The sequence below is a fragment of the Melanotaenia boesemani genome, chromosome 24, assembly GCF_017639745.1.
Source record: "Melanotaenia boesemani isolate fMelBoe1 chromosome 24, fMelBoe1.pri, whole genome shotgun sequence".
Taxonomy (NCBI): Eukaryota; Metazoa; Chordata; class Actinopteri; order Atheriniformes; family Melanotaeniidae; genus Melanotaenia; species Melanotaenia boesemani.
In genome coordinates, this window is record NC_055705.1 from 5316058 (window position 1) to 5388146 (window position 72089).

A 72089-nucleotide genomic window follows, 5' to 3' on the forward strand; every position below is an offset into this window, starting at 1 on the left:
ACTTAAGACAACAGATTTCAGTCGTCTCCTACTGGGTGCAGTTCATGTTTTAGGCCACCGGAGGGCACTCCTGGTCCATCCTGGCCTTTAGGGAGCTTCCACTTCAGCCCTGTTTCCTGAGTTCAGCCTCTCCGGTTGTGTTGCATACGGGGCTCTGGATGAAGTTTTACATGCTGGAGGATTTTGTGGAGGTTGGGGTGGTATTTAGTTTAACTGAGATTTTTGGAAGCTAATATAAGTCTCACGATTTCAACAGATGTTCCAGATGTTTGTGGTTTAAATGTTTAAACATATTGGTTCTTATTTGGGTGTCAAGTGTAGAAGCTGTTGTGGATGCTTTAGCTTAGGAAGTGTTCAAACTTTCATAGTTATGTTTAAGATGATATAAAGAGGTTTTAGAAGAGTTTAACGGCCCCGTCAAGGCTTATCCAGAGGTGGAGCTAGTTCTTGTGGATGATATAGGGACTCCTAAGAATTTTAAAAATGTCTGTTTTTTCAGTGTGTTTCAGCATCGTATTAAGATTTAAGAAGAATCATATTCCAGGACGTTTGAGTTTCACGTAGTTTTCAGGGGTTTGGTAAAGGTGCCAGAAATGTTTGCCTCTATGTGTAAGGTTTATGTAAAGCCTTTCTTCCCCCCATGGGTTGGGTCGGGTTGGGTCAGTTCGGCTGAAGCTGGGTCGGTTTTGGACAGGTAAAGTTGGTTTGGGACGGGTTGGGTTGGGTCGGTTTGGGACAGGTTGGATCCGGAAGGGTTAGGTCGTGGATATGTCTTGTAAACTTTAATCTTCTTGTGTTTCCACAGCAACCGTAACCTTACCTGAGAGGCAGAGTGTCAGCTGGATAGTGATAGATGCCTCAGCTACGAAACAACGTGACGTCAACGTGCTTTTTAATGGAGATTTAATCGACAAAAATCTGTTGCTCTGAACTGCTGCTTTGTTTTGATGCCGGGTCACACAGGAGGGGACTTTCTTAACCAATCGATGGATTGCAACATGTCAAGCTCCACCCTTTCGGGTTGGGTCTATTAGATTGGTACCCCAACAGAAGGGTCTCAACAAGGGTTGGGTATTAGAGTACCCTTCCCAGTTTCCGCATGTGGAAACACCTAAAATTGTGTCCCAACCCTCCCTGCACCTGCCGGTGGAAGCAGGGCTTTAGATCCTGATAGTTCTTGGGCTTAAAGTAGGTTAAAAATCTTCTGAACAAGGTTCATAAGGAAGATTTTAAAAAAATGTCAGGGTCCTTTAAGGAGGTTTCTGTGGTTATTGTCAATGAGATTAGATTTCATCATAGTTTATGGAGGTTATAATAATTTCTTGGAGAGATTTTTGGGATTTTAGTGGCTTAAGTCCTTACAAGGAATCTTTTAGACGATCAAGATGTTTGTGGTGAAGCTTGATGAGTTTAGAAGTGTTATATTCTTTAAAAGATTATGTTGCAGATGTTTCAGTAATTCTTCTTTTCATATATCCTTAGGGACATGAATGATTTCTTTATTTAAAAAAGACTGGAGTGGAATGGGGGCTTTTAAAGATGCAGGAGTTTGATTTATTTCTGAGTTATGAACGAAGTTAGAGTATATTTCAAGTAAATTTGATAGTTGTTTAGATGCTGCAGAAGGTTAAGGGATCTTTGAGGAAGCATCTGAATCTGTTTTTGAAGGAAAAAAATTGACATGTTTTTGAATTCAGAGAATATTTCAGGGTTTTTCAATGAATTTCAGACAATAGATTTGAATTGGATTGAATTTGGATTTGAGGCAAATGTCAGTAAATATGAAATGAATCTTGTGAGCTGGAGAACTCATGCAGGAGAAAATAGAGCTATCTAATCTAAACTGAAGAATCCGACAGAACAAACAGACAGTTTGTTCCTCACAGCGCTAGGAGCTGTCTGCTAGTTTGTGGAGGTCAGATGCGGTAGCCAGACAAACATCCACATTGTCATGAAGATGCTGCACTATGTCTATCCTGGAGGAGCAACAAAATACCAAATGTTTACTACTCATCATATCTTTGCCTACAAACGGAAAACACTTCAGATGTTTAATTTATGAGGCTATCTGGCTGAGGAATGAAGCCAGAGCACGTGGCCTACCGGGTGAAAAACCCGAGCAGCTTTGTGGTGCTGAGTTTGGTTTTGAGGCCTCAGACCTGCAGAGAATGAAGTAAACAAGAATTTCGTGGAGCCAGTGATCTGGATGTTGGAGATGGATTTATAGAGCTTTTATGGTTTAGACTGGATGTGTCTGGGCGTCTCTTGAGTCTAAAGAAACTCTGTGAACACATAGTTTACCACGGCCTTGTGTAACCTTCAGTCCTGGATGGTGCACCACTGTATTTAATGTGTGTCATTAAGAAGTCTCAGAAGTTTATGAATGTCTGATTTTTGAGCCAAAAACATCACTGATTTATTTTCTTTTTTACTCTCATGTAGTAACTTTATAATAACTTTTTCTCCTAATCAAAGCTTTAATTTATTCAGCTATGCATACAGATGGGGCCCTAATGTTGAAACCTCTGGCCGCCGGGGCCATACCCAGAGGGCTCATTCAGTAACCGGCCCCTGCAGGCGTTGGTCAGGTCCAGACCCGGTGATGCTTCACAGTGACATCAATCACATATTTCACACACCTGGTGTTGTTTTTGGCTTTTCATTTAATAACATGTGTGGTAAAGAATCCAGATAAATGTCCTGTGTGTGTTTTTAACTTTCCTGTCACCATGGTAACAGTTTGCTGAAAAAGAAATGTGTGTGGAATGATAACACTGAGCGAAGCTGGCAGAACGGATTGCTTTCAGTCGCCTCAGTCAACTGCTGACGTTCACTCTGTCAACAAACATGTTCTCCATCTGTTTCCCTATGTCATTTTTTAATTCTTCTTTTATCTGGAAGGGCTTAGAGACGTTGCTCTGGTCTGTATGTACGAAGTTTGATCTCACAGACAACTTTAAAGTAGCACTGTGTAACATTCTGACCTAAAACTTTGTTTCTGACTCATTATAATGGTACAGTGACATTTATTATGCATATTCTTGGAGCTGTTTGCTGCCCTGCAGCATCACTTTGCAGCTATACATCACATGCTAGTAACTGGATATCAACATAATGGAAGTTTTGAATGCGCACCATAGCTGATTCATTAAAGAAAGCCAAGAGGATGTTATCAGAGGAAGAGAGGAAAAGAAAGAGAAGTGTAGCGGTGTAGCGGAGGTGAGGAAATGGACCCAAATGCAGGACTCAGAGGCAGATGAGATCAGGAATAGATGTTTTAATATTGATGTATCTACATGGAAGACACATGACAGACATGATGGGGAAACAAGATGGATGATCTGACAAAGGACAAGTGAAAGCAAGGGGTAAAAATACACTGAGGTAAACTAACAAGAAACAGGTGAAGTGAATGAGAAAATCTAAGCAGGTGAGCTAATGAACAGGAATCAAAACAGACCACAATACACAAGGGGGATGAACCTACAAAATAAAACAGGAAACTAGAGCTAAACAATAAACCCACAGCACAGTAAAACTAAACCAAAGGATTAGCCGTCGTTAGGGGAGATCTCAGAGAAGAGACGGGACAGGAGGATATTCGGACGTCTTTTTAGATTTTGCTGATCAATGAAGTTCATTTGAAGGTTTCTAATGTTCTGATAAGTAGAGAAAGTTCCCAAGATGTGGGAAAAGTTTCTAAAGGCCCTGAAAGATGCTTGGCAAATTATTTGATTTGAACAAATAAACAGATGTTCTGGCCTGTTTTGCGACGTTTAATTGAAAGATTCAAGGTCACTAAGAACAGGAAACCTTTTTTGAGAAGCTTTTAGAGAAAGTTCCTCGCTGGTGTGCTGGTTAAATGGGTTTCAAGGATCCTGACCTGGAAGCTCTGCTGGTGGTCTGCAGGACATTGAGACGCCCTGATAATGATCAGTTGGGTTGAGACGACACCGAAGGATCCTAATAATCCTTCATGCTCCCTTTAAGGTATCTACAGATCTAAAAGGAGTTTTGATGGTCTGTGGAAAGATCTGCAAGCAGCATGAAGGCTCTCCAGGTTCTCTTATAGGCTAATTTAATTTTTCCATGATGTGTTTTTTCCACCTCAGATGACCCAGAGTACCTTATGGAGGACTGACAACTTCAGATTTCCCTTGTCTTAGATCAGGCAGAAGAGCTATAAATAGTTTCCTGAGTATTTCTCTAAAGTAAAACCGAGGATAAAGATGATCTGCTTTTGAAGAGAAGAGTGGTGGTATCTTTTCTGCCACTGTGATGACCCAAGTCCATCTTAGAGACTCTATAGTCCATCAACTGTCTCTTGACTGGTTTACGGGAGTGTTTCAAGGTTTTCTCCAGGTCTTCAGTAGCATTAAAAGGGTTTAGTGGATAATAAGGCATGTTGAGAGGTTCTGGTAACTATGATGCCTTTGTTTATATTTACATTCCCGAATCACTTAACTAACTCTTTTAGCTTTCAAGAGGAGAAAAACAGATTTTGAAGAGGTTCTGTGGAGTTTAAAGATGCTTTAACCCTTTGAGGCCTGAGCCTGTTTTTTTAGATCTCTGCTCCAAAATTTCATCCCCATAATAAAAATGAGTATATCGATAAACCACAAGATCTCTGAATACTTTAGGAGTCACTGAGAAAGGAAATTTGTTAGGATGTGTAAATATTAGTACATGTTTTACTGGTGAATAGTAAGAGAAGATGGTACATAGCACAAGTTTCAGGCACCTTCAGGATGGATCTGAATATCTCTTTGAATGATGCAGCTGTAACTCTAAACTTCTATCAGGTTGTAGAACAATATGTGAACATTATCCCTGATAACGTGAAGAAAAACTAAATTAGAAGGTTGTAGGACAAACAGTTCAGGGAACATCTCCAAAATGACCTTTTTGGCCCAGTTTAGCATCATGCTTCTCATGAACTAGTTCCAAGTTCAGTTTTCACAGGTTAAAATGAATCGCTCACCAGTTCGAACTTTTAACTTGTTCCAAATTCAATTCCTTTCATTTTTTAGGTTAGAGGTGAGAAAGAAAAGGGATTGTAGTGTTGTGTCTTGCAGTGAAACCAATGATACTAGACTTTAAGATCAGTGTGTTGTGGTCATTGGATTGTCTGTTCAGAGGTGAGTATTAAAAACATAAAATATGAGGCATTCTTGTGTTTAACTGTTAAAATGAAATTTAAAACAAATAAAAATGGCTCTATAGCATTAATTATCAAAGTTATGCAGATGATACACAACTTTATGTGTCTCTGTCACCAGATGACTGCAGTCCAATAGACTTAATGTGTCAGTGTCTGGAGCAAATAAACACCTGGATGAGGGAGAATTTCCTACAATTAAATGAAGACAAAACTGAGATTATTCTGTTTGGTAGCAAAGAGAAGAGGGACAGCATTGGTAAACACCTGGAGACTCGGGCTCTTAAAATCACCGACCAAGTTGGTAACCTGGGAGTGTTGATAGACTCTGACCTGACTTTCAGCAGCCACATCAAAGCTTCACTAAGACAGCTTTTTACCAGCTCAGAAACATCAACAGAATTAAAAGTTTAGTCTCCCAGAAAGACCAAGAGAAACTCATCCATGCATTCATCTCCAGTAGGCTGGATTACTGTAATGGTCTATTAACAGGACTTCCTAAAAAGAGCATTAAACATCTGCAGCTCATCCAGAACGCTGCTGCTAGAGTTTTAACCAGGACTAAGAGATCTGAACACATCACACCAGTTTTAAAATCTTTACACTGGTTTCCAGTCAGTCACAGAATAGATTTTAAAACCCTTCTGATTGTTTACAAATCCCAGAATGGTTTAGGCTCAGAATACATCTGTGATATGTTCAGAGAATATAAACCTAGCAGAGCTCTTAGATCCAAAGACTCTGGTCAACTAGTCCAGACCAGAGTCCAGACCAGAGTCCAGACTAAACATGGAGAAGCAGCATTTAGCTGTTATGCTGCAAACAAATGGAACAAACTGCCAGTGGAGATTAAACTTTCACCAAATGTAGACATTTTTAACTCCAGGTTAAAAACATTTCTTTTCTCATGCGTCTGTGCATGAAATCTGCATGTTAACTTTTTTAACTTATCTTGCTTTTAATCATTTTAATGTAATTTATTATTTTATTGTGATTTTGTGTTGATGCCTTTTACTATTTCTAAATATCTGTAATGTCTTTGTTTTATGTAAAGCACTTTGAATTGTCCTGTACATGAAATGTGCTATATAAATAAACTGCCTTACCTTGCCTTATATTTTGTTTCAAAGTTTGCAGAACAAAAACTAAAATCACTAAAATACAAACACAAAAAACTGTATTTTAGACCAAGGGGGTTTATGTGGGTGAAACACACATGTATATACAGTATATATATATATATATATATATATACAATATACAGCTATACATATATATATATATTTGAAACATCAGTTAAATTAATAGTTTAACTTCTCTCAAAAACAAAGAGGACTGACCTGATAATAAAGTTAATTATTATTTTTTCCATTTAACCCTGTGTTCGTTTTTTTATTTATTTAACTTTATTTTTCTATATACTTCTGATGAATCTGGACTTTAATTCAGTCCTCCATCCTGAGCTGCACAGGACAACAGTGGAAAGAAAAACACTCCCTTGTAACAGGAAGGGAAAACCTCTATCAGAAGCAGAACCAGGTCAGGGAAGGCCGCCATCTGCCTGATCCGGATGGGGTGGAGAGGGCAGGAAAGAAAGACCAACAAACACCATAACTCCCAACCAAGAAGATCTGCTGAGATAAAGAAGAGAAACCAAAGTTAATGATGCCAATACTGTCATAAGTTTACACATGATGAGGAGCAGAGAGATGAAAAGGAAGAGCCCAATGCATCATGGGACATCCTTCAGTACGCTATTTTGTGTGTTTCAATTATAAAATGGGCCCATACAACCAAACCATACTGCACCATTTATGGATCCCCGTCAGTAGTAGGTCCATAGGAAAATTTCTACGGTATGGTGAGGGGCGGAGCTACTGGCATTGGCGATAAAATCCATTGATTGGCGGACAGAAAAACGTCACTGCCCACGACAAAAGCAAGCGCAACACAAACAATGCTGCTGTTCAGTTCATGGTTCAGTTGTGTTTGTGTGATAAGTTGTAATATGCCGTCTTACTGAGGAGGTGACATATTGTTTGTTGTGTTGGGAAAGATGTAAAAATGATTAATTCATTGCTTACGGTAAAAACTGAGTTAAAACGGTTGAAATAATTTGTTTATACAATTCCATATAATCTAAGATTGTTGAAGCCGTGTTTTGCAGTGATCCGTTACTCTGGGATCGACTGTCTCGCTGCTCATGCTCACAAGGGGATTTAAAGGGGTTTCCTCATTCGAGTAAACCCGTTCACGAGGAAACATCACTGAGTCTTCCTTGTGATCATTTATATCGTTTTACTAGCCATCCCCACGTCCAGGGGTGCAACATTTGGACGTTGGAAAGATAAAGAATAAAGGATGTCTGCAAACATCAGTAAGGTCTGGTCAGCTCTGGAACTACAAACTTTCCTGGCTATAGCTGGTAGCGTGATTCAGAAGGAGCTGGATGGAGCAGTGAGAAACAAAAGTGTACAAAGAGATATCTCAGTGGATGGCAGCCGAGAGATTCGAAAGGACATCCGAGCCAGTCCCAGTCCCATTACCCCTCTGACGGTCCCAGTACACAGTCCCAGTCCCATTACCCCTCTGACTGTCCCAGTATACAGTCCCAGTCCCATTACCCCTCTGACGGTCCCAGTACACAGTCCCAGTCCCATTACCCCTCTGACTGTCCCAGTATACAGTCCCAGTCCCATTACCCCTCTGACGGTCCCAGTACACACTCCCAGTCCCATTACCCCTCTGACTGTCCCAGTATACAGTCCCAGTCCCAGCCCCAGTCCCAGTCCGAATCCCAGCCCCAGTCCCAGCCCCAGTCCCAGTCCCAGTACCCCTGTGACTGTCCCAGTACACAGTCCCAGTCCCAGTACCCCTCTGACTGTCCCAGTACACAGTCCCAAATCCCAGCCCCAGTCCCAGTCCCAGTACCCCTCTGACTGTCCCAGTACACGGTCCCAGTCCCAGCCCCCCTCTGGCTGTCCCAGTACACGGTCCCAGCCCCAGTACCCCTCTGGCTGTCCCAGTACACAGTCCCAGTCCCAGTACCCCTCTGACTGTCCCAGTACACAGTCCCAGTCCCAATCCCAGCCCCAGTCCCAGTCCCAGTACCCCTGTGACTGTCCCAGTACACAGTCCCAGTCCCAGTACCCCTCTGACTGTCCCAGTACACGGTCCCAGTCCCAGTACCCCTCTGACTGTCCCAGTACACAGTCCTAGTCCCAGTCCCCCTCTGACTGTCCCAGTACACGGTCCCAGTCCCAGTACCCCTGTGACTGCATCACCACCGTCCCGACCAGAGATTACACCCACTGAACAGGTAATTCCTGATGTTCTGAGTGGAAGTTGTGCATTTTTCCTAATTTAGAAATGACATTAAACTGTGAACAAAGTTCCTCAGTAGTTTCTTTGCATCATCATAACTGTACATAGTCTTTATATATAGTCATTTCATTTTCTTTACTGTGTTTTGAGCTTCTCTTGTATATTTTGTGTTCACTGAGTTTATTGTTGTGTGTACATTTTTCTTATTTGTTGCATGTGTTCTTTATTTGTTAATCTGATTGCTGCTGTAACAGGAAATTTCCCTTGCAGGACTTATAAAGTATCTTTCTAGCTATGATTGCAGTTTGACCTTGTATTAACTAATGTACATCCACCTAATTAATTTTTTTAATGTCGCTTAAAACCCACTATTCTGGTCTTTGGTATATTCCAGTTGCTAGGAGACGGTTGCAGCTCAGTCATGGAGGAGATGCAGGCTGCAGATGAAGGCAGCTGGAGAGATCGGAGAGCTTTTCGGAGCATCAGTTTCAGGTGTCTGGATGCTCAGGAAGTATCAGGAGACAGAACTTCCCCGGCAGCAGATGGAGCAGTTGGTTATGTTCAACCAGGCCTTCCTCGATGTCCTTGGGCAGCTTGTGCAGGTGCTGGGAGGCAGTCATGACCCCGAGCCACCCCCCAGGCAGTAATGGCTTTCAGCTGGCACAAAACTTTATTTCCTTTAATTCCTATTTGTTTTTCTTCTTCTTCTTTTATATAAAAGATGTTTATCTGGTACATTTTTTGTGCATTTCTCATTTCCAGGAAGTAAAATGTATAATTGGTTGTGCGTCCAACATATTTAGAATAATTTCTAGTTATATAAACTTATATTTATAAATGATATGACATATAAACTCAAAACATTTATAATTATAGATGGAGATATTGACTTTGTTATTACTAAAACAGGACGTAAAATAACAAGGTTCTGTATAATCATTCCAGTTTCATTTTATCAGTTATTTAAGACCTGTAGAAACAACACTAATGCATCTGCTAAACATATATTTTACATTCAAAAGGTTTAATAAAAACACTAATTTCCTTGTTGATTTCCCAACAAGGTAACAGAATTTATTACAGCAAACGATCACTTAACAAAAACTGTGGGTGTGTTGGCTTATATGTAACATTAAAAAAGGAATCAAGTGTTGAGGTGCCGCATCAGAGCATCATCAACAGCTCCCTGGAGGATGAAGGAACACCACCCTTTCCTGTTGAAGTAGTCGTGTGGTGTCCTCTGTCTGTGTGAGCCATCAGCAGCACTAACACACTGTGGAAGACCCACCTGCTCTCCAAGTATTCCACCATGTCTTCAAGCTTTTCCCGGTCCAGAAAACAAATCATTTCAGGAACTAAGAATGTGCAGCAGCCTTCCAGAAGTCCTGCTCACCGACACGCTGAGGAAAGATGTCCCATACTTCTGTCTTCACTGTTGGTCGCCAGCTTCCACGGTGCAATGGCAACTCTTCCTCAGGGGCAAACAGGCTCTGAAGTTGGTGTTTTGCTTCTCCATCGCAGGACGTAGCCGTGCATAAAGGTATGAAATGTTTCTTCTGGAATGGGGAAAGTGTGGACCCACTGCATGTGTGTGAGCCCGGGATTGTCCCATCCCACCACTCACTGGCCCGGCTGAGAGCCCAGATGACTGGTCGGCGGCGCTGCTTTAACAAAAGGAGAAACATCTAAAAAGAAAAGAAAAGGAAACACAAGTTAATACACCAATAAGTCAAATACAACATAATATTCTTTACTAAAAACAATAAATAAAACATAGCATCATGTATAAAAGTGAGCCACTAAATAAGGAAATGTGCAATTTAACACAGCTATACGTGAAACCTGTACCTTGTTCAGTCATGTCGATCCTTCTGTTGGAATCCCCCGATGTTGTGGCAGAGCTTTTTTCAGCTACTTTCAGGGACTTCAGGTCTACGTCTGCAGACTGGACCATGTTGTAAAGGAAGGTAAAATGTCCTCACATGTGCACGCAGGCTCTCAGGAGTCTGGTTGGGATGGGGAAGGTTTATCTGGTTAACTCAGAGCTGTACAAGGGCTTGTTCTCAATTATCAATAATCATCTGTTCTAGCCTTCCGCACGGCTCTCTGATAGACTATTAAACTCTGAGACTCTTCTAGACCAGATGAAGCCATTTCCTGTCCAATCGCCTTGATGTCTGTTTTAAAGCTCTAGCTGGGGATTAAACCACCGAGCTTCTTCTGACTGGTTATCTTCTTCTTTAGAGGAGCAACATTGTCCGGTGTTGTACACATTAAAGCTGTCGTTCTGTCAACAAGCGGATCAACCTGTGTCGGACTGGAGCTCACATGGCATCACATGGAAACTTTTATTACTCCTTCTGGGAGTCCAGAGGTCCCCTGATATCCCTGACTACTGAGGTCAGAGAGGTTTAAAGTAGCCTAAAGATGTTTAAAGGGCTCCATAGTGAGGCTGCCAGAGGTTGTTGGAGACGTTCCAAAGCGGGGGCATGTAGAAAATGCTGCAGCACTGTGCTGCAGGTCTGGATACGAACACAGTGGAGTTAATGGTCGTGAGAAAAGTGTCCTGTAGTGACCTGCATGAATAAACAGTCTTCTCTGTGAGATACTGACTGTCATTCCTCTACAAACCCTCCCTTTAAACCCTGTATAAATAGAGGTTTAAACAACATTAATACTCACTCACACACATGCATGTACACACACATACCTGCTGTACAGACAAATACTCATACCAGTGACCTACCAGTGTCCCCTCATACATTCTTGTTAAATCCGGATCTCTGGAAGATCACATTTCTCTAAAGTACATGTACCAATGTGCAAATATGTTTACATGCAGAGTCCAACACACACACACTCGAAGCAACAGCGATTTGATATGTGATAAAGCAGATGAACAAATAAGGGTGTAAGGGTGGAACTGTGAGTACAGACCACTGTTCACCTCAACAGGAAGAGGTGTGTGTTCATAATTTAACCAGAGCTGAGCTGTTTTTGTATTATCTAGTTAGTTTTTTAAAAACTGATTTCAACATGACACCGTTGTAGCTTGCTGTGACTAACACCTAACTAACACCTATAAAATGACCCGATGAACCCACAGAACCGTTTCAAAGTCTATTAATACAGTGTTTTAAGATCTTAACCCAGTAAGCTGTACTGGTTTGTGGCTTAAAAAGGTCAAATTAGCAGATGTGGTGTACCTGTTTATCTTCGGAGCCTTCTTAACCTCAGCTAACTAAAACAAGAGTAGAGACGCAGACTTTCAGGGCCTTCAGCCAACCACACACACACATTTCGTTTTACTTCCTTTTTATTTTTATTTATTTATTTCTCAGGAAGGAAGTCTGTAGACATACTGGACTAGAAAACACCAGACTTAATGTCGCCCACCTCGTGCTCCAGCAGCTCGTGGAAGCTGGTGGAGGAATTCTGCTTCACTTTTCTTTCCATCATTACTTCAGGTCATCCAGGTCTGCAGCATCTGAAGGTCCCAGCACAGAATCTCAGTCAGGATGAGGTCTGGACTCTAGCTGGACCACACTGAGACCTCCTCCCCCTCCAGCCGGTCTGATTCCTGCCATCAGGATGAGGTCTGGACTCTAACTGGACCAGGTCAACATCTAGTTCTGGTGTAGATCTGCTGCTGTGTTTGGGATCTTTATCCTGCTGCATGAGACAGCTTGACTCTAGAACAAGCCCAGCCCATCATCCCTCCACCACCGTGCTGACAGCTGCTGTTAGGCGTTTAAGGATCAAACTGGTCCAGTGTGGTCTGATCTGTCCAGAGGACCTGGTTCCAGAGGTCTGGTGGGTTTTCCAGATGCAGCTTTGCCAGCCTAAGCCGTGCTGCATGTTATTTTTTCTTCTGCGACCTTCCCTACAAGCCGTACTGGTTCAGTCTGTTTCTAACTGGACTGTCAGGAACTTGAAATATATCATGCTAACATGCTAACCGTGTGCTGGACAGTCTGACATGGAGATCGTGGGTTTTTGCTGTTCCTCTGAGCGTTGTATGGTCTGATCAGCAGCTGTCTTTAATGTTTTCTGCTATAAAATCTTCCTCTCTGTAGAATGATGGAGTCCAGACCCAACACAACAGGTAACAACTCAATGTTCGCTGGATGATTCTCCTCTTTTTTAACACCAGTTGCCGTCTTATTAAAGTAACCAACAAACATAAATTTATTACTTGTTTATGTTTTAAATGGCCTGATAAGCTTCCCAGGCTGATGGACAGAACCAGGTACTAAGATCACGGCTGATGTTTTTCCTCTTTGGCGTTAACACACACCTGAAACTGAGGAAACTTCTGTTGTATGAAGGCAAGGCAAATTTATTTGTATAGCCCATTTTATGCACTAGACCACTGATACTCACTTCGGTCCTACGAGGGCCGCAATCCAGCAGGTTTTCCATGTATCCCTGCACCAACACACCTGAGTCAAATTAATGAGTCATTGTGTAGAACCTGATTGGCTGTTAGAGCCACCTAATTTGACTCAGGTGTGTTGGTGCAGGGATACATGGAAAACCTGCTGGATTGCGGCCCTCGTAGGACCGAAGTGAGTATCAGTGCACTAGACAATTCAAAGTGCTTCACATGAACATTAAAAGCATCAAAGCATCACAGGAAGCAATAACAAGTGCATTGAAAAGAGATTTTTAAAGAAATTAGAGAAATTAAATAAAAACCGAAAGAAAAAAAAGACCTAAATTAAATAGATAAAAAGCCAGAAATAAAGTTCCAGTGTGGGGAATTAACTGTTGTTCTGATAAAAGGCAGCAAACAAATGGTAAATGGTAAATGGTCCGTATTTATATATCGCTTTACTGTACCTGGGATGATACCCAAAGCGCTTTACATCCTACATCACATTCACCCATTCACACACACATTCACTCACTGACGGCGGAAGCTGCCATGCAAGGCGCTCAACCACAAATAGAAAACTTTTTAACCCTGATGTAAAACTGCTGAGTCAGCAGACCTGCAGTTTTCTGGGAGTTTGTTCCACATGTGAGGAGCATAAAAGCTGAACGCTGCCTCCCACGTTTAGTTCTGACTCTGGGAACAGAAAGTAGACCTGACCCTGATGACCTGAGGGGTCTGGTTGCTTCATAACGGACCAGAAGACCCTGAATGGATTCTGGTCCTAAACCATTCAGGTTTCTGTGAACTAGCAGCAGGAATTTGAAGTCAGTTCTTTGACAGACAGGAAGCCAGTGTAAAGATTTGAGGAGCTCACCCTGAAGATGACCCTGAATCAGGGTATAGACCAGCATCTCCTGGCTGCTGCTGGGTTCCTCTACGGATGGACAGTTTTTCACGCACTGATTCTGACTTTCAGATCAGTTTTTGTTCTGTGAATGAAGTGTCCTCTGCTGCTGTTGTTGATCTAAGGTTGTTTTAACTTCTTTGTTTTTACTTCTTTTTTACGCCAGACAGGTGTAAAAGGTGTAATTATGGCCATTTCATCCGGAAGACATAAAAATATGCCAACATAGAGTATTGTGGAGACTTAGAGACTGGGACAGTCTGTGGTCTGGGCTGATTTGGACACCTGAAGACTCTCAACTCATCTACAATGTCAGCTTTACGTTTCTGTGCTCGTTGAGAGACTGACTCCATTAAAAGTGAAAGAAACACCTGAAGAAGAGTGAAGAGCATTTTTCCCTCCATCCACTGAGAGGGAGTGCTGCACCGCTGTCTGCGTGCACCAACTTTCATCTGTCACACGTCTTCTGCGGTGCACGTGGGCTTTGTGTATGCACACAGCCCGAACACGCACGGACCTCCTACCTCCTCCTCTTCCTTATTTCCGTAATCCGGCCGCGCGTGTCGGAGAAGAAGGGACGCAGGATTATTCCCACAGAGGACAGAGGAGAAGGAGCGCGCGCTGCTCTCAGAACCCAGTTAGGTTTATAAATCCGGAGCACGCGGGCTGCGGGATCCGGAGCCGCAGGTGTCTCCTGTTAAACGCGGGTCAGGACTTCAGCTGAGAGGCATGAACCCGTCCAGCTGTTTGCAGGCTGCCGCGGGGAGGACCGGCTACTGATGATGATGAAGGTGCTGGATCCGCTTCACGCGCTCCACCAGCTTCCCGCGCCGGTCTAAGATGCCACCGGGCTCCGGTGCACAGCGCGCGGCTCGGATCGTAACTAACCCGGGATAACAGATCAGAAGAGACACAGAAAGTTCAGGTCCCGCCGCGGGATCAGGGAGCGGCGCGCCGGGGAGCGGAGGCGCGCGGAGACGCACGAAGAGGCGCGAGGAGAGGAGCTGCTGGTCCAGAAAAACTTCTCTGATGAAACATAGTTTGCTCCAAAACAGTTAAATATCTCGTTACTGCGCAGATTTGCAGATTTTTAAATCACTTTTTGGGATTTATAGATTTAGAAAAGTTACAGCTGAAATATAAAATCTGCAAACTTCAAGAAAGCATCTGTGCGTCCCTGCAGGTCCGCAGTGATGCTGCTCGCGCGGCTCCCGGTCCTGTCCGCGCTCCTCCTCCTCCTGCTGGCGCTGGCCACCGAGGCGCCGCGGCGCAGATGGTCCGGTAACGGGCGCAGCCTCATGGAGCTGGTCAGCCGCTACCAGAGGACGCAGCTGGGCTTCACCGGACATGGAGCAAGAGCCAAGGAGAGAGGGGGCAGGCCGCGCCACGGACTGGGTCTGTACTAACACTCAAAGCTGTTTGGTCACAGAGAGCAGTGGCGGATCTAGAAAGTTTTACTTGGGGCGACAAAGCAGGGGAGAGAGGTCCAGACAGGGTGGCATAAAATACGTCAAGTAAACATGTCAGCCTCCATCAGAAGGAATTTTCAAACCAATCAAGAGGGCGTTTAAAGTTTTCCATGATCTGATCAACAGGAGAAACTGATCATGCTCTCATTCTGATGGTTTCTGTGATGACGTTGTTTCTGCACATGTTAAACCTGGGGGGTCCACCTCTGGTTTAGCAATGAAAAACGTTTGGAGAGTTTCTGCTTCAGGAGCAGACGCCTCAGTGACAACTCTGTGTGATCAATATCAGCAATGAGGCCGGTCAGTTGGTTCCCTGCTGACTGTGAGATGGAAACAAAGCTTCTACAATAATAAGTCTAAATGGGTCCATCCTCAATGCAATCCGGATGGTTATAAATTCCAGTGTGGCGACATTAAATGTTCCACAATAAAATAACTTATCAGTGAAACCCTGCCAGTGTGTTAGAAGCTCAGATATGTGAAGCTTTACTTCCTAAACACGTTATTTACTGAACCTGATCAGATTCCAGCTGACATGTTTACATGAGCACTGGATAAAATGATCCATAAGTTGAGTTTACATGATGGACAGATTTCTTCGATCAGGCCACGTTAAACACTTCAGTGTGGAACTGATGTAGAAGAAGAAGACAAAAAGATTTGATCGTATAGAACTACTCCAGATGATATATAATCTCTTTCAGTTTCCATCTAAACCATTGTGTCCTCCACAGTCCAGTTCTGTGTTGCTGACTCCACAGAAACCATCAGAATGAGAGTCGACATGCTGAGTTTGTTCTGTTGATCAGGTCACACACACACACACACACACACACACACACACACACACACACACACACACAAACACACACCTGATTCATTCTGATCGAGTCCGATCAGATAAATCAAGGTGTCTATATGATGCATTTATGCTGATTAAATGTCCGATCAGATCAAAACTGCTCCTTGTAAATCCAACTATTGCAATCCTGTCTAGACCTGTTGTCTCTCCTTTGCCTCCCACCCACATGTAAAATTTTCTAGATCCGTCACTGATCTAAATCCTTCATAAACTACTCTCCTGTTTACTAGAACTAAACTAGCTACCTAGAGAAATATGCTCCACAAACCACTTGCGACTGAGTCGCTATCAGCAGATGATTGATGAACTTATGTAACCGTGACGTTCTGGTCATCACACATTTCATTTCACTTCAACTCCGAGAAGTAAAACATCACCTGTGGAAGCTGACTTCACCTGGTGAAGGTTGGGCGGCTCAGTAGCTCCGCTCTGCGGGGTTTAGGTCGGTATGTCCGCTCTGCAGGGTTGCAGGTTTGGGCGGGGGGTTCTATGGTAGGGGGGCAGTTGCCCCCTCTTGGCCCTCTGTAGATCTGTCCCTGACAGAGAGATAACCTGGTGATCGTCTGCGGTTTGCCTCTGAGGAGGGCATTTGTTGACTGAAGGTGTCAGCATGAAGGATGGTGGGGTGTAGGATGTGTCAGAAGACCGCTGCTATCATCTCAACTAGAAACAACCTTATTCAGGATGTCAGCTGCTCTTAATCGTTTGATTGGTTATATGAAAACCTGCAGGGAAATCTGGGAGCAGAAAGTAAAACCATCTGCAACCAGAAGGAGATGAATCAGAGAATCTTATTGATAGACAGTATTTCTCTCTTTACCAAACCTTTCTCCAAATAACTGAACAGAAACACTTTAATAACGTTTCTTCTTCTGGCTTGATGTCTGTACATTTCAGCTTTAAAGAAAACCATCATGATGGACAGGGAAAGAGTCTTTTTAGTGTTTGATTAAATCCACAGAAGGTTTTAATGTGAACCAGCTGAAAGTGAGGTAACACATCAGTATAAAATACAGATTCAGAGAACATTCATAAAACAGCTGGCTTTTATGTCGCCATAAAATAATACAAACATCATAAAATGAACTTGTTGGGTGAAGCAGACAGGGAGATATACACATATTTAACTTTTCTGCTGTGGTTCTCTGCAGCAAACATAAAATAATGTTTATTAATTTAACCCTCTCTGTCGCAGTGAGAAATTGGAGGAATTTGCTCAGTGAAAAATAAGGGCATGTTGTGCAGCGTGTCAAACTGCTGGCTGCCTTATTACAGCTGTGTAAGAATAAAAAAGTAACACATTACAGCAGTAAGACTAACACCAGACTGAAACTGCCATGGCCAAACGTCATATCCCACTACACGGCTGTGTTCTGCAGATACATTTTAACTGGTATTTAGCACTGTCAGAGTGTTAATGAGCCTATTGAGGTAAATATAAGATTACTGCAAGTGTAACATAGAAACAACTTATTCTTGCTACAAAAAAATATAGATTCAAGATCTTCATTGTCATTATGCAGCATAACAGCTTGTCCTGTGCTGTGCAGCTGCCATGCCACAGCGTCACACCGAGGCTCAGGATCTGCTCCATGGAGGCTCTGGAAAACCTCACTGTACAGGATATAGCCAAGGAAAAGTGGTGCAGTGTCTCCCCGGCTTTTCTTACTTAGCAAACTTAGTCCGGTAAAAAGAAACACTGCAGTATTACTGACGCTCCAGTTTGTTTTATCCTCTAATGCCTGCATACGTTTTAAAATAACAACATAATGCCGGAAACCAATGAATATTCTCAGGAAGTCATGAAGACATAATGTTATCTTACGCATCAAGTAGAGCTCTTGCTCAGCTCTCCTTCAGCTTGTTTCTTGGAAGCAGCCTTCTCCTAAACAGATTTTCTTTTCCGATATTGGCTTTTCTGCCGTTATGTCCCTCACAGTAAAGAGTTTACAATGATTTGATGTAGGAAGCTAGCCAAGCTCTGGCCCTCGCTTTGTTGCCTCTACAAGTGCTCCAAGCCTCTGATAGCGCACGACTCGTGCACGAAGAGGGGTACACAGAGGGTTTGAGGGGGGAGGGAGACAAAGCAGCTGAGGTTGATAGACATATCACCAACCAGGCCAGTTAAATGATTGGATGGTGTTTTTTAGTCCTGTCTGTTCCACAGGTGACAAAATTTTTTTATTTTTGTGTTCGAGCATTTAATTAATTGGCTGCAATCGGGATGTGAAGGAGATTTTAGGCAATATAGTAAAAATGCACCTAGAAAGCGTCTCCTATCCTACCTTTAATGAAATGAGGTACAGTTCACCTGGGGCAAAGGTCATGTTGTCTGGTTTATTTACTTTCTGCTCCGCACACTCATACAGTCATACGTCCTTCTTTAGCCCTGTACAGCTCCTCCAGGTGCATTTCAAATAAAGGTCCTCCTGCAGCAGTAATAGTATTAAACATTAAATACACAGTTCTGAATATACTGTCCTCTTTTAGCCTCACTGCTAAATTAGACAACTAGCTAATGTTTAAGTCCTCCAGTAACTACACAAGGCCTACCTTTCTTTGTTTTTATTGAAAGTCTTGATATAAAACTAAAAATTACGCAATATAAAACTCAGCATCGTATATTCCCACATTGGATGAACGTAAACGTATCGCAAATCTAACATGACTTCGTATAAGTTTACTTGTAAACACAATTACCTGTAAGACAAAAAAATATAAACCTAATATTTACAGATGCATGGAAACCAAACTAATGAAATGCATTCAGCAACACCTGGACAGAGTTCTGACTCTGACAGATTTTCTTGAACCAAATTTAACTTGTCTCACTTAATTTACGAAACTATCTTTAACTAACTTATTCAGTTTACTGTACTGCTAGGTACAGCGCACTAAATATCCGAGGGCTGTTGATGATTACGTCAACATGGGCCACATACACTATTAAAATAATAATAATAACTTTGAAAAGGGCACTTGCTTGGTCCAGAGGGCAAAGGGCATGTGCTCTAGCACCACCTAGTGTCTATCTGTGCTCGCCACTAGCTGACTTGATGAACCTTGAGCAAGATGCTTCCAGTGCTGAAACTGTCTGTTCTTCACCAGGGAGAGCACATTTACACAACAACAGCAAGGAAACTCCATGTATCATCAAGATATTTACATAAACTAGCAGTAATAAAACAAAAAAAGATGTAAAATATCTTGTAATGACACCTGAACCAGGTAAAGGATGTGTTTTATTCCAAATCATAATGTTTTCCTCATCCTAACCAATTTTTTTTTTCATTCCCCTTAAATTTGCAAAGTATTTCCAACCGCTGTCCTAACTGTTAGTGGACGCCTTACCAGGGCAACCGAGAAAAAACTGGTGTATTATAACTTAACTGTGTTTTCCTAAACCTAACCAAGCACTTTCAATGCCCCAATCTAAGCAATCTAAGCTAAACTCTACACTTTAAAGCCTAACAATAGAAATAGTGGACAGAAAAAAAAATCAAAATCGGAAGTCTTTATTTGACCCTTTAACAAAACATAAAAAACAAATAAATACAAATAATTAGCATATATGCATTTATTACTGTGTGATGTCAGAGTCTTCCCAGACCTCCTGGAATCTACTAGGACCTTCTTGGTCTTGTTGATTTTAAGAACCAGATTCTTCTTTGTGAGGCGCTGGACCTTTTCTCTGTAGTGGATCTGATCATTGTTGGATATGAGGCCCACCACGGTGGTATCACAACCATGTTGGTGGGGTGGATGGCAGAGCATCCACCAGAGTCCTAAGTGAATAAAATTCCTGTTCAACCAAACAGACCTGGAACTTCCTCCCAGGTAGCAGAATTTATGGACCTTTGAACCAACTCAGATTTATTAAACAGACTCCATAAAAACACACGTAAGCCAGGATAGAAGAGAGAGAGAAAGAGAATATATACATATAAAATCACAGAATGAGAGTCACCTAATAACTTGCTGACATTTCAGCCTGCACAAACTCAGTCTGGATGAGTAACAGGAGCAACTCTCAGAAAGATCTGAGATGCTACAATGATCCATCCAGACAGGTTTGAGCTTAAGTATAATTCCTGTCAGGTTCCTGGGCAGGTCTCTGATGGGGGATATGGGTGGTTCTTGGGCCTGCAGGGCGCTGGCTGTCCGTGCGGCCTGTGCCTTGGTGGGCCTGTATGTCATTGTCCTGTGTTGCTCTGTGGTGCTGGTGGGCTCCACTCAGGGCCTCCTGAATGGGCGTCCCTGCTTTGGCTCTCCTGGGCTCTGTACTCTATGGGCCTGCTGGACCCTCAGACCTTGAGCCCTTCCATGCCTGTCTGGGGGCTGGTTGCGGTCGTGGCCTCCTCGGTAGCATGTGGCTCATCCCTGTGGCATGGTTCCACGCTCCCGCGTGCTCACGGAGCTGTTCCTCCTTCCGGCTGCTTCCAGCTGCTGTCTTTGTCTGTACTCCCGACGACTGTTTCTTGAGCTCTGTCGAGGAGATTAAATGACGCGTCCTGGTTGCTTCATGCTTAGATGTAGCAGCTGGATGTCGAGTTGTGCCTATTCTTATAGGATTATTTACCTATTTTCTTTACATAGCCCCTTTTCTAACATTGAAACTGTTTATATTGTTAATGTTGTGATTACGGCAGGCTGTTCTGTTTTTCTGTCCACATTTTATTTCTGTTCCTGTTCTCTTCTCCTTTTTACGCTTCTGTTTCACTCTTTTTTCCTTAGTTCACGGCAGACTATCTGCCGGCACAATTTGGCACAGAAACCATCCTTCTGCATATGATGATGCTGGACAGAAAAGGGTTAAAAAACAGAAATATTCACAAGCTAATCTGCTCATTAATGCTGTGGTTAGGTGTCCCTGTAGTCCAAGCCTGTGAGGGTTACGTCTCTGTCCATGCTGCTACTCCATGTTAGCATACTTCTCTACCGATTCAGCAAACCATCTTCATATGACTCATCCCACCTTTTGATGCTTTGTGCTGCTGGACGAGGAGAGTTGAACTCTGCTATTAAATTCTTTAAAACAAGAGTCTTCCTGTAGAAGCATCAGCCTGCAGTGTTTCCCAGGCTGTGTCACAAGGTTGCCGTTCATGAGATTTTTCCCTACAGTTTTTTAAAATTTTTTTTTTTTTTTTTTTTTACCTTTTTTTTTGAGATTGGTTGTGAATGTAGAGCATAAATACTTTACCACAGAGAGGAGCTGAGGATAACCTTTCCTTCTGTACAGTGGTGACGTAGCAATATATAACACGGAGGAGTGGTAGTCTAGATTGATTGTGACTCTAATCTGACTTCCGGTTTATTTCGGTATGCAATTTAAGATTCATTACTTGGAGAGCTCGTCACGGTGAGGCACCAGGTTATATAAGAGGGCTTCTGAAGCCTTGTCTTCCTGGCAGGTCCCTGAGGTCCCGTGACCAGGGCCAGCTGATGTTGCCCCAGACAAAATTGAAAACTAAAGGAGACAGAGCTTTTTGTTCAGTGGCACTCAGACTCTGGAACTTTCTTCCTTTGGTCTTGAGATCGGTGGACTCTGTGGTAACTTTTAAGCCTGCTTTTTATTAATTAATTAATATATTTATTTATTTATTTATTTGCATTGTTGGCCCCTGTGATGCACCTTGTGATTTTAGATCTTGAAAGGTGCCATAAATTAAGTTTTACTTACTTACCTACAGAGTTCGTTTTGGGCCAGGACGACTTGGGTTTGAGTTCCAGGTGTGCCAACATTTATCCCCGGGCATCGTATAATGGCAGGCTGCGAGTCCAACTAGGATGGGTCTACATACATCATTTCCCAGTTGAAATCAATAAAATAAAAATGATTATCTTGCTTATAACAGTTTGATCTAAAAAGCATCAAGAAAGTAAAGCTATTTACCCAATGTAATATTTTGTTTTGAAGACATCTAGAAATATAAAGCAGCACGTGATAAATCATTTATAGGGAGAAAGGTTGTTTCCTCAATTTCATGTTAACTTCAGTAATTATTAGGATAAATTTTCTATGTAATCCACATAATCATATGTGTGGGTCTCATGTGGTCCAGATGTGGCACTTATGGCTCAGTAAGGCCCAGAGGACTGCCAAATGTCATTCACCAAGGTAGATTTGGTACATCTCTGGTTTATTTCTGGTTGATCTTAGATATTCACGTTCAGCCTGAGTCAACAACATCCCTGAAAACCCAATGCAAAAGCCGAATATGAGTTTATGATGGCAGTAAAATTACTCATTTAATTTTGATATTGTGACTTCACAAGTTGGCAGTTGTATTAGACTCCATAACTTTCACTACAAGCTATGATTTTGTATATAACAAGCTCTCTGGCTTGAATTTTGTGACCTTGGTGCTTAATTCTTGTGTGGAAAATGTTCATCTCTAAAATGGCATCAAGTAAAAGTACTCAACTACAGTGGTTATCCAGATGTCTGAGGATATTGTGTTCTGATCTTTTTAAATAATTTTTTTTAAATCATAGTGATCAATATGTAGAATATGAATATGAATTAATTACAAAATCAAGTGGAAATGAATTCTTGACCAACCTCTTTTCTTGCAGAAGGTCACTCCTTTGATCCACGACACAAAGAAAGGTTCATCACACACCTCACAGGTACGAACACCAACAGACTGACCAGTCAGGGTTTGTGTTGTCACCTCAGCACATTTGATGGTAAATAAAGTAACTAATGCTGCATTACACTGTCATGTCATATTTTTACAGTGTGAGAGATAAGGCTTTCACACACATAGTCCATCTGCAGCGATTTTTAACTCATCACATCCTGATGCTTAGTCAGAAATCCTTGTCATTACCCAGTTCAACTCCTGTAAAGTCATTCTTTGAAATGCAGGGTGTGTCTCAGTTGGAGGCATAACTGGTGCAAAAGAAACAGTGGAAATGTTGGACAAACTTTTTGTAATATTTGAACACCCAACCATGATGTTTTGCTTACTCTGTAGTTTTTTGTTGTTGTTGTTTGTTTTTTGTCTAAACCAGACTGAATACTAAACCTAACCAATTGCTTTGGTGTATAAAATTAATATTGAAGTTTTAATGCATACATTTAACTGAGCAGTTTAATACATAAAGCTAAACATATAGTTTTAAAACCAAACATAACCAAGAATTTTAAGACCATGAGTGAACAAAAACCTTTAATGCCTAAACCTAAATATCTACTTTTAATATCAAACACTGTACCAAGTGTTTTAATACCTACAAAACAGAGCTTTATAAATGCCTAAAGGTAATTAAGTATCCTTAATGCCTAAATCTAAACGTGTGATTTTAATACTAAACTCTTTTAATACCCAAGGTTAAAAAAGTACTAATAATATCTAAACATAAATGGAGCAACACCTGCAAGCTAGCTCAGATAGTCAACTTGATGTGATGTGGGGGGATAATGTGAATTGCTTTGGAATTTACATGACACCACAAATGTATCTTTTTATTCTGTGTGGTCTATTTAAGCTGCCAAGTTCATGTCTGGTTGTCTGCCTGATGGTTGCTGCTGCTGCTCCTCAACACTATATACAGCATCGTGTTTTGTAGTTTCCCCTCCACCCCAACATCCACCTTTAGGCTCTGATGTCTCTAAAATAAAATTAAGAAAATATATGCACGAGGAGTGATGGGTTTGGTTGTAGATGCCAAACTTCAGACTTATTCTCTAATATAGATTTAAAAATATTTACATATAAGTTGTCTGACAGAACTATGAACTTAAAATTCCTAAAGCTAACCAAGAACATTTAATGCCTAACGCTAACCAAGAAGTTAAAAGTTAAAAGCTAGCAAATGATGTCTATTCCATTGATCTAACAAAGAACATTTAATGGCTAATGCTAGGCAAGTACATCTGACACCTAAAGCTATCAAAGATTGTTTGATGCCTAAAGCTAGTAAAGAACATTTAACCCCTGAAGTTAGCCTAGAACATCAGATGCCTAAAGTTATTGAAGAATGTTTAATGTCTAAAGCTAACCAAGAACACATGATGCCCAAAGCTATCCAAGAACACCTAAGACCTAAAGCCAACCGAGAAGGTTTCATACCTAAAGGCAACCAAACCATTTTTATACTTAAAGATAACAACTTTCAATGCTTTAAACAATGAAAACAGTTATCAAAAGTGAATCTAAAGATCAAATGTGTGAAAAGGAGTTTTGAAGAATATTTGTTGTTGACTTTTATCATAGTAAAGGGTGACATGTCAAAACGAAGCTGTAGATCAGCTTCCTGCATGTTGAGAGCTTATGTTGCAGGTGGATCCAGTGAGTTACAAGTTACAGAAAGGTATCATAACGTCATTATGTGATGAGTTGGGAAAAACAGCAAATTCAGCATATAGGCAAGGCAGTTTATTTGTACAGCACATTTCATGTACAGGACAATTCAAAGTGCTTTACATAAAACAAAAGCATTACAGATAGATATAATACCTCTGATGCCTATCTACTGCGGTGAAACTCTAACTGTAGCTAGACACAACTGAACATGTAAAACATAATGATTATTGACTGTTGTTGATATCATCGGCAATCCTATCTACATTTAAAGGATTTGTAACTGTCACACACAAAAAAAAACCAAAAACGTGAGTTCTGTATGACTTTTCATTTTGCCCTCAGGTCCTCTTTACTTCAGCCCAAAGTGTGAGAAACAGTTCCACAGACTGTACTACAACACCAGGGACTGCACAGTACCTGACTGTGAGTGACGCTGCTGTCGTTTCACTTTTGTCATTGTGATTTTTCTCACTGATGCTAACGGTAAAAAGTAAAAACCTTCTCTCCTGAAGATGAGGTTTTTACAGCATCTTGTGATAATTTCCACAAAAAAAATTTGCTACAAAACTTTTTTTTTTTTTTTTATCAAACATATGATTAACATAAACTCAAAAATGTGCATAACTGACTAACAGTTTAGAAAAATGACACTTTTACAGCAAATAGTTCAAATAATTGGACTTCACAACTAGATTTTGGTGAGGAGTCTTAAGACCTTAAGGCCACAATGCAGAGATATAAGTTAAGGTTTATGGAGTGGCTATTCTGGTGAGGAAAGCAAGGGAAGTTTCCCTAGATAAAAAAATAAGCTAAAAACATATTAGGTGTAAATGTTATTCACACACATACACACGTCAGTCTTTCTGTCGGATATGGAGCAATGTTTAGATTATTTATTTGTAGGAGTGTAACTATAACCCGATTATAAACCCATATGCAAACCGCATCAGTCCAGGAAACAGTCAGAATGTCCTGAAGTTTCAATCTGAAAGTCTGCTGGTTGCTGTTTAATCTCTCTTCAGTGTTTGCCGCTCATTCATGCTACTGCAGGAATTACAGATGAAGAGCAAGATAAGGCATGTTTTAACACAACCGCACTGTTATACTGTTATCAGTGTAATCACTTCAGAACAGCAGCAGCTCTTATTATTTAAATCATGCATGCAGTTTGGTGTTTGTATTGGGTTGATGGTGGGTGGGGGGCACACAAAGATGTGTGTACAGGTGTGGGTGCAATTCTATTTCTGCCATTGACAGACCACTGAAGACATTACAAGAACATCTTGATAAATATATTTTCTTTTGTATATAATTCTGAGCCATGAAGTAATTTTTCTGTTATTAATAGTGATAATAACATTCCATAACATGGGTTTTCAGTTGTAAAAACCCTACTCCCTTTGCTACAAACTGTGATCTAGGGAAAATCAGAAGGTCAATAACTGTGGCTCTCAGTGGTCCGAAGGAAACATACCAGGTCATTAAGTCCAAGTCCTTCTGCAGGTTTTTTAATTATTTGGAGGTTATGGAGGGAACGCCGACTAATCCCTTGGTAAGATGAATAACAGTAGTCAAGATGAGAACAGACTGAAGCTGTAGATCTTTTTGAAAGTCAACAGCTGAAAGAAATATGCAAATTTTATCTGGGAAAAGCAAGACTGAACTACATATTTGACCTGAGCGTCAAAACTAATGTTAGAATGTCCTTTAAGGCTGAGCTAGAGAAGGGAGAGAGAGAGACAGAGAGACAGAGAGAGAGAGCATGTTAGCTACTTTGGAGCAGAGAAAGTTGCTTTGAGAAACTTCCTGTTTAGAGGTAAATGTTTTGGTACCAGCTTTAGCTATAAACACCACACAGCTCTGCTAGTTGCAGCAGAGTCCTGTGTCTGTTTCACCACCACTGGGTAGAGAGAAGGGACCTAAGCCTGAAGCTAGCTGCAGCTAGCTGTTGGGTATAGTGAAGGGACCTAAGCCTGAAGCTAGCTGCAGCTAGCTGTTGGGTATAGTGAAGGGACCTAAGCCTGAAGCTAGCTGCAGCTAGCTGTTGGGTATAGTGAAGGGACCTAAGCCTGAAGCTAGCTGCAGCTAGCTGTTGGGTATAGTGAAGGGACCTAAGCCTGAAGCTAGCTGCAGCTAGCTGTTGGGTATAGTGAAGGGACCTAAGCCTGAAGCTAGCTGCAGCTAGCTGTTGGGTAGAGAGAAGGGACCTAAGCCTGAAGCTAGCTGCAGCTAGCTGTTGGGTATAGTGAAGGGACCTAAGCCTGAAGCTAGCTGCAGCTAGCTGTTGGGTATAGTGAAGGGACCTAAGCCTGAAGCTAGCTGCAGCTAGCTGTTGGGTAGAGAGAAGGGACCTAAGCCTGAAGCTAGCTGCAGCTAGCTGTTGGGTATAGTGAAGGGACCTAAGCCTGAAGCTAGCTGCAGCTAGCTGTTGGGTATAGTGAAGGGACCTAAGCCTGAAGCTAGCTGCAGCTAGCTGTTGGGTATAGTGAAGGGACCTAAGCCTGAAGCTAGCTGCAGCTAGCTGTTGGGTATAGTGAAGGGACTTAAGCCTGAAGCTAGCTGCTTCTAGCTGCTGGGTAAATTGAAGAGAGCTAACCCTGAAGCTAGCAGCAGCTAGCTGTTGGGTATAGTTAAGGGAGCTAAGCCTGAAGCTAGCTGCTGCTAGCTGTTGTGACCAAGCGCACGCAGACACTGTGCAGGTATAAATCCAGCTTTAGGTTAATTTCATGTTTTCAAACAGGAATTTACATGCACATGATCTAATCTAAACCCACGTTTTTAACATCTTTAAAATCATAGTCAGTTCTGGTTTGATTCTATATCAGATTAATCTGTTTGATTATTGTATACAGCTACAATGAGATTAAATTAATTTAGCTGATGGTTAAGTTTAGGGGCCTGTGAACGCTTTTGTCCTCGCAAATGCACAAATCTGTATATGCACTTGTTTTTCTACTTAATTGGGACCAGACTCTGATTGGACATCAACTTAAGGGAACTTCCTGTAAATGCTGGAGGTGCCTTTTTGTCACAGTGATTTGTAAGTGATAGCAGTTGTTTTAGGGTCAGGGTTACAATTAGGTTCTATGTGTGCAGGCCATGTAGAAGCAGCTGCATTTTTTTCTGTCGAAGGTGAAAGTTACAGGAACTGGGAAGGTTGAAACTTGTCCAGTGGTTGTTTACATAAAGCTGACAGTTTATTGGCTGATGTGTGTCAGACAACATTGGTGGGAAACTGTTTATTTAAGCTGAGTTTTCTTAACTTCACCACAGGGTGTAGGTGTCGCTATGCGTTTACAGAATAGACTTAATGTCCCATGTAATTAATGAGTAAACAGTGAAATCGTGTTCATACAAACTGGTTTACAGCAAAGCCCAAGATTTACACCAGTGTGACAGAGTCACGTGAATTTGATGAGCTGGCTGTCTTTTGATTGTGTGAGCTCCTTTCTATTCGTTGATTTCTGCTGAACATGAGAAGTTCAGTGGTTGGATTTGTTTTATCATTTGCAGGGTTGTATGTTTTGTGAGTGACAGACACAAACAGAAAAATGGTGCAGAAATTCATGGCCTATTTTACAAGCCAAAAAGCATGAACAATAATACAACTATGTACATTATTAGATATGTTTGATTTTACTACTTATTGGTGTCATGTTATGGAGGACTGAACATAACAGCCGCAGAACTAAAAAAATGTCTCAATAAAGAAATTGATGACTTATACAAAAAATATTTAAAATATTATTTTACATTAGAAACATATGAAATATTGCATAAATTTATGTTTAGTTTATAATGTACTGTTTTAATTAAACTTACTGTACTAATATTCCTGTTTATTGGTATATATGTTGAACATGTAATTTTCAGTTTAATTTATTTATTTGTTCAGTGATTTTTTTATTCTTTCTTCACTTTTATTTTTATGCCTTTATTTATTTCTGTATATCGTTTTACATTTTCCAATCACCAAAATGATTTATTTCTGTATTTAAATTTTTTTTTTTTTTTTTTTTTGATTGACATTTTTTTTTATTAACAGTTATATTTCCGATCTCATTATTCCCAATCTAGCATTTTTTTTCCTCAATTTATTTTTCCAAACGTTTATCTCTGTACCTCCTTTTTATAATTCTGTTTGCATTTCTGCCTGATTACGTAAATGAGTGGGTGGCCTTTCAAGGGGTGTCTTTGGGGGCAGATCCTCACATACTGGTCAATCAACTCTGAGCAGGTCACAGTACAGGAAGAACTAAGCAGCCCAGCCTCGCTGGCTCTACCTGACCTGACCTGTTAACATCCTCACAGTTACGACAGCTGGAACATCCTCCCAGTTACTGCGGCTGGAACATCCTCCCAGTTACGGCTGCTGGAACATCCTCACAGTTACTACTGCTGGAACATCCTCCCAGTTACGGCTGCTGGAACATCCTCCCAGTTACTACTGCTGGAACATCCTCCCAGTTACTGCTGCCGGAACATCCTCACAGTTACGACAGCTGGAACATCCTCCCAGTTACTGCGGCTGGAACATCCTCCCAGTTACGGCTGCTGGAACATCCTCCCAGTTACTACTGCTGGAACATCCTCCCAGTTACTGCTGCTGGAACATACTCTTAATTTCTGCAGGTGGAACATCCTCCCAGTTACTGACGCTGGACCATCCTCCCAGTTACTGCTGCTGTAACATCCTTCCAGTTACTGCGGCTGGAACATCCTCCCAGTTACTGCTGCTGGGACATACTTCCAGTTACTGCGGCTGGAACATCCTCCCAGTTACTGCAGGTGGACCATCCTCCCAGTTACTGCGGCTAGAACATCCTCCCAGTTACTGCAGGTGGAACATCCTCCCAGTTACTGCGGCTGGAACATCCTCCCAGTTACTGCAGCTGGACCATCCTCCCAGTTACTGCGGCTGGAACATCCTCCCAGTTACTGCAGGTGGAACATCCTCCCAGTTACTGCGGCTGGAACATCCTCCCAGTTACTGCAGGTGGAACATCCTCCCAGTTACTGCGGCTGGAACATACTCTTAATTTCTGCAGGTGGAACATCCTCCCAGTTACTGAAGCTGGACCATCCTCCCAGTTACTGCTGCTGTAACATCCTCCCAGTTACTGCGGCTGGAACATCCTCCCAGTTACTGCTGCTGGGACATACTTCCAGTTACTGCAGGTGGAACATCCTCCCAGTTACTGCGGCTGGAACATACTCTTAATTTCTGCAGGTGGAACATCCTCCCAGTTACTGAAGCTGGACCATCCTCCCAGTTACTGCTGCTGTAACATCCTCCCAGTTACTGCGGCTGGAACATCCTCCCAGTTACTGCTGCTGGGACATACTTCCAGTTACTGCAGGTGGAACATCCTCCCAGTTACTGCGGCTGGAACATACTCTTAATTTCTGCAGGTGGAACATCCTCCCAGTTACTGAAGCTGGACCATCCTCCCAGTTACTGCTGCTGTAACATCCTCCCAGTTACTGCGGCTGGAACATCCTCCCAGTTACTGCTGCTGGGACATACTTCCAGTTACTGCGGCTGGAACATCCTCCCAGTTACTGCAGGTGGACCATCCTCCCAGTTACTGCGGCTGGAACATCCTCCCAGTTACTGACACTGGAACATCCTCCCAGTTACTGCGGCTGGAACATCCTCCCAGCTACTGCAGCTGGACCATCCTCCCAGTTACTGCGGCTGGAACATCCTCCCAGTTACTGCAGGTGGAACATCCTCCCAGTTACTGCGGCTGGAACATCCTCCCAGTTACTGCAGGTGGAACATCCTCCCAGTTACTGCCGCTGGAACATACTCTTAATTTCTGCAGGTGGAACATCCTCCCAGTTACTAAAGCTGGACCATCCTCCCAGTTACTGCTGCTGTAACATCCTCCCAGTTACTGCGGCTGGAACATACTCTTAATTTTTGCAGCTGGAAAATCATCCCAATTACTGCTGCTGGAACATCCTCCAAGTTACTGCTGCTGAAACATCCTCCCAGTTACTGCTGCTGGAACATCCTCCCAGTTACGGCTGCTGGAACATCCTCCCAGTTACTGCTTCTGGAACATCCTCCCAGTTACTGCGGCTAGAACATCCTCCCAGTTACTGCAGGTGGAACATCCTCCCAGTTACTGCGGCTGGAACATCCTCCCAGTTACTGCAGCTGGACCATCCTCCCAGTTACTGCGGCTGGAACATCCTCCCAGTTACTGCAGGTGGAACATCCTCCCAGTTACTGCGGCTGGAACATCCTCCCAGTTACTGCAGGTGGAACATCCTCCCAGTTACTGCGGCTGGAACATACTCTTAATTTCTGCAGGTGGACCATCCTCCCAGTTACTGCTGCTGTAACATCCTCCCAGTTACTGCGGCTGGAACATACTCTTAATTTTTGCAGCTGGAAAATCATCCCAATTACTGCTGCTGGAACATCCTCCAAGTTACTGCTGCTGAAACATCCTCCCAGTTACTGCTGCTGGAACATCCTCCCAGTTACGGCTGCTGGAACATCCTCCCAGTTACTGCTTCTGAAACATCCTCCCAGTTACTGCGGCTGGAACATACTCTTAATTTCTGCAGGTGGAACATCCTCCCAGTTACTGAAGCTGGACCATCCTCCCAGTTACTGCTGCTGGAACATCCTCCCAGTTACTGCGGCTGGAACATCCTCCCAGTTACTGCAGCTGGAACATCCTCCCAGTTACTGCTGCTGGAACATCCTCTTAGACACTGACTCTGTAACATCTTCCCAGTTACTGCAGGTGGAACATCCTCCCAGTTACTGACGCTGGAACATACTCTTAATTTCTGCAGCTGGAACATCCTCCCAGTTACTGCAGCTGGACCATCCTCCCAGTTACTGCGGCTGGAACATCCTCCCAGTTACTGCTGCTGAAACATACTCTTAATTTCTGCAGCTGGAACATCCTCCCAGTTACTGCAGCTGGACCATCCTCCCAGTTACTGCTGCCGGAACATCCTCCCAGTTACTGCAGCTGGAACATACTCCCAGTTACTGCAGCTGGAACATCATCCCAGTTACTGACACTGGAACATCCTCCCAGTTACTGACGCAGGAACATCCTCCCAGTTACTGCAGCTGGAACATCCTCCCAGTTACTGCAGCTGGAACATACTCCCAGTTACTGCAGCTGGAACATCATCCCAGTTACTGACGCTGGACCATCCTCCCAGTTACTGCAGCTGGAACATCCTCCCAGTTACTGACACTGGAACATCCTCCCAGTTACTGACGCAGGAACATCTTCCCAGTTACTGACACTGGAACATCCTCCCAGTTACTGACGCAGGAAGATCCTCCCAGTTACTGCAGCTGGAACATCCTCCCAGTTACTGACACTGGAACATCCTCCCAGTTACTGACGCAGGAACATCCTCCCAGTTACTGCGGCTGGAACATACTCTTAATTTCTGCAGGTGGAACATCCTCCCAGTTACTGCAGCTGGAACATCCTCCCAGTTACTGACGCTGGACCATCCTCCCAGTTACTGCAGCTGGAACATCCTCCAAGTTACTGACGCTGGAACATCCTCCCAGTTACTGATGCTGGAACATCCTCCCAGTTACTGCAGCTGGACCATCCTCCCAGTTACTGCTTCTGGAACATCCTCCCAGTTACTGCAGCTCGACCATCCACCCAGTTACTGCTGCTGGAACATCCTCCCAGTTACTGCAGCTGGAACATCATCCCAGTTACTGACGCTGGAACATCCTCCCAGTTACTGCTTCTGGAACATCCTCCCAGTTACTGCTGCTGGAACATACTCTTAATTTCTGCAGGTGGAACATCCTCCCAGTTACTGAAGCTGGACCATCCTCCCAGTTACTGCTGCTGGAACATCCTCCCAGTTACTGCGGCTGGAACATCCTCCCAGTTACTGCAGCTGGAACATCCTCCCAGTTACTGCTGCTGGAACATTCTCTTAGACACTGACTCTGTAACATCTTCCCAGTTACTGCAGGTGGAACATCCTCCCAGTTACTGACGCTGGAACATTCTCTTAATTTCTGCAGCTGGAACATCCTCCCAGTTACTGCAGCTGGACCATCCTCCCAGTTACTGCGGCTGGAACATCCTCCCAGTTACTGCAGGTGGAACATCCTCCCAGTTACTGCGGCTGGAACATACTCTTAATTTCTGCAGGTGGACCATCCTCCCAGTTACTGCTGCTGTAACATCCTCCCAGTTACTGCGGCTGGAACATACTCTTAATTTTTGCAGCTGGAAAATCATCCCAATTACTGCTGCTGGAACATCCTCCAAGTTACTGCTGCTGAAACATCCTCCCAGTTACTGCTGCTGGAACATCCTCCCAGTTACGGCTGCTGGAACATCCTCCCAGTTACTGCTTCTGGAACATCCTCCCAGTTACTGCGGCTGGAACATACTCTTAATTTCTGCAGGTGGAACATCCTCCCAGTTACTGAAGCTGGACCATCCTCCCAGTTACTGCTGCTGGAACATCCTCCCAGTTACTGCGGCTGGAACATCCTCCCAGTTACTGCAGCTGGAACATACTCCCAGTTACTGCTGCTGGAACATCCTCTTAGACACTGACTCTGTAACATCTTCCCAGTTACTGCAGGTGGAACATCCTCCCAGTTACTGACGCTGGAACATACTCTTAATTTCTGCAGCTGGAACATCCTCCCAGTTACTGCAGCTGGACCATCCTCCCAGTTACTGCGGCTGGAACATCCTCCCAGTTACTGCTGCTGAAACATACTCTTAATTTCTGCAGCTGGAACATCCTCCCAGTTACTGCAGCTGGACCATCCTCCCAGTTACTGCTGCCGGAACATCCTCCCAGTTACTGCAGCTGGAACATACTCCCAGTTACTGCAGCTGGAACATCATCCCAGTTACTGACACTGGAACATCCTCCCAGTTACTGACGCAGGAACATCCTCCCAGTTACTGCAGCTGGAACATCCTCCCAGTTACTGCAGCTGGAACATACTCCCAGTTACTGCAGCTGGAACATCATCCCAGTTACTGACGCTGGACCATCCTCCCAGTTACTGCAGCTGGAACATCCTCCCAGTTACTGACACTGGAACATCCTCCCAGTTACTGACGCAGGAACATCTTCCCAGTTACTGACACTGGAACATCCTCCCAGTTACTGACGCAGGAAGATCCTCCCAGTTACTGCAGCTGGAACATCCTCCCAGTTACTGACACTGGAACATCCTCCCAGTTACTGACGCAGGAACATCCTCCCAGTTACTGCGGCTGGAACATACTCTTAATTTCTGCAGGTGGAACATCCTCCCAGTTACTGCAGCTGGAACATCCTCCCAGTTACTGACGCTGGACCATCCTCCCAGTTACTGCAGCTGGAACATCCTCCCAGTTACTGATGCTGGAACATCCTCCCAGTTACTGCAGCTGGACCATCCTCCCAGTTACTGCTTCTGGAACATCCTCCCAGTTACTGCAGCTCGACCATCCACCCAGTTACTGCTGCTGGAACATCCTCCCAGTTACTGCAGCTGGAACATCATCCCAGTTACTGACGCTGGAACATCCTCCCAGTTACTGCTTCTGGAACATCCTCCCAGTTACTGCTGCTGGAACATACTCTTAATTTCTGCAGGTGGAACATCCTCCCAGTTACTGAAGCTGGACCATCCTCCCAGTTACTGCTGCTGGAACATCCTCCCAGTTACTGCGGCTGGAACATCCTCCCAGTTACTGCAGCTGGAACATCCTCCCAGTTACTGCTGCTGGAACATTCTCTTAGACACTGACTCTGTAACATCTTCCCAGTTACTGCAGGTGGAACATCCTCCCAGTTACTGACGCTGGAACATTCTCTTAATTTCTGCAGCTGGAACATCCTCCCAGTTACTGCAGCTGGACCATCCTCCCAGTTACTGCGGCTGGAACATCCTCCCAGTTACTGCTGCTGAAACATACTCTTAATTTCTGCAGCTGGAACATCCTCCCAGTTACTGCAGCTGGACCATCCTCCCAGTTACTGCTGCCGGAACATCCTCCCAGTTACTGCAGCTGGAACATACTCCCAGTTACTGCAGCTGGAACATCATCCCAGTTACTGACACTGGAACATCCTCCCAGTTACTGACGCAGGAACATCCTCCCAGTTACTGCAGCTGGAACATCCTCCCAGTTACTGCAGCTGGAACATACTCCCAGTTACTGCAGCTGGAACATCATCCCAGTTACTGACGCTGGACCATCCTCCCAGTTACTGCAGCTGGAACATCCTCCCAGTTACTGACACTGGAACATCCTCCCAGTTACTGACGCAGGAACATCTTCCCAGTTACTGACACTGGAACATCCTCCCAGTTACTGACGCAGGAAGATCCTCCCAGTTACTGCAGCTGGAACATCCTCCCAGTTACTGACACTGGAACATCCTCCCAGTTACTGACGCAGGAACATCCTCCCAGTTACTGCGGCTGGAACATACTCTTAATTTCTGCAGGTGGAACATCCTCCCAGTTACTGACGCTGGACCATCCTCCCAGTTACTGCAGCTGGAACATCCTCCCAGTTACTGACGCTGGAACATCCTCCCAGTTACTGATGCTGGAACATCCTCCCAGTTACTGCAGCTGGACCATCCTCCCAGTTACTGCTGCTGGAACATCCTCCCAGTTACTGCAGCTGGACCATCCACCCAGTTACTGCTGCTGGAACATCCTCCCAGTTACTGCAGCTGGAACATCATCCCAGTTACTGACGCTGGAACATCCTCCCAGTTACTGACGCTGGACCATCCTCCCAGTTACTGCAGCTGGAACATCCTCCCGGTTACTGACGCTGGAACATCCTCCCAGTTACTGATGCTGGAACATCCTCCCAGTTACTGAAGCTGGACCATCCACCCAGTTACTGCTGCTGGAACATCCTCCCAATTACTGCTGCTTGAACATCCTCCCAGTTACTGCAGGTGGAACATACTCTTAATTTCTGCAGGTGGAACATCCTCCCAGTTACTGCAGGTGGACCAAATCGAGCGCAGCTGTCATTGCAGCGCTTTGCTGCAGACTCCTCCCACTGCTGCAGACTCCTCCCACAGCCCGACCGCTTTAGTTTCAATCAGAACGAGTTGCAGACACCTGGACACACGGGAGGCGGCGTCGCTCCTTCTCCATGTAAAATGTTGCGTTCGTGCACGCAGACGTGCACATGGAGGCTTGCAACGCAACACAAAAAAATAGAAAAATGCTCAATTTTTGTGAGTCGCAACTAAATAATCCACCAGCTCCCAAAGTCACAGAGAGACAAACGTTATAAACAAACAGAACTTTATTCTCAATTAACACAGTGAACAATCCGGGATTTAAGAAACTCATCAACACTTTGGACAAATGGTATCACTGCCATTTCACCACCATGTTAGTGGACTGTCTCTTTCTTCCCTGTATGATGAGTGTAGTGAGGGTGTGTGAAAGACGTGGTGACAGTCCGATGTTTCGCCACCGCTATGGACCTGTGGTAAAGCCGCACCAGCGCCGTATAGAAATGTCGCGCTACATTTTATTGACGCGGATTTCAACGTGAAAACGAAATGTCTCCAGACTATTTTTTTCCAGATCACACCAGGCGGAACATAGCTGCTGGTCTGAGACAAACAATAGCTATGGGGACCTGGTGGAAAGAAACTAGTCTGTATTACCACAGTAAACACTTCAAATGTCACCCCCTCCCCCCCAACCTCTTATCTATAATCGTGTTAAATAATCGAGATCTCAATTTCAGTCAAAATAATCGTGATTATAATTTTTCCCATAATCGAGCAGCCCTAGTCTGTGGTGTGTTACAAGCCGATCTGTCCCGATAATCTGCTCCGAAACAGGTTGTAGCCGACAATCGGAAATATTGAATATGTTCAATGTTTCAAAGCCAATTTCTGAGGAATGCCGACGACTCGTGCATTCTGACTGCATGGATGGTTACGTGGCACGGAATGTAGCCAATCAGAGAGCGAGCTGGGGAACAAGGAAGTAAATAAAGTCTGTGTTCATGCCGTCTCCAGTCTGTTATTTTTTTATTTCTGGCTTTTTCTGTTAACAATAATCCCAAAACCACCATCATTCCCTTGCCCTGTATGTCCTCTTCCATGCTGTGTGTTGTGTTTTCCAGTTGTTGATATGTTTCTTCTTCTTCATTTTTTGCTGGTTGTTACTATCTTTCTTCTTCTTCATTTTTTGCTGGTTGCTACTATCTTTCTTCTTCTTCTTCGTTTTTTTGCTGGTTGTTACTATCTTTCTTCTTCTTCATTTTTTGCTGGTTGTTACTATCTTTCTTCTTCTTCATTTTTTGCTGGTTGTTACTATCTTTCTTCTTCTTCATTTTTTGCTGGTTGCTACTATCTTTCTTCTTCTTCGTTTTTTGCTGGTTGTTACTATCTTTCTTCTTCTTTGTTTTTTGCTGGTTGTTACTATAGCTGTGTCCCAATTCAGGGTCTGCACACTTCGAAGTGCGGATTCGTCGGCCACATACGTCATCGCGGTGCGCGAAGTACTGTCCCAATTCACAGAATTTGAAGGACCCTCCGAATCCACCCTTCGAATCCGCACTTCGTTTGGCCTCAAACGAAGGATGCTTGTGATGCATCCTTCGCGGCCTCTTTTCTCCCACAATTCGTTGCGCACAGGACGGTGGCGAATCAGCAACCTCAGAAGAGTCGTATTAAGTTTAAATAAAGTTTTATTTTAAAAAAAAGTTCGTTTTTTTAACTACACTTTAGTATAAACGTTACAAAACCAAGTACATTTAAAGCATGTTTGTTAAATGGTGACATTAAAATTCGGTAATATTTGATATTCAGATACTTTTAAGGGGTTAATTAAGTGTGTACCGGCTGGAAAACAACAGAGCCTCAAACCGTTTTTTTTTTTTTTTTTAACTGTCGGTGTTGCCGCTCCGTGTTCAGCGTCTACTAACGTTTCCTACGAGTAATTTCTGAGGTTTAAGTGATTAAACGTCCTGTGTTGTTGCTATGGGAAATTCTTGTAGACTAGGTAGGCTGTCCCATTTCACGAACGTTAAGCAGACTTCGAAGTGTGTAGACTACGGAGGACACTCTGTAGCCTACGTAGTCTGCGCACTCCGAAGTGTGCAGACCCTGAATTGGGACACAGCTTATCTTTCTTCTTCGTTTTTTTCTGGTTGTTACTATCTTTCTTCTTCTTCGTTTTTTGCTGGTTGTTGCTATGTTTCTTCTTCTACGTTTGGAGGTTTGTCCTGCTCGGAGGACTAGATTGTAGATCAGTTGTGGGACAACATCGTCATGTGTGTGTTGTTCCATGATTACATTATCGGCACACACCACACACAGTGTGATCAAAACCGATTTTTCTATCTTTACGTGTGAGGTCTCGACCAGATAAAAAATCTTATAAGATTAATAAAATCGTTATGTCCGTATCAGGCATTAGAAGCTCTAATGGCTAAATTATCCCTAAATGATGTGCACTATCAGTGGTAAAACAGATTACAATAGCTTGGCGGCAGCCTGTGCTCTCAGATTGCTCCTAGTTTATTGAATGAACACACTACCTTTTATCGGTTCTGGAAAACACTGTAAAAACGATGTGTAATAATTTTCAGGTCCAACACTTGTGGCAGTCACTTGGTATTGAAAAACTGATCCTTATAAATAAACTGCACCATGACGACCTTTGAAAACAGCATGATGATAAAAGTAAAGTAGGCTGAAACAAATGTTTCTTTGCAGTAATCCGTATATAGAAGAATGCAGTGGTGATTCTCACCTAACATGATTAATTGCAGCATTGTTATAAAATATGATTTTTCTCAACATTTATCAAATCAGACAGCTTTATCCTCAGGCTAAGCTCTTCCCTTAGATCGTGTCATTATGCTAAGCTAGGCTAAGTTCAACCTGGTCCTCGTGATGTTTCAGCTGCAGGTCGTGTCTGCTTTTAGAAACTGGTTCACTGCCTGTTTTTCAGCCTCACATAAACACGCTTTGTTGTTTTGCTCTCCTGCAGATTATAAAAGATGTGCTCGTCTGCTGATTCAACTGGCCAACAGCACTCGCTGTGGAGAGATAAACAGATCCTAAGACGGTAAGACTGAGCATGAACACCAACATTTGTGTATAATTAGCAAAATTTACAATGTACCACCTCATCCAGAGATGTAACTGGTGCTTGTCTCACTGCCAGCCTGAAAGAAGGAGGCAGGAAACAGCCTATACCAGATGTGCAGAGGTAATAGCTTAGGCCAGGTAGAGACAAACCAAATCAGTCTTGTAGATGACAGAAGAAATTTAAAAAAAACATGAAACAGTAAAAGTTTATAAGCTTCATGTACAAAAGTGTAACAATGCTAACCACGCTAAAACCCAAACATGGAATTTACGTCTCTGTCTGACATGTCTTAGAGCACAGAGCAGTGCTGCTGGCGAGCAGCCTTCTCAGTGGAGACCACAAGACCACAGAAGAAGAACATAAACATCTCCAACACAATATGAACTTTGTTGAGTTCAGCAGCGCCTGTAAGACTGAAGATTGGAGTTTAGCCACAAAATGACCCTGAAAACCACTGCAGGAGCTGTAGAACCATGACAAACTGAGACACATTCACAACCCTCACAGCAAAGCGGACCATACATGTACTGGTTCAGTCATGTGACCCATTCAACCAGAAATTTTTATTTCTGCACAATTTGACTTTATTCAAACACTTTCGATGCCTTTAGGTAAAAAAGTAGTTAGTTACTAGTTACTCATTACCTCTGTAATTTGTAATGAAATTACTTTACTAGTTACTGCATTTGAAAAGTAACTTTACTACTTATTACTTTATTATTTCATAATTCACCGTGTAGACATGGACAAACATCATAGCCGAATCATCACTGCCTGTCTGCAGAGTGTTTACTATATATTGTAAACAAAATGGCTTTAAAACCACAAGAACAACGTCCCTGTGTGTGGGAAGAAATGGACACACTTGTCTCATAATCATTTTATCTAGTATTTTTCTAAACCTATAAACCTAAACCTTTCGAACCCAATAGTCGACAGGGGGAGCATGTCTCCTAGAATGAACCCTGCAACTAGCTTGTTCATTTCTGTCTGTGTTACCAGCTGCTGCACTCCAGGAAAAAAAGCTTGGCTTGTGTAGGCGGGTCGGCTGCTTGTTTAGGCGGGTCGGCTGCTGAAGGACTCCTTCCACTGACCGGAGGATCTTTCACCACAAGTCTGGACTGAAACTGGACTGAACTGAAAATAATGCAAATATCGCCACTGACCAAAAGCCCATATCTCCGACTCTCCAGCTTAATTTTTCTTTCTCTTTAGTTGGCGCACAATCAGCTATGTCACGCAAATCGGTCTCTATGGCAACGAGCCCAGAGGAGCACACACTCAGGCAGCAGCATGCGCGTACCACTTAAAACAGATCAGAAGTAGGCAGGCTAAAGCTAAGGCGCGCTGTCAGCTAAAAATCGTGGTTGTGCTACACTCTCCCTTCTTGTCGTGGATATTGGATACCTGTCAAACAAAAGGACACACCCCAAATTATGTGAAGTTGGTCTTTTTAACATGGGAGTGTATGGGGATTTGCTCCGTTTTGGAGTCAGCCCCTAGCGGATGAGGGGGGAACGATAATTTTTGCACTTCCGCATAGGAAGCAGCAGAGATTGCTGCTTGGGGAAACATGATTTTTGTTGGACATTTGGTAAAAGTTGTGTAAAAAATGTAATGTTAAATGTAATTTGGTTCGTTCAGGAGCTTAGCTATCCATCGCTTGACGCAGAAAATGGAGCAATACCACCAGAAATCGCAGGGGCAGTGCTCAGCAGAATAGCTGATATGCAACCAGCAAAAGAAACAAACCAGAGAAGAAGAAGAGGTTCAGGAAGGGGGAAAAAAGCAGAAGAATGAAGACGTGAACAACTGTAGAAATTGTGCAAGCTTTTGAAGAAAGTATATAAACAAATGTTTAGGGTGAGTTGGGCAGTTGAAAACAACTTTACAGTGACACATTTCCGCAGCTAAATGGTGTCTGAAACTGATGTCAGCTCGTGGGAGTGAACTCTGAACTCAGCACGGTAGTGGAGGAATTAACAACCATAGCAACGCAAAACACGCATAGAAGTATGAGGACGGTGACGTATGACAACGTTTGAAAGGGACATCCCTGTTTAAATGGGCCTTAAGTGGTTGCATATAAGTCATAAAGTGTGAAAACTTACACTGTTGTGAACCGATTGACCCAGAGTTTTAGGAAAATTGAACCCGAATGGGAAGCAGTATAAAATGTAGATCTTGAAGAACTATGGATTATTTTGATACAACAAAAGCCACAAGCTCAGGATATCTTGTTGTGTACCTTGTGACATATCACCTCCCTGTGGTACCTCTTAAAATCAGCTGAACCTACCTTTGTTTTTCACTGTTTGATTAGACACAGCGATTTTGCCGTCTTTACCATTTCTTCTTTTTTAATCTCTCCTTTACAAACTGAACAGGAAGCGATTTAGTGGCGCTGACAGGCAAAGGAGCACGGCAAAAGGCTTCATCTACTCAGATGCAACAGTAGTTCTCCAGCCAACAGAAACTAAGGATCTACAACCTGCAATGAATCTGCTTATTTCCACCAACCAACAACTCTGATCTACAACATTGAAAAAGTCTATATGGACAATATGGGCAAAGACAAACTCCTACAATGATTCTTACATTTGCTTTGACTTTTACTGCTTTTTTGACAAAATGAATCTAATATATTTTATTTTTGTATCGTTAGCTTAATTTTTACACGTCAGGCCTGCCATATTCAGAATGGTTTGTACAGCAAAGCTTTTACCACTTTCTGACATTCTGGCATTGAGGATGTGGTTTATGAATGTGTGAATGTGGTGGGCATGGATTAGCTGCCACGTTTCTGTCAGCCTGTGGCTACACATGTAGCTACCATCACCAAATAAGAATGAGGAGTGAATGGATACAATGTAAAGCGCTTAGCGTACCCTCCTCTTCTTCAGTAATGCTGCTGTACTCCCTGGATTATGCTACAGAACCTTGATCCAGTTCCATACCATCACAAAACCCTGATCCAGTCCTATACCATCACAGAACCCTGATCCACTTCCATACCATCGCAGTACCCAGATCCAGTTCCATACCATTACAGAACCCTGATCCAACCCCATACCATCACAGAGCCCTGATCCAGTTCCATACCACCACAGAACCCTGATCCAGTTCCATACCATCACAGAACCCTGATCCAGTCCCATACCATCACAGAACCCTGATCCAGTTCCATACCATTACAGAACCCTGATCCAACCCCATACCATCACAGAGCCCTGATCCAGTTCCATACCACCACAGAACCCTGATCCAGTCCCATACCATCACAGAACCCTGATCCAGTCCCATACCATCACAGAACCCTGATCCAGTCCCATACCATTACAGTATCCTGATCCAGTGCCATATCATCACAGAACCCTGATCCAGTTCCATACCATCACAGTATCCTGATCCAGCTCCATAACCTCACAGAACCCTGATCCAGTTCCATACCATCACAGAACCCTGATCCAGTTCCATACCATTACAGAACCCTGATCCAACCCCATACCATCACAGAGCCCTGATCCAGTTCCATACCACCACAGAACCCTGATCCAGTCCCATACCATCACAGAACCCTGATCCAGTCCCATACCATCACAGAACCCTGATCCAACCCCATACCATCGCAGTACCCAGATCCAGTTCCATACCATTACAGAACCCTGATCCAACCCCATACCATCACAGAGCCCTGATCCAGTTCCATACCACCACAGAACCCTGATCCAGTCCCATACCATCACAGAACCCTGATCCAGTCCCATACCATCACAGAACCCTGATCCAGTCCCATACCATTACAGTATCCTGATCCAGTGCCATATCATCACAGAACCCTGATCCAGTTCCATACCATCACAGTATCCTGATCCAGCTCCATAACCTCACAGAACCCTGATCCAGTTCCATACCATCACAGAACCCTGATCCAGTTCCATACCATCACAGAACCCTGATCCAGTTCCATACCATTACAGAACCCTGATCTAGTCTCATACCATCACAGAACCCTCATTTGACCCCATAACATCAGAGCCCTGATCCAACTTCATAGCATCAGAAATTGATCCAAACACATACCATAACAACATACAGCTTTTGGACTTATTGCTGAAAACAGTCTGGATGCTCCATTTCGTCCAACAAAGATCTGGAATACTGATTGGTCTGACTACAATCCAGGTTTCTAGTCAAGTAGCATCTGTGAAGTCTGTATTGTAGAGCCTAAAGAAATTTTAAATTCTTGTTCATGTGGTTCTATCAGCTTGATGATGGTTCGGAATTCAGGTTCATCTGAGGGATCAGAGATCTTTCACACACTAAAATTCCTCCAGACTGACTGAATGCTTAAATGATATTCTGACTGTAGATGAAGAAATATGGAAATCCCTTCACTCTTTATTTGAGGAACATTGTTGTTGAGAAATTTATTCCCATCTCAGTTTTTTTTATTTGTTGCAGGTCTGAAATACAAAAGTGTATGTATATTAACCAATAAATGAACCTGATGGGACAAAAAAAATAAGTTTTGGTTCATACTGTCAGCAGTTCAAGTCTCAGGAAATGTAAGATTTTTTTTCCATACTGTCCCAACTTCTAGTTTTTTGGGTTGTAGTTTTGACTTTTGTTCAACTGTTCTGATGCAGCAACCTTTCTGGACTTAGTCAACTCAGTGTGACTGTTTTCATGACTCACTTGGACTCCGCTGACCAAGTTAATCCTCCAAACTGGGATGTTTTCGACAGCTCGTCTGATTTCCTGATGGACATCATCTTTCTGGGGATTTTTTGGCACAAGACTTTTCCATACTCCTGCAGTACTCCTTTGAACTTCACTGGAACTGGAAACCAGTTTTTAACCTTCAGCGACAGTCCTAATGGTTTTAAAGGAGCTGTCTGGAGATGGACTGCTGTTCCAGGACCAAACCTGGGAAATCTTTTTCAGTGATCTGTATTTTTTACTGAGGATTATGGACCCCTGCCTACCTTTTATGGCTGATTCAGAGCCGTTGGAGAAAACGAGTCCAGCCTTACCGAATTTGTTTAATGATGCATTATAGTAACTAATAAATAAAAGATATTCCAGTATATTTATATTGTTGTAGATGCCACCCAGTGTGCAATATGTACATACTAAAAGGAATAAAAACATGTTTGATACATATTTTTGCCAAACTGAGACTTTCTATTCAGCCTAGTTCAATGTCAAGCTGGAAGACAGGTGCACTTTATGCACCTGGTTGGTTTGGGAACATCTACATCTGAACCAGTATTTGATGGAGGCGTCAGGTCTACGTGGGTTTTTCCTCCAGAGGAATTCCTTCTGGTTTAATTGGTGCCGCTTGTGTTGGCAGAGCCGTGCAGAGTGACTAACGGGTGTGAAATATGTTGAGATTATTTGAGATCATGTAAAAACTGGTCTTAGAAATATTCAAGTGGATTGTTGTTTCATTTCTGGTGGATCATTTTATGCCTTATTGTTGTACATCAATTTGTGTGAATCTCTTTTGTCTCCTTGTACATTTCTCTTCTTACATGTTGATGATTTTAAGTCTTAGGTGTTGGTTTGTAGTTGTGTTGCATCAGGTTAAGGTGGTTTTGAAGAATTTTGTGGTCATTTTCCTCTGTTTGTCACTGGTTTAATCAGTTTCCAGTTTTGTTTTATGTAAGTATTTGGTGGTTTTGGCTCATGTAACATCAGTCTGTTGTTTTTTATTTTAAGTATGGTAAAGGCACATTGTAGTTGGTTAAGGTTCAGTTGGCGGCTGTATTATTTATTTATTTTTTTATTGTTTGTAGTTCTGTCAAATTTAGTGTTTGTTTCGCCTTTTTGTTCATTTATTGATGTATCTTGACAGTTATTTGGTTGTTGTGTTGTGTTGTGGTTTTCTGACAGGTTTTCATCTCTGTCATGAGTTTCTGATGAATTCATGCTAGTTTTTGGTCATCTTGTGACTATATTGAGTTTTATTTCAGCTAAAGTGTTTTTTTAGGTAATTTTGATTCAACTTCAGTTTGGTGTAAGTTTTGCTCCTTTTCTGGTCGTTTTCTGTTGTTTAGTGGCCATTTTAAGGTAATGTCACACTTCTCAGTGAGTCAGTTCTTGTCCATTTTGGTGTTTAAGGATAAGTCTCCCCCCTCCACCCTTGCTGCTGGGTCTCCGGGCTGATCTGAGCTGCCTGGATGTCATCCGAGCTGCTCCTGGAGGAGCAGTTTGCCTCCGACAGGGTGAACCACATTGCAGCGCTGTTTACTTTGGCTGCTGCACGGTTTCAGGTTTAAAGTGAACATTTCCTCCACCTTCCTCACATACATGCACTCCTCCTCCTCCTCCTCCTCCTCCTCCTCCTGCTGTGTATCAGCATTGGCCAGCGTTTTAGAAAACTCATCAACAATGACACTCGCTCTATAAAACATGTTTTGAAACAGAGGAAAGTGACGTTGCAGCTGCATGGCTTTGATCCAGGTGTTGCTATGGTAACTGTTTAAGTTATAATATACTGCTGAAGTAATAATAGCCAAGATGACGAGGTAATGATGTGTCTGTCTGTCTCTTTGACTTGATGAACCCAAAATATTGCTCGCAGTCATTTTATTGTAATTAGGCAAACTGTCAAGGAGGTGTGTGTGTGTGTGTGTGTGTGTGTGTGTGTGTGTTTGCAGTCCGACCAGCTCTGCCACAGTTTTGGCAACAACTTACATTCATGCCATCAGACTGATGCAGAGCCTCAGTCGTTCTCTGCTGAGGTGAGTTCACCTGCCAGTTGTCAGCCAGGTTCATATGGAAGCTGTCAGTCAGCGCTGATCCAGAAAACAGGCCCAGACCAGCTGGAAGGCTGAGTCTCAGTCGGGGTCTCGGTCTCCCTCCAAACTGACCTGGTCCTGTTTGTCAAGGGGGAAACCAGTTCAAGTGAAGTCCATGTAAGAGCTAAGAACCATAAAATGAGCTGGTCCTGCAGTGACCTACAGAGGGCACCACACTGTCATCTTCCACTTATGAACTAAATGATATTGAGATGGGGATATTGAGAGTCTGTAACCAAAGTCCCTTTACAGTTCATAATTTTTTCTTGTTTCTTTGTGGCAAAGCATCAGTTTGTGTTCTTTTTTTAGTCTGGATTCTGGATTCAGTCAATATGGGCAGTTTGGGCTGATTTATAGAACACTGGCGGCGCACACGGGTGAAGTGGTTCTTAGTTCTCCAGTCTGGTGCTTGTTTTTGTTTGTTTCGTTTATTGTTTCTGTACTATTAAAATCACTTACAGTTGTCTGAACTTCATTGGCCTCCATTTATGGTATAACATGCCCAACACCGGCAAATTTCATTTAAAAAAATCAACATCCCGGAGGTCATAGCAAGACCACGTGGATCTCCGTGGATGGTTAAGGCCCGTTTATGCTCGATGCAGAAGACAGATACGCAGATGGATGGACAGTTTCGTCCGTCTTCTATTTCAGGAGCTTAGCTATCCATCACTTGACGCAGAAGACGGAGCAATACCACCAGAAATCTTGGGGGCAGTGCTGAGTGGAATAACTGACATGCTACCAGGGAAAGAAACAAACCAGAGAAGAAGAGGAGGATCAGGAAGAGAACAAAAATGCAGAAGAAGAATGAAGATGAGCACAGCAGCTGTAGAAATTGCGCGAGCTTTTAAAGAAAGACTATATGCAAGTGTTTAGGGTATGTTCGGTGGTAGGAAACAACTTTATTGAGATGCAGTACTGCCGCTAACCGGTGTGTGAGGGAACTTTGAACTCAGCACTGCTCACTAGTGGAGGAATTGACCTAACCATGGCAACGTAAAACATGCATGGAAGTATGAGGACGCATGGAAGTATGAAAACTGCAAAGGCCAGCACTACAGAGCATCTTCCTCTCAAACAACAGATCCATCACCTACAAAATGGACAAATTGGAGTTACTGATGGCCACACACAGTTTTGTACGGAATTGCAGGGATGTTTTCATTACGGAGACGTGGTTTCACCAACTGATCCCCAATGCTGCAGTGGAGCTAACGGTCCACATGCTACACCAACAGGACAGAGACCGAGGCTTGAGTAAGAGCAGCAGGCTCTGTTTACGTCAGGCATGTCAAACTGGTCCAGCAAAGGGCCGTGTGGCTGCAGGTTTTTGTTCCAACCAGCCAAGAGCACACAGTTTGACCAATCAGCTGTCTGAAGACTGAGATCAGTTGATTGAATTAGTCAAATCTGGTGTGCTGCTGCTTGGTTGGAACAAAAACCTGCAGCCACACGGCCCTTTGCTGGACCAGTTTGACATGCCTGGTTTACGTGCTTGACCCAGCTGTACTCCTAATTTAGAGGTTTTGGCTGTCTCGTGCAGACCTACAGAGTCACTCCCCTCCTCCACCTTGCTGGATCTGACCATCTATGTGGACAGGGCCCACTCCATCAGATTCTTGGGCGTGCAGATCTCTAACGACCACTCCTGGACCGCCAGCACCACGTTGGCAGTGAAGCAAGCCTAACAGCGACTCCATTTCCTAAGGGTGCTCAGGAGGAACAACCTGGAGGAGAAGCTGCTGGTGTCATTCTACAGAGCCACCATAGGTGTCATTGCCGTGTCTGGACCTGGATCTGGAGTCATCGATGTGTCTGGATCTGAATCTGAAGTCAATGCTGTGTCTGGACCGGGATCTGGAGTCATCACTGTGTCTGGACCTGGATCTGGTGTCATCACTGTGTCTGGACCTGGATCTGAAGTCATCACTGTGTCTGGACCTGGATCTGGTGTCATCACTGTGTCTGGACCTGGATCTGGAGTCATCACTGTGTCTAGGGCTGGACCTGGAGTCGTTACTGTGTCTGGACCTTGATCTGGAGTCATCACTATGTCTGGATCTGGAGTCATTGCTGAGTCTGGACCTGGATCTGGAGTCATTGCTGTGTCTAAACATGGATCTGGAGTCATTGCTGTGTCTGGACCTGGCTCTGAAGTTATTGCTGTGTCTGGATCTGGATCTGGAGTCATTGCTGTGTCTGGACCTGGATCTGGATCCAATGCTGGACCTAGTACTATTACTAATTATTTTCATCACCTTATTGCCATTATAAAACTGACATCATATGAGACCACATCATAAGGTGTAACCAGTCTGACGCCTACTGGGAGTCAGGGCTGGAAACCAAACACTAGAAGCCAGATACTACTGATGTGGAATCAGAAGAAGCCAGCTGCTACTGAGGTAGAACCAGTAGAAGCCAGCTGCTACTGATGTGGAACCAGTAGAAGCCAGATGTTACTGATGTGGAACCAGCTGCTAATGATGTGGAACCAGTAAAAGCCAGCTGCTACTGATGCGGGACCGGCTGCTACTGATGTGGAACCAGTAGAAGCCAGCTGCTACTGATGTTGGACCAGCTGCTACTGATATGGAACAAGTAGAAGCCATCTGCTACTGATGTGGGACCAGCAGAAGCCAGGTGCTACTGATGTGGAACCAGTAGATGCCAGCTGCCACTGATGTGGAACCAGTAGAAGCCAGATGTTACTGATGTGGAACCAGCTGCTAATGATGTGGAACCAGTAAAAGCCAGCTGCTACTGATGCGGGACCGGCTGCTACTGATGTGGAACCAGTAGAAGCCAGCTGCTACTGATGTTGGACCAGCTGCTACTGATATGGAACAAGTAGAAGCCATCTGCTACTGATGTGGGACCAGCAGAAGCCAGGTGCTACTGATGTGGAACCAGTAGATGCCAGCTGCCACTGATGTGGAGCCAGTAGAAGCCATCTGCTACACATGGGGAACTAGTAGAAGCCAGCTGCAACTGATGTGGGAACGGCTGCTACTGATGTGGAACCAGTACAAGCCATCTGCTACTGATGTGGGACCAGTTGCTACTGATGTGGAACCAGTAGAAGCCATCTGCTACTGATATGGGACCAGCTGCTACTGATGTGGAACCAGGAGAAGCCAGCTGCTACTGATGCGGCACCAGCTGCTACTGATGTGGAACCAGTAGATGTCAGTTTCTACTGATGTGGGACCAGTGGAAGCCAGCTGCTACTGATGTTGGACCAGTAGAAGCCAGCTGTTACTGATGTGGAACCAGCTGCTAATGATGTGGGACCAGTTGAAGCCAGCTGTTACTGATGCTGGACCAGCTGCTACTGATGTGGGACCAGTAGAAGCCAGCTGCTACTGATGTGGACCCAGCTGCTACTGATGTGGGACCAGCTGCTACAGATGTGGAACCAGTAGAAGCCATCTGCTACTGATATGGGACCAGCTGCTACTGATGTGGAACCAGGAGAAGCCAGCTGCTACTGATGTGGAACCAGTAGATGTCAGTTTCTACTGATGTGGGACCAGTGGAAGCCAGCTGCTACTGATGTTGGACCAGTAGAAGCCAGCTGTTACTGATGTGGAACCAGCTGCTAATGATGTGGGACCAGTAGAAGCCAGCTGCTACTGATGCTGGACCAGCTGCTACTGATGTGGGACCAGTAGAAGCCAGCTGCTACTGATTTGGACCCAGCTGCTACTGATGTGGGACCAGCTGCTACAGATGTGGAACCAGTAGAAGCCAGCTGCTACTAATATGGGACCAGCTGCTACTGATGTGAAACCAGGAGAAGCCAGCTGCTACTGATGCGGCACCAGCTGCTACTGATGTGGAACCAGTAGAAGCCAGCTGCTACTGATGTGGGACCAGCTGCTACAGATGTGGAACCACTAGAAGCCAGCTGCTGATGTAGGACCAGTAGATGTCAGTTTCTACTGATGTGGGACCAGTGGAAGCCAGCTGCTACTGATGTTGGACCAGTAGAAGCCAGCTGTTACTGATGTGGAACCAGCTGCTAATGATGTGGGACCAGTTGAAGCCAGCTGTTACTGATGCTGGACCAGCTGCTACTAATGTGGGACCAGTAGAAGCCAGCTGCTACTGATGTGGACCCAGCTGCTACTGATGTGGGACCAGCTCCTACAGATGTGGAACCAGTAGAAGCCAGCTGCTGATGTAGGACCAGTAGAAGTCAGTTGCTACTGATGTGGAACTAGTAGAAGCCAGCTGCAACTGATGTTGGACCAGCTGCTACTGATGTGGAACCAGTAGGAGCCAGCTGCTACTGATGTGGGACCAGCTGCTACAGATGTGGAACCACTAGAAGCCAGCTGCTGATGTACGACCAGTAGATGTCAGTTGCTACTGATGTGGGACCAGTAGAAGCCAGCTACTACTGATGTTGGACCACTAGAAGCCAGCTGCTGATGTACGACCAGTAGATGTCAGTTGCTACTGATGTGGAACTAGTAGAAGCCAGCTGCAACTGATGTGGGACCAGCTGCTACTGATGTGGAACCAGTTGAAGCCATCTGCTACTGATGTGGGACCAGTTGCTACTGATGTGGAACCAGTAGAAGCCAGCTGTTGCTGATGTGGAACCAGCTGCTACTGATGTGGAACCAATAGAAGCCAGCTGCTGATGTAGGACCAGTAGAAGTCAGCTACTACTGATGTTGGACCAATAGAAGCCAGCTGCTACTGATGTGTAACCAAATGCTACTGAATATGGAACCAGTTGAAGCCAGCTGCTGATGTAGGACCAGTAGAAGCCAGCTGCTACTGATGTGGGACCAGTAGTGGCCAGCTGCTACTGATGTGGGACCAGCTGCTACAGATGTGGAACCAGTAGAAGCCAGCTGCTGATGTAGGACCAGTAGAAGTCAGTTGCTACTGATGTGGAACTAGTAGAAGCCAGCTGCAACTGATGTTGGACCAGCTGCTACTGATGTGGAACCAGTAGGAGCCAGCTGCTACTGATGTGGGACCAGCTGCTACAGATGTGGAACCACTAGAAGCCAGCTGCTGATGTACGACCAGTAGATGTCAGTTGCTACTGATGTGGGACCAGTAGAAGTCAGCTACTACTGATGTTGGACCAATAGAAGCCAGCTGCTACTGATGTGTAACCAAATGCTACTGAATATGGAACCAGTAGAAGCCAGCTACTACTAATGTGAAACCAGTAGAAGCCATCTGCTACTGATGTGGGACCAGCAGAAGCCAGCTGCTACTGATATAGAACCAGTAGAAGCCAGCTGCTACTGATGTGGGACCAGCAGAAGCCAGCTGCTACTGATGTTGGATGAGTAGAAGCCAGCTGCTACTGATGTAGAACCAAATGCTACTGATGTGGAACCAATAGAAGTCAGTTGCTACTGATCTGGAACCAGTAGAACGCAGATGCTACTGATGTGGAACCAGTAGAAGCCAGCTGCTACTAATGTGACACCAGTAGAAGCCATCTGCTACTGATGTGAAACCAGTAGAAGCCATCTGCTACTGATGTGGGACCAGCAGAAGCCAGCTGCTACTGATGTTGGATGAGTAGAAGCCAGCTGCTACTGATGTAGAACCAAATGCTACTGATGTGGAACCAATAGAAGTCAGTTGCTACTGATCTGGAACCAGTAGAACCAGCTGCTACAGATGTGGAACCAGTAGAAGCAAGCTGCTAAGTAAGTAAGTAAGTAAGTAAATGTTTATTTATATAGCACCTTTCAAGATAAAATCACAAAGTGCTTAACAATAAGATAAAACACTAAATAACAGTAATACAGAGAGAATAAAAACAAATAAAACTAAGTAAAAGCAAGTTTAAAAAGATGTGTTTTTAGCTGCTTTTTAAAAGAGATCATGGAGTCCACAGCTCTCAGGCTTGGAGGAAGGGAGTTCCAGAGGACAGGAGCCTCTGCTGCAAAGGCTCTGTCACCCTTAGTTTTCAGCCGTGTTGGCTTAACAACCAGCAGATCTTGATGACTCGATCTCAGGGACCTGCTGGGCACGTAGAGCTGTAGGAGATCCCTGATGTATTCAGGTGCCTGGTCATGTAGGGCTTGATAGGTAAAAACCAAAATTTTAAAATGCACCCTGTAATAAATGGGCAGAAGCCAGCTGCTACTGATGTGGAACCAGCTGCTACTGATGTGGAACCAGCTGCTACTGATGTGGGACCAGTAGAAGCCAGTGATGGCTACTACTGACAGAACCTTGTGCTGCATGTCGAGATCCTGAAAAACTCCAAAATGTTCTTACAATTCCAGGCCAGATAAATTAAAACATTAACAGTTTAAAGCGTTATAAGGTTAAAACTCGATGGGCATCGACTGGCCATTGTGCCAGGGTGCTGTACTTGTATCTGGAGGGGTGTCTGGAGGGCCAAAAAAAGACACAGAATATTCAACAATAGAAAATTACTGAGATGGAAAAAAAGGTGAGCATTTGTTGTGATGGATAATTACTGGGTGTCAGGGTTTCCTTTCCCAAGAACCATTGGCATGTTCCACCAGGCCATACATTTCATACATTTTTTGGAGGGAAATATTCATCTCAACCAACAAGCATTTATTAAAGATCAGACATGAGGGTCCTCATTTGCCTCTATATTTCTTACTCATAGCCATCCTTACAATTCACTTTTGTAAGGTTAAATGATTAGCTTGTTACGGCTTACTTTCATCTATTAAAGCCAGCCGTGTGGTAGCATGTAATGTCCCAGCAGTATGGATTTAAAGTCAAAGACACAACGCAGACAACACTGAAGATCCCCTTCAGAAAGGACTGTGTCTGCATTTCAATGGTTTGTATTTAAAAGTCCAAATCTGCATCATCTCTTTAAGCTGGCTTTTTTTTTTTATTTTAAACTTGATCATGCTTAGTTTAAATTCTTCCCTTTTGTCTTTTTTTATTTTAAATTATGCTTCATATATTCTTATGTTTTTAATGTCTTTGTAAAGCCCTTTAATCTCCATGTTGTTGCATTGTGCTGTACAAATAAAGTTGCTTTGCTTTGAATGTAAAAGGAAATGTCTCACTGAGTAACAGCTTGGTTTAACTAAAAACTCTGGTGGGACTGGCACCGTCAAGGACAAGAAAACAAGTAAAAACTTTTAAAAAACAAAGTAAATAAATCAGTTTCAGTGCATAATGAAATGATAAAAATAAACCTTGGGGAAGGAAAAAAGACAAACTGATGGAGGTCAGTGTTCCTGCCTGCTGCTACTGAATAAAGCTTTTTTTCTTTAAATGATTAAAGAATCTGATTAATTATATAAGTGGAATTATACATGTATTATAGAAAACGTTACCCATGATGCTCTCCTTATCTGAATCTGTTAATTCTGCAAAAAGTCCAAAGTTTGAGGCCCAATTTGTGTCAGTTGTTGTTAAAAATGTATTTATTACTTAAGAACAATAAGCATACCATTTCTTACTAAACCCTTTCTTAGTGTGGTTCATCTTCCATCTAGTTGCCTCTTCCTCCTCCTCTTCCTCTGCCAGACTGTTCGGATTGTAGTTGTCTCACGATGCTTGGCTAGAAGTGACACAATTCAGCTTTAAATACAACATTTTGACTTGGATGCACTGTCGCGATCATGGGCTGTGTGGGGGTGATCTTCTTTTTCTGGTTGCAGTTTTTTGTTTGTGGTTCTGGATTTTTGTCATTTGTTTCTGTTAAGATCATGTCTTGTTTTTTTCCTTGTGTGCTCTGTGGTTTCTGTTTCTGCCTCATTAGAACACCTGGTCTGATTGCTCATCCACTTCACCTGTTCCCCATTACTCCCTCCGTGTATATATGTCCCTGGTTTTCAGTCACTCCTTGTCAGATCCTCTTATGTGGTCATATGTGGTTTATGTTGTTTGGATTTTCCCTGTCTTGTGTGGTTCCCTGTCTCAAGTCTTGGAAAATAAACCTTCATCTGCACCGATCCTGCCTCCTGCTCTGACTGCCTGCACTTGGGTCCTCACCTCCACCGCAAACCGTGACATGCACACCTTTAATTTTAATCTGTTGTCACTGCACTACTTAGTCCCTCTTCAGTCTCTCCTTCTCTGGCAGATTACCAGCAACAGCACCTCACAAGTTGAACTCCAGCATTCAGGTATTGTCTCCAGATTGCCGACCTGTTTACGTCCTTGGAATACCCCCCTTGCCTTGCCCTCGTCGGATTCCTCTTGCTTGGATTTTTGGATTTCCAGATTTTGACCCAAGCTTTGCTTCTGGACCATGAGCCTCGCCTGTCGTCTTGGATAAGTACCCCATCTGCCTCAGTCTTCTGACCATTGCCTCTGGATTTTGAACTTTCTCAGCTCCTTTCCTTCCATCTCCAGGACTAGACGGCTTCACTTGAGTCTCACCGGACTCTTGACCCTTTTTTCAATAAATCTGTTTTCTTTGTATTCCTACTCCTGTGTGTGGTTGAATTTCCAGGTCCTCTGTCAATCATTACAGGTATTTAGTGACACAGACGTGGGGTTCGCGAAGCTAACCCAGGTCGTCCAAATGACTAGAGCCCAATGTAGCAATCCTGTGGGTCCATGGAAACCTTTTTGAGAACCACTGTTGCAAACAACCTTATACAAAGCTAATTTTGAGGTGCAACAACAGAAAAAAATTAGACCTATTTCATCAAATCACTAATTATGGGATTTTTTTTATCATGTTAGAGACGACTCAAAGCTGGAGGCAGCAGAAATGAATATGTGAAGATTCCCAAGATCACTAATGACGACATTAGAGAGTCAGCCTAGATTAAGTTGGGGGGTAAAGCAAGAGGTGAGGTTGAGCAGGATTGGACATGCTGAAAAAAGATGAGGGTAACATTGGGAGGATATAGTGGCAAGTGGAGAGAGGGAGACTAGGGGAGGTTTATGGATGCAGTGAGACGTGAAATGCAGGTGGCAGGAAACAGAGGAAGATGCAGAAAACAAACAGAAAAAAGTGATGTGATGACCCCCTGCTGGACTCTAACTAAAGAAAAAATAAAACTCAACCTTAATGTTTGTGTTCCAGACCATGGCGAAGGCGTGCGAGGACAGAACCACCAGCTTCTTGTGGGAGGAAGGCCACCTTGCAGAACAGATCCCTTTCAGTCTTTTCATCCCAACCCGACCATTTCCTCTGCACACTATATTCAGAAATCCAGAGCTACATGGTTGGTGAAACAATGAAGGATTTCACAAACAAATGTACCGTCAGCATTTTTCTGTCGAACAAAAGCAAATCTGTCATCTGTCAAGAGAAAACTGTACCTTTCTTTAGCAGAAGCAAACGCTTCAGGCACATTTCGCTGTTGGATTTTTGAGAGGTGCATTCCTGTTTGCTAAAACTATTCTTCCCTCTGATTAAACGTCTTTCACAGCTCTCATAGGAAGTATGACCCTTTATACATGTTAGATGTGTCCTCGCTGATGCACCACAGATCAGAGCATCAATGTTTACAGAGTATGTCCGGTCTTTATAAATTATATATAGTCTTTCAGATGTTTGTACTTGATCACAAAGTCTTTCAGATGCTCCTCCAGAAGACTTGGCTTACGTTGTCCAATAAACACAGCAGCAATAACTGGATGAAAATGGCCACACTTCACCAGTATTGGCCGGAATTGGAGACCACTACTTTTGAAACCACCATTGATGTGCAGTTGGCTGCCAGGACAGGACCTCGCAGATGTACACCCCCATGAACCTGGTGCTGCTCAGTCTCTCCACAGCAGCAGCATTAAATGTCTCGGGGGGGTGTGGCCTCTTCTGAAGTCCAGTGTGGCCTCTTCTGAAGTCTAGAACAATCTCCTTGGTCTTGTCCACATTTAAAAGGAGGTTGTTGTTGCTGCACCACATGGAAAGTTGGCTGACGACCGTCCTGCTGTTTATCTCATCGTTGTTTGAGATGAGACCCACCACAGTCGTATCACCTGCAAACATCACTCTGTGGTAGGTGTGCAGTGATGAGCCAGCAGGGGGAAGAGGTGTTATTGCCACCCGTACTGCTTGTGGCCTCTCACTGAGGAAGTCCAGCAACCAGCTGCACAGTGAGGTGTTGAGTCCCAGGTGGTCCAGTTTAGTGATGAGCTGTTGTGGAATGATAGTGTTGAACGCTGAACTGAAGTCTATGAACAGCATCCGTACGTATGCGTCCTTGGTGAAGGACTCATATGCATGAAGAAATCAAAGAAGCCGTTGAGGTTGTTCAGCAGAGGGAAGTTACTGTAACAGACCTGTTGTTACGACCCAATGTAGGGGTATGATTGGGCGCAACAAAAGATGACGCTGGGGACAGATGGTAAAGCAAAATAAAACCATTTTATTAAAACCCCGTGAACGTCGAGTGAAAACCTCTAACAGAAAATACACAAAATAAACAAGTGCTGGGGTTAGTGGACCTGCTGAAAGAAACAAACCAAATATAGCCCAGAAATCCACCGAGTATAACCCACAACATAACTGCAACTCGGGGTGAAACCTAAAACCAAATAAAAAGCAGCAGATCCATAAACTAATGTGACCGTCGTCACAAAAAAAAAACACTCTAACCTAGCCCAACACAGAACTAATCACAACCAAACTTAAACACCACGACACACACCCAGTGCACAGCGTGAGAGGGAAAGGGCCTGAGCCATTCCGGCTCTCCCCCTCCTGACTGGCTTCTGCTGCAGCCTTTTTAGCACAAGCTTCTTCTGAGCTGCAGCCTGATTGGTCCGATGATTAACCAGTCAGAAGGGAGGAGATTGAGGTGTGCCGGCTCCAGCCACTCCAGACAGAGCCTCCACACAGGCAATTAATGGCAGTAACGAGCTGCAGCTGCCAGCAATTGGCAGTAGCCGTAACACCTGTGGTGAGGGTTTGTAGTCTGTGATTGACTGTTTACGCTGCCACAGGCTCCGTGTATCTCTGCTGTCTTTAAAGTGTCTGGTTATCCTCTCTCTGTAGTCCTGTTTAGCTTTTAGGTCAGCTCTTGCTGTTCTCAGGCCTTCTGCATCCCCAGCTCTGAAGGCAGGATTCCTGGCCCTCAGCAGCCTGCAGACCTCTCCTGTCAGCCAAGGCTTCTGGTAGCTTTGGTGATGATGGTCCATGTGTGGGTTACATCATCCATGCATATCCTGATGGAGGAAGTGGCGTTGTCTGTGTGCTCCTCGGTGTCTGTGGCTGCTGGCTTGAACACTTCCCAGTCCATAGCGTCAAAGCAGTGTTGGAGTGCAGAAGATCAGCGTTGTTGGTGGTGGGGGTGTAAACTGCCCCGGCAGGTAGAAAGGACGGCACTTCATGATCATTTTGAGGCTGAAAGTTGGTTTGATTCCTTTTATCACTTCGATGAGTGGTGGTAATTTTTTCATCAATAAAGACAATTTACAACAATTTATTGCTCTTTATTTTTTATATTCTTATTAGGGTCTGAGCCATACGAAGTATGGAAGGACCCTATTGTTTTCCAAATGTTTATTCTTCTCTTCCTCCTTCTCCTTCTAAGCATTTTGAGCCTAAATATCACCCCCTAAACACCCATGAAAAGTTGTGAAATTTGGCACACACATCAAGCCCGGTGAAAATTTCGATATTCCGCATAGACTTCAATGCAAAAATGGCTCAACGGCGCCACCTAGAAAAAAATAAAATCCCCAAATGAATGGGGTCCCGAACGTCTACTTCAACGTAGGAAGACGAAACTCAGCACACACGTGTAACACCCCGAGTCGAGCAAAAAAGTCAATCAAACACCTGTTGCCATGGCAACGGGGTGCCCGCCATCTTGGCGTGTACGTCCATTTTTTTCCCATTTTTTGTACTTTACACACATCGTATTTGAACGAACTAGTCTGAGGGGATTCGTGCGATTGACTCCAAACTTGGAGGGAGGCTTCCTGACAAGTTGGGAACCAAATGCTCCTCAAATCTTTCTAATAGGAAAAAGCGTGTTACCGTGGCAACCCACGGAAAAAAGCCTTCTCGTCATGAAACATGGTTTGCTCCTATCTCCATAGGAATACATGGGAACTGCACCAAAGTTGACAGGATTCATATTTGTTGGGTCCTTAACACATTACAACACCTGTTGCCATGGCAACATAGCATGTTAGCTAGCATATTAGCATGCTAGCAAAAAACACTAACTAGGTATATCAACATTTCAGTTTCTCAGCTGGGTGTTTTGCCATGTTACCTACCATGTTACCAGGTTACCTACCATGCTAGGAAAAGGTGTATGAGACGGGTGGCGGGGTCCAGGACGCTCGGACTCGATGGATGCCACTTGCGGCTTTAATTTGATTTGTTTTTACCTCTTTTTGTTTTGTTATTTTGACACTGTAGCTGTGTACATCCACCATGGTCATCAGTTCATCCTAAGTTCGTACCTATCTGTGTCATTCTGTTAGTTTTTTAATATTTGGTTGTTTTACGTCTCTTACTGTCCATCAAACAGATGCTTGATGTTTTTATCTCTGTTCTCACTCATTTTGTGGTTTATGAAGTTATGGCTCTTCATCACTCGCACCTGTGTGGGAGGTTGTTGAAGAAAGTACATTATTATGTTTATATGAAATTTGCACAAGATGCTTCCTCATTATGTTTTTATCTGTTTCACATTGTTTTTGGTGCAGAGGGAGTTTGTTCTCATTGTGTAACTCTTCATATTCACACCCTCAACTTCAACCCCTCACGTATCATCCCACATTACACAAGGAAAAAAAATCTGTAAAATCTTGTTTAATCAGCAAGTGTTGCAACGATGCTCTGACTGACACAGCTGCTTCCTTCCCTTCTGCAGCTGAGTTTTCCCTGGGAAAGCGTTGACAGTTAACTCACCGCTGTAAGATCTGTTTTTTCAATTTGAGGCAGTCAGGAGAAGTTTCTCCTACTCGGACAGAAGCAGCTGATCTCCAGAAGACTGTTGCAGAGTACTCGGGAAGTTAAACAGGAGTTTGGGAATCAAACTTCTTCACATGATGTCCCTGAAAGCATCATGGCCACCTCTTTTCCTCCCTCAGGTCTATTTTTAGACTTTTTATTAAATGTCATTGTGGCTCTAATTTCACCTATAAAACTATCTGGAACATGCCAGGTGTTGTCTGTTATGTATTTATAGGTACATAATTACAGCAAACATCAGTGTCGAGGTCAGAGCGGGTGAAGCTACAGCACAGCAACAGGAGGAGCAGAGCACTGCAGTGACTAACACCTGTGGCAGGTAATGACTAACCGGTGATGAATTACACCTGAACCTCAGCCAGGTCTGCTACTGTCTGCACACACTTTCACAGTTTCCCTTTAAATAAACACATTCCTGAGCTTATTGTTGGCACGAAGATGCACACACCGCATACCTGGGAGGGGATGTTTGATTGACAGCCCGGGGCCTGGCCAGGCAGGACTGTGGTTAGTGTGCGTGTGAGACGGGTTCGTTAACAGTCTGTCACTAATTGTCACAGCTGTGTCCTGGGTTGCTTGCTCAGATCTGGGGTTATAATTGTGCCTCACTCCTGAGCGAGCGGAGGTCCGTTCTGAGAGCAGACAAATGTCCTCTGGAAGCACATCAGGCACATTTTCAGCTAAAAATATTTTCCCTGAAAGAAAAATCTAATCTGAGCAAACAAAAATTAATTCAGTGCACACAAAATGCAGACACACCAGGATAAAAATGGTTCTCAGGTTCATTTATCAGTTTTCTCTCGTCTGCACGCCAACACACTCGGAGCGAGTCGTCCTGATTGGCTGCTTCGCAGCATCCTGACAACACTGTTAAAGGTGGGATCCGGTGGTACCTCAAGTCCAGAGGACATGGTTGTCTTTTATGTTTTCAGTTAATTTTATATTTTCAATAAACTGTACATTTATCTACGTCATACGAAGGACTTCCTGATGATTTCCTCTCATGTTGTCTGACACAGTGCTGTTTATTCTGCATTGACTTACTGGTCATCTCTCTTCGCTGTTGCTAGGCTAACTGTTGCAGGATGTGTGTGAACCAAATCAGCAACAAGAAAACTTCACATCACATGTAAGTAGTAATTTAGCTCGGTCTAGTTTCTCTCATTTGTTTTGGTGACAGTGAACATGTCTATTTTCTCCTTTCTGTGAGCTTGCTGGTTAGCTAGCGATCTTTAACGTAACTAACATAGCTTATGCTGCTACAACAGTTTTTAAACCTTGCTAGCCACAATAGTTGAGACTAATGCTTTTCTCTGGAATCACAAAAGTCAGAACAATTCATGAAAATCTTGGTCGTTACAAATATTAAGATAATAGGCTTGAATAGCTAAGGTAAAGTTATTTAATGAAAGCCTTTCACGCCAGCCTCTTGGTTTTGTAGTTTATTTTCAGAATTACTGAGGTTGTCTACTAGGCTGATCTATAATATGTTTCCTTGGCTAAATTGAGCTCTTGTACTTTTACTATGTGATGCATCAAATGATGGAGAGACTTCTCAACAAACTGGAATCTGCTCTAAACCAGCAACCACATAATCTGGATTACGTGTAATTCCTGACACGCCATGAACGTCTTTTGTTTGTGTCAGAACAGATAGCAATACGTCAGTGATTACAGAAGCAATCCAGCGTCTCCATCTTTGGTCCAGGCTGAAATAAATGCCAGGAGCATGCACATTGTGGAACATGAGACAGAAGTCGGTCCAGGTCCTGGTCCCCCAAAAATCATAATAGAAAAAAGAAAAGTGAAGGATGAAGAGTCAATCTGACAGAAATCTTGCTGTTGACTCTACTGAACCAAAGAGAAAGACACCCATGAGTTCATCCTACGTTACAAACAAGGAAACAGCATGGTGAATATCATGTTCTGACCTCGAGGCTGATCCAGATAAATCCAGGACCTACGTTCGGACAAATTCACCCTGGTGCCATGCAGCTGCCTTTTATTTACATCTGTATAATCCTTGCGTGAAGTGTGGGAAAGTCAGACACAGCTTCCATGTTGGAAGTGGTTGCAGACTGTACTGTCCAGCCTGCTTTCATCTCATTGCTCAGTCAATGAAACCCTCGCTGGTTGGTTGTAGTGCCATGAGACAGCAACAAAAGTTAAACATTAAACATTTTTCTACCTGACCATTTCACATGCTTGAAAGTCGCCTGTCGCTTGGCTGGAGGAGGCCAGCGATTTTCACCTCATCACTCAAATTCCACAGGAAATGATGGAGAAGGAGCAATGTGGCCTCCCGTGTGTCCGGCCCATAAGTCCTCTGGATTTGAGATACCTCAGGAGCACCGGATCCCACAGTTTATAGTATTGTCAGGATGCTCTTGGTCTTAACATTACTCAGCAGCAGACAGCTTCAGATTTAGCCCCTTATACTTCATCCAGCAGCATGTAGCTTCAACGTTAGTTCCCTTCACTTTACCCAGTGTAGTAGTACAAGTTCGTCAGGTTGGCCTCTCCTCCCTACTCCATGATTGAATGATTGATTTCACCTAGCTTGGTAGTTGATTATAAAAAGGGTAGAGCCAGGACCACAAACCCTTTTCACAATTGCAGCACCTACGGGTTTACTTTGGCTTCGGCAAGGTGTGTATTTTAAGTTTCTTTCTCATGGGTTCCTTTGTTTTTATAAATATAATTTTATTGATTTTATACACACTCAAACAAACAAACCAACAAGAACAGGAATAGCCAGCATATACAACACAAAGAGAAAGAAAAATTAATCACACACATATATTGCATCTAGTTATATGACAAATTATTAGAAAACCTTAGGTGCGGACATCCTTTTTGCAGCAGGTCAACAAGGTCATCAGGTAAGTATTCGAGAAAAGGTTGCCAGATAGTGTAGAACAGGTTGGTATTGCCCTTCAATGTAGCACTAAGCCTCTCTAGAGGGAAGACCTTAAATATTTCTCTGTGCCACTGCGTAATAGATGGAGGTTTACTCTCAATCCACTGGTGGAGAACACAGCGCCTTGCTAAAAGTAAGAGTTTACCCAATAGAATCCGGTGCCCAGCAGGTAGGAAAGTCTGACCAAGAGGTAAGTTCAAAAGAAACAGGGCTGGTTCGGGTTTTATTTTTTTGCAAAAAATTGAGCTAAGCACTTGAGACAAATTCCTCCAATATCTAAATATCAGAGGGCATTCCCAAATACAGTGATAATATGTTCCTACCTCCTTCTTACATTTCCCACAGAGGGGGGAGATCTGGGGGTTAATCCTATTAAGAACTGGGGAGTACGCTGTAATCTGTGCAGTATCTTGTATTGGCTCTCCCTAAGTCTATTACATAAAAATACCTTCTTAGCCGATCTAAACGCATCTGACCACAGTTCAGTGTCAATCTCAGCTCCCACATCCCTTTCCCATGACTCCCTGCTTCTGTCAGTTCCTGCGCGGTTGAGGGAATGCAATTTGTCATAGAAAAGTGAAATAAATTTTCTATTACCGATATTAGATGAGTTGAAGTTGAGGAGGAAGCTGTCAAATGGGCTTTCAAAAGGCGGGCCTATTAAAGGTAAAGCATTGAACTCTACAAAGTGTCTAATCTGAAGGTACCCAAAGAAATGGTTACTTGGTAGCAGATATTTATCTTGGAGTTGTGTGAATGACATAAGGTTTCCGTTTACAAATAGGTCACCAATAAATCTTAGTCCTTTTGAAAACCAGTCGTCAAAAACGCTAATTCCCACACCAGGCGGGAAGGCCTGATTCCGAATTAAAGGTTGTAATATTGGCGAAGAGTCTCTCTGGCCAGCATATTTTGCAATGTCGCGCCAAGTCCTCAGCGTGTTAGCCATAATGGAATTATTTTACTCTCCGCCCTCGGTCTGCTCTTGTGAGTTGAAATAAGGCTAATAAAGGAGAAAGGGGCACAGCACCAACCATCCACCGACACTTCACCTTTATAGAGAAAGTATTTAAGCCATCCTGATACTATACGGGCATGTGAAGCCCAGTTGTAGTACAGAAGGTTAGGAAGGGCCTGACCCGCTCTATCGACAGGCATCTGCAGGGTCCTCATCTTTAACCTGGGTCTTTTTCCATGCCATATAAAATGTGAGAGAGATCTTTCAATGCCTCGAATAGCCCTTCTAGTTAATCTAAGTGGTAGTATTTGTAGAGGGTATAAAATCCTAGGACGTAGATTCATTTTAATCAAACTGATTCTACCCAACCACGACAGAGGAAGGTCAAACCACCTGTCAAGGTCTTGTTTAATGGCCGTTACAGTCGGCGTAAAGTTTAACTTATACAGCTCTTTAACATTCACTGAGATCCTAACGCCTAAGTAGACGAAGCTAGTAGTTGACCACTTAAACAGGAAGTTTATAAGAGTAGTCCGGTCTCCAAAAGGGTTCCTTTGTTTTGCTTTTAAGTAAATGTGTATCCTTGGTTTCTAGCTCATTCCCTGGGAAGGTGACTAAGAGGGGACTGGAATCCAAAGCTGAATTGGTAATGGAAGGTTTCTTCCCACTGTATTACTTAGTCAACCTGATGTCTAATTTTAACTTTTTGTATTGTCTTTTTGTTTTATCACTTGGGGTTTGCGTGTGAGTGTGCTTGAGTGTGGGGGAGCATTTGGTGATTTTCCTTTTGGTTTTTAAGGTAGGCCCGCTCCCCACCAGTAGGTTTGTTTTTTTTAGACTTTCCTAATCTGATATTCTTCTTTCAGAGTATCCAGAGGCGGTACCAGGGCTAGTGAATGCAGTTTAGTACTGAAAATGGATCTGTTGGAACAAAACACTTGTATTTGATGCTACCCCTCTGCTCATGTTTGTTGCACCACCTCGTGTCACACCAGCAGTGGTAAAGCACACACAGGACTCTGAAGAGCTATGTGGCATTTATTGCTAAAGCTGGTAGCAAAACTTAAATCTATTAAAGCTTAAATCTATGAGAATCAAAAACAAACAAACAAAAATGCCATTAACTAATTAATCTTGCAGCTACCTGTCAGTGTAGCAGAATTCTTTAATCTCAATCCCCCAAAGCTATTATCAAAAATATATAGACTATTATCTAAGGCAGAAGATTCAATCTCTCTTCCAACTTCAAAATGGGAGGGTGACTTATCCAGTAACTTTAATAAAGATAAATGGTCACAAATATGTTTAAACACCTTTAAAATTACTAAGAATTCAAATATGCAACTAATACAATTCAAAATTCTGTATAGAACTCATTATACAGGACAAAGGATGTTCAAGGTGGGTCTGTCACAATCAAATATTTGCTAACATTGCACTGACAACTATCTCTATGGCTTGTGGTCCTGCACACCTGTCCGCAGGTTCTGGCTTTAGGTATGTGACGACATGTCAACATGGTTTAAATTTCATATTCCTTCAAACCCCACACTGTGTCTAGTCAGTGACTTGGGTGAAATTAACATGGTAATTAACTCTGCACACATGATCCTTGCGGTCTTATGCATCACAAAGAAAACTATTCTTGTGAACTGGAAGACCAAAGATAATCTGTGGATACAGCAGTTTTACTAGACCACATCAGTATTGAGACAATGTCTGCCTCCTCAAAGAACCAGTTAGCTGACTTTCATTCTCTCTGATCCCCTGTGATTGGCTCCTTCACTTAGTGTAGGTGGAGGATTGTGTCTTTGTTGCTTTGGGGGTTAGATATTGGTGGAGGTTGCCTGATGGCTGCAGGTCCTTGGTGGTTTCTCGCGGTGGGGATCTGGGCTGCTCCACTGTGGGGTCATCTCTGTGTCTGGCCCTGTCAGGGGTTGTGGGGGATCTGTGGTTGGGGTCGCCTAATGGCGGTGGGGCACAGGAAGTTGCCGCTGCTACTATTTGAGCTGCTTGTTTGTCACCAGATGAGGATCAGCAGATAAAGAATAAATTCCGGTGTTACTTGTACGCCACACAGAAGCACAAATCTGTCCCATTGCGGGAATATTTAATCAGAAACTCTGTGAAAAAGTAGAAGACTAAAACTAGCAAATCTGCACTATTTCACCATTCGTATGCACTGGTGGGCATGGTTTTTATGCCTACAAGGTGAGGACCCACCTACTTGCATCTGCAGGGAGGGGCTGTGAGATTTTTTTAATTTTCTCCTGACGTAGAGATGCACCAGTACGGATTTACATCATGAAAAACAAAACCTGGTTTTACCCTGTAGGGGGCATTGTAAGCCATTTTTTACCCACAAAATCCAATTTTTAAAATATATATAAAAATTACTAATTTTACAAAGAGCATAGGTGGTTTTTATCATAATTAGGTAATATTATGTCGTTTACAGCTCAGAAAATACATTTTAGGCTGCACTGATCTTTGCTGTGCTAAGTGTCCATGCAGTCCAAGCCTAGGATTACCCTTCCTGTCCGTGAAACTAGTCCATGTTAGCATACTTCTCTACCGATACAGCAAACCATCTTCATATGACTCATCCCACCTTTTGCTGCTTTGTATGAAGGTAAAAATGTGCCAAAATGAACAAACTTGTAGATTTGATGTGAAAACTTGTAGAATAAAATGTGAGAAGTTGCGCATCAAAAATCTGAATTTGTATGTCAAAATTTTCTGCTGTAAACAAAACTCACACATATGTGAACTGAATTTGAAGTTACAGAGAAAAAATAGTCCATCTGACAAATTATCTTCCATAGTTTACTTGTAATTACATTTTTTTTCAAGTGTTCATTTTGCTTTACAACCTCAACTTAGCGATTACAATTTCCTGAATCTGCTGCTGCAAGTCACAAATGTGCTCTCGCGAGTCACAGCGTGATAAAACTGTGGCCTGACTGTAGCGACTATCTGGTCCTTCCTTTATTAGTCACTCTGGGTACGGGGGATCCTGGTTATAACGCGCTTCAATGAAACACTGTCCAGACGATAAGGTATGTTCGGGTTAGCTCCCATTTATTGCATAAGAGAAATGGTTACTTGCATTCCAGGATGGCGGTATACGGCAGCAGGTGGAAAAGATAAATATGGAGGTCTAACGAGCTGTGCTGACAAACAGGTAAGATATGTCCAGGCATTAAGTTATTTAGCGTGCGTTTAGCGTTGCTCTCAGCGTGACTATCAGCGTGACTATCAGCGGTAAAAACCGTGCGACCTCCCGTTACCCAAGCACACCATGCTCTGTCATCTCCACGCCTATATGCCCTTCCCCTCCACCCCGCCACCAATAGTGGAGGGGAATACAGGTCACCTGTGCCATTCCCAAATATAAACAAACACCACCACCATGATGAACCTGGACCAAATAAGGATGAGAAATAATGGCTCCTACACTGACTTTTGGCTCATTCCTTGCGAGATATTTGTGCCAAAACTAACTTGTGTCTGAAGATTTGAGAGCAGAGGAGGGGGGGTGGGGTGTGGGGTTCGGGGCTTAACCAATCAGAGTGAACGGTCGTGAGACCAACGTCTCCAGAGTTTCTCTTGTCGGACCTCTTGGCAGCTATCGCTATGACGCACCAACCTGCGGTAAGTTACTTCATTAACCATCGTTTTGACTACCCCACTGTGTGTTTTAGGAGTAAACGAACATATGCTCTAACAAAATGTATAAAGAATTACATTAAGATCAAGTGAATACGCTCTTTGGTGTGTATGAAAGGTGACTGCTGGCTAGCTGAACAAATCTGAACAGTTCTAACTTTTAAATGACCAAAAACTAGCCCTGCATGGTACCCAAACTGATTTAATAGACCACGTTCGAAATGGCACTCAGTTCCGTTAAGGCGGGAGGGAGGTTACAACATTCAGCCGGTCGAGTCCACTTTCACATGAACCTTTTAAATTATGTTTACCCGTTCCCAGAGGTGGTGCTACGCGGCTTTTCTATTATTTATGTCAGTGCGTCTGCTAAAGTGGTCGTGGCAAGTGAGTTTGTTAGATAAACACAAGTGAACATTAATGCATCATAAGTAGATCTTTTTTTAGACAGTTTTTGAAAATATGAACAGTGAAACAACTGCAGCCTGCTGTGATTACTTTATACTGGTGAAAAAGACCACAACAGGCACTCCAAAACAATAAGAATAATCATATGTAATCATATCTTTTGTGCAAATTCAAGTGTTACAGCAATACAATATTTACATGGTTTACTAGTCAAATTATGACTAAACGCAAATGATACAGAATGTAGATTTTATACATGGGATAGCTGCCAAGAGGTCCGACAAGAGAAACTCTGGAGACGTTGTTCTCACGACCGTTCACTCTGATTGGCTCAACTATTGATGACCCACGTTGGACTCACAACCATTCACTCTGCTCTCACATCTTCAGACACAAGTTAGTTTTGACACAAATATCTCGCAAGGAATGAGCCAAAAGTCAGGCCACAGTTTTATCACGCTGTGACTCGCGAGAGCACATTTGTGACTTGCAGCAGCAGATTCAGGAAATTGTAATCGCTAAGTTGAGGCTGTAAAGCAAAATGAACACTTGAAAAAAAATGTAACTACAAGTAAACTATGGAAGATAATTTGTCAGATGGACTATTTTTTCTCTATAACTTCAAATTCAGTTCACGTGTGTGTGAGTTTTCTTTACAGCAGAAAATTTTGACATACAAGTTCAGATTTTTGATGCGCAACTTCTCACATTGTATTCTACAAGTTTTCACATCAAATCTACAAGTTTGTTCATTTTGGCACATTTTTACCTTCATACTTTGTGCTGCTGGACGAGGAGAGCTGAACTTTGCCATCAAATTCTTTAAAACAAGAGTCTTCCTGTAGAAGCCGCAGCCTGCAGCATTTCCCAGGCTATGTCACAAGGTTGCCCTTCATGAGTTCCAACTGTTTTATCTGTTGGGACTGGTTGTGAATGTAGAGCATGAATACTTTATCAGAGAGGATAACCTTTCCTTCTCACAGCGGTGACGTAGCAAGTCTTATCTTGCTTAAAAAATTTTTATCTAAAAGAACTAAATCTGTTCATTGGGAGAAATATTTTGTTTCAAAATATGGAAATCTGCAAACAAAGCAGCATAAAATAACCCACCTTCAGGAGGAAAGGTTTATTTGACGTCAACTTCAGTGATAATTAGGGTGAATTGTTGGATTTCCCATGTAACCGACATGTGGAGCTAATATGGTTGAGTTTTGGCGCAGCATCAAGTTGAAGTACTCAACTGAACACGTTCCAGAGATATCTTTACTTACATTTTTATATATTTCATGTTATTCTAATTTCACTTATACCATCTGAATTTATATTAACTTTAATATTCTGTTTGAAATGAAACAAAAATTAAATAAAAAGGACTTTATTTTTCCCAGAGGGAAAGGTAGAGTAGGGTTTATTGTTTGATCCTTTAGAAAAAGAGTGAGATCCGGTATCTTTGTCTTGCATTGAATTTAAAAAGAATTTAGGTCTTTGATAGTTTTTAAATGTTTGAAGGGCTAGCTCCCGCTACCTTTCAGAGCTTCTGTTTATGCTCCATGTAGGGCATGGAGGTCAGCTAATCAAACTATTTTAGATGTCCTGAGATCATGGCTGAAACTGGAGGCAGACATGAAAACAGGTCAGGGTGAAACAGTTGAGGATACTAGTAGTGCGATATAACGAAAGACTGTTGAAATGTTGGTAAAAAGGTTATGATCTCCATGAGGTGTTGCTCAGAACATAAAGGACTCATTGGCAAGGTTAACGATCTTTACTGTTATTCGTAAACACAATGCACAGTAATGCAACCAGGGGCTTAGTGTGATAAGAAATGCAAAGCTCATTTTAAGGAACATTCCAGCGAATAACCATATTCAAAGTATGATTTATTACTATCTGCTTATTTGTTCTATTTGTTTTATCTACTCGTTTCCAATCCAAACTGTGCATAATTATACCTAATGTAAATACACAAGAAATATCTACTACATGTCACTTCCTAATTTGTTTAGCTTATAAATTGTCCAAGGCTAACTCAGGATATAACAGGTCAGCTAGCTTAACAGCATGAACGAGCCACAAGTTGAAGGGATGAACATTTCTACATAAGTAAGTTCACATTGAAAGCCACAGAAAGATGTTTAGGCAGAAATAAGTTTTCTAGTTATTCAGATGCACACAACTCCACCTTAGAGTCTGCTTTCCATGGCTTACTGCAGTTGCACACTCTTGCCCAAAGGGGGCATTCACACCTCATAAATAGCCTTTCCAACAGATACAATCCCTATAGGGGGGTCTGGGGGTATTTTCCCAAGCATGAGTCTGGTTCACTTTCAGAAAAAAAAAATTCCAGCAGAGTTCTCGGCCAGTATGAATGTTTATTAAAGTGTCCAACACATCTATAAGATTAAATGAATATGTGTCCTTCACTGTGACCTTCTAATCTAAGCCATCTGTGTTTGACTACCACAGCATCTTCCTCTCCTGACACACTCATTCTGGAAACACAGTATCAGGGTTAACTTATAGCTTCATTGATAGAACAGGGGTTATAGTGTTATACAAATATCTGTTCACTGGGAAAATCCGATTTAAAAAAAAAAAAGGATAGGATGAATAAGATTTATTGTATAAAGGAAAAAGTTTTCAGGGTTGTTAAATCTGGTCTGTCAGTCTTGCCTGTGAAGGTAGGAGAACAAGAACGAGAACTAGGATGATTTGAGGGGAATGTTTGAAGTATGATGACCACGTACCAGCAAGATGGAATCCAAATGTGGGATCTCAGAGAGAGAGAGGCTGCAAGAGGGATCTCCACCGGGAGCCTGTTAGAACTGCAGAACCAGTTTGAGTGTGGGGTTATATGGGGTGCAGATTGGAGTAGGTGGGGAGAGGGGGTCGATGGTGCCCTGGTTCCCGGGGTGTGCGGCTGGAACATCGGGGTGTGTGCTGGCCTACGCTGGGTGGCTGTCTGGGGGGGCCTGGTCCTCCTAGGCATGTTGCGGGCCCTCTGCCTTTGGGGGGTGGGGCGGCCGCCTCTGGGCTGCTAGGGCCCTGGGCCCTTGGCTTGGGATGCCCTGGGTGGCAGGTCTCTGGCAGGGCCGGCGGCTGCTGATCTTGGCCCACTGGGACCTGTGCCCAGGGACCGTGGGGGGCTATTGCTGGGGCTCTCCTCTGCCGCCCTTCGGGTAGGGCGGCTTGGGTTGGTGCTCCTGGTCTGCTGCTGGGGGCCCGGGCCCCTGGGCTGCCTCTGGCCTCCGTGGAGGCGTGGTCGCATTTGCATGATCTCACTCATCACTCTTCATCACTGATCACTCCTCTTCCTCATGCTCTGCATGCTGTCACTGAGTTGTCCAGTGGGTTTTTATACTAAGAGATAATTTTTTTATTTTTTTTTTCCTGTGAGTTAGTATCTCTTAATGACTAGTTTTTTTCTGTGTGTGTGTTTCTGCTTTTGTAAAAGTTGTAGGAAATTTTCTGGTATGTTCATGTCCAGGTGTAACAGTTTGTTGTCTGGTGATGGTGTGGATTGAAGGGTCATTTTCTTCTGTCTGTGATCTTTTTGTCTCCTTTCTTCTTTCCCTTTTGCTCTTTTTGCTATTTTCCATCTTTTTCTGTCCCCTCCGGTCAGGTCCAACAAGATTACATAGATTCCATGATTCAAAGTAAATAAATAAATAAATTAATCAGATTATGAAGAGGAGCCTTACCCATAGGCCTCCCCTTGGCAGAGCAAATTTGTTCAGCACGATACAGCAAACAGATTATCATTTTGCTGCTATGATGCTGGACAGGACAAATTTAAAAAAAAAAAAAAAAAAAGGAACTGCAGAACCAGAGACAGCAAAACCAAAAAAAATAAATAGTGCTGGGTTTTCCTGACTTGGGTTGAGACTTCCAAAGAGGTCCAGATAAATCCTATCCATCCAACAACGGAGTAAACAAGGTCCGTAATCCACATCCAATCCTAGAAGACAAGCTATAGGTCAGCGTTCCACAAATCCACACAAGAAAACAGAGTTACCAGACTGGGGGAGGCAGGAACAAAAACTCCAGGAGAGAACAGGTCCGTAGGCTGAGGAGAAGGGCCAGAAACGTGCAGGAGGTAACACAGACGATCTGGCAATGAGAAGCAGGAAAGCTCTGGTTTATAGGGACACAGTACAGGTGGAGCGCATCAGCAATCAGGGCAAGCAATCAGAGGTAGAGAGAGAATGCCTTCAGGGACGGCTGGGAAATATCAACTCTACCTAAGCACTGTGACACAGATCCAGGGTTATCCCCAGCAGAGAACCAGAATGAGACCCATCCTCAGGACAGAACCAGAACCAAGGTTATCTCTAGCATAGAATGAGCCTTCTTGATTAGTTTGTTAAGTATCTATAAGTCTGTTGTTCTGGTTCTGCTGCCCAGAAAATGCTGCAGATCTGATTCAACTCTCCACAACAGGCTGAAAGAAGATATAAAACATTTGGTTCACACATTCTCATCTTCCTCCAGAGGTAGAGTGGGCTCTGTTCTGTAGATCAGTGTTTCTCCATCCTGGTCCTTGGGGACCACTGCCCTGCACGTTTTAGAGGTATTCATCTTTAACACACCTGACTCAAATTAATTGGCTCATTAGCAGGACTGCAAAGAACTTGACGAGCGGTTTAATTAATCTGCATCAGGTGTGCAGGAGTTGGAAAGAACTAAAACATGCAGGGCAGTGGTCCCTGAGGACCAGGATTGAGAAACACTGCTGTAGATGTTTCTGTTGCATTTCCAGTCCAGTCTGTTGTTCAGCTGAAGGGTACTTTCATTCCTCCACCACCTCCACCTCTTCTCCCAGGATGTAAACAGTGTATGAATGTGTTTGAATGTTTGGTGGTGGTCGAAGAGGCTGTTGGCTGCTACGTTTCCATCAGCCTGCCCCAAAGCAACTGTGGCTACACATGTAGCTACCATCACCAAGTATGAATTAATAATGGATTCAATGTAAAGCACTTGGAAAGCGCTATATAAATCTAATCCATTATCATTATTTATAATGCTTTGTTCACTCTTGGTCCTCCTGAAGTCAACAGTCATCTCTTTTGTTTTGTTTGTGTTGAAGATGAGTTGATTATTTTAGCTCCATCTCAGTTATTTCTGTGGATTACAGGACTCAGGTTTGTATTAGAAGTCGGAGGTGTACAGTGTGAAGAGAAATGGTGAGAGTACAGTTCCTTGTGGTGCTCCAGTGCTGTTGACCACCATCTCAGACACACAACCTTTCAGTCTCACTAACTGGTCTGTTTGTTAGCTAGTCATAAATCCAGGTGATGGTGGAGGTTCCACCTGGAATTTATGGAGCTTCTCACATAACAGAGCAGATGAATTGTATTAAAAGTATGTGAGACATTAAAGAACATGAACCTCAAAGTGCTGCCTGATTGGTCCAGATGAGAGTGGGCTCTCTGAAGCATGTATATGATGGCATCTTCAACCCCAAGAACATTACGAAGCAAACTGTAATAGGTCATGAAAGGTGTTGACTTGCTTATTGAGATGAGCCAGTACCCGTCTCTGCAGGACTTTCATAATGCGAGGAGAACTGGTCTGAACTGGTCTGAACTGGTCTGTAGTCATCTGGTTCAGATGGTTGGGATTTTCTTGGTAGTTGAACATGACATTTTTTTCCACGGCACAGGAACTCTTTTCTGACTCAGGCTGGTGTTGAAAAGGTGCTGTAGAATCCATCATAGCTGTTCTGAGCGGGTTTACAGAACCCTGGAGCTGAATCCATCTGGACCTGCAGCCTTGATCTGGTTCAGTTTCTACAGTTGTTTCTTCAACTGACTGCAGGAGACAAAGACGCTAGAGGTGGAGGCAGAGGATGTCTCAGGGGACACACACGAGCTAGAGGTGGAGGCAGAGAAAATCTCAAGTAAAAGACAGGCTAGAGGTGCA

General features: G+C 43.4%; 2 protein-coding genes across 2 annotated transcripts; both read left to right on the forward strand.

Moving 5' to 3' along the window:
* Positions 1–14345: 14345 nt before the first annotated feature.
* On the forward strand, positions 14346–41697 carry alkal2b (ALK and LTK ligand 2b). The gene is made up of 6 exons (XM_041978887.1): positions 14346–14818; positions 14948–15159; positions 22672–22725; positions 24750–24830; positions 38428–38505; positions 40917–41697. Exons 2-5 carry the CDS (start codon positions 14958–14960, stop codon positions 38499–38501), a joined length of 411 nt encoding a protein of 136 aa, XP_041834821.1. The 5' UTR covers positions 14346–14818; positions 14948–14957; the 3' UTR covers positions 38502–38505; positions 40917–41697.
* Positions 41698–47147: 5450 nt separating this feature from the next.
* Positions 47148–53684, forward strand: LOC121635153 (keratin-associated protein 12-2-like). The gene is made up of 2 exons (XM_041978229.1): positions 47148–47570; positions 53679–53684. Exons 1-2 carry the CDS (start codon positions 47148–47150, stop codon positions 53682–53684), a joined length of 429 nt encoding a protein of 142 aa, XP_041834163.1.
* The last annotated feature ends 18405 nt before the right edge of the window (positions 53685–72089 follow it).

Excerpts from the sequence above, each read along its gene's own strand:
- alkal2b (XM_041978887.1), top strand. The coding sequence starts at position 14,958 with ATGCTGCTCGCGCGGCTCCCGGTCCTGTCCGCGCTCCTCCTCCTCCTG. Across the intron at positions 15,160-22,671 it reads CAGGCCGCGCCACGGACTGG|AAGGTCACTCCTTTGATCCA; the intron begins GTCTGTACTAAC and ends CTTTTCTTGCAG. Across the intron at positions 22,726-24,749 it reads GTTCATCACACACCTCACAG|GTCCTCTTTACTTCAGCCCA; the intron begins GTACGAACACCA and ends TTTTGCCCTCAG.
- LOC121635153 (XM_041978229.1), top strand. The coding sequence starts at position 47,148 with ATGTGTCTGGATCTGAATCTGAAGTCAATGCTGTGTCTGGACCGGGAT.